Source organism: Octopus sinensis, linkage group LG7, assembly GCF_006345805.1.
Source record: "Octopus sinensis linkage group LG7, ASM634580v1, whole genome shotgun sequence".
In the NCBI taxonomy this organism is placed as follows: Eukaryota; Metazoa; Mollusca; class Cephalopoda; order Octopoda; family Octopodidae; genus Octopus; species Octopus sinensis.
The window spans coordinates 90247322-90319410 of record NC_043003.1 but is presented as its reverse complement, the minus strand read 5'-3'; the positions used below and the strand labels follow the sequence as shown (position 1 = coordinate 90319410).

The window sequence follows — 72089 nt, the reverse complement described above, 5'->3', positions numbered from 1 at the left end:
GACATGAAAACTTATACATATATATATGTATATATATATACATGCACATATATATATATATACATACATATATATATATATATTTATAAATGTATATATATATATATACACATATATATAAATCATCATCATCATCATCATCATCATTTAGCGTCCGCTTTCCAAGCTGGAAGGCTTCGTCAGGCCCAGTCAGATCTGGCAGTGTTTCTACGGCTGGATGCCCTTCCTAACGCCAACCACTCTGCGAGTGTAGTGGGTGTTTTTTATGTGCCACCTGCACAGGTGCCAGACAGAGCTGGCAAATGGCCACAAACGGATGGTGCTTTTACGTGTCACCGGCACGGGGCCAGGCGATGCTGGCAACAGACATGAACGGATGGTGCTTTTACGTGCCACCGACACGGGGCCAGACAGAGCTGGCAAACGGCCACGAACGGACGGTGCTTTTACGTGTCACTGGCACGGGGGCCAGCCGAGGCTGGCAACGAACACGAACGGATGGTGCTTTTATGTGCCACCGACACGGGGCCAGACAGAGCTGGCAAACGGCCACGAACGGACGGTGTTTTTACGTGTCACTGGCACGGGGGCCAGCCGAGGCTGGCAACGGACACAAACGGATGGTGCTTTTATGTGCCACCGACATGGGGGCCAGACAGAGCTGGCAAACGGCCACGAGCGAATGGTGCTTTTACGTATCACCGACACGGGTGCCAGACGAGGCTGGCAGCGGACACGAATGGATGGGTCACTTAACCCCTGCTTTCTGATATATGATTTGATTTTGATTGTTCTCACTGGTCTTGCCAGGTCTTCTGACGCACAGCATACTTCCATAGGTCTCGGTCTCTGGTCATTTCCTTGGTGAGACCTAGAGTTCGAAGGTTGTGCTTCACCATCTCGACCCAGGTTTTCCTGGGTCTACCTCTTCCACAGGTCCCCTCAACTGCCAGGGTGTGGCACTTTTTCACACACATATATATACTCAAAATAAGCAACAAGAATGACTCCAGTAATTTGGTACGATCGTTTCGTACTACATCATTTTATTAAATGTTGTAAGTATTACAACAGTTTTAAAATGCTGAGCACTCATCAGCCAATTATAGAGGTTTTCCATTAATACAAAAATTTTCATATCAAGTGGCAACATTATAGAGAAGGTAGATACATAGACAAAGATGTGGATTTAAATTTTAAGAACATTTGAGGTAGTGTTCTTAAAATTTAAATCCACATCTTTGTCTATGTATCTACCTTCTCTATAATGTTGCCACTTGATATGAAAATTTTTGTATTAATGGAAAACCTCTATAATTGGCTGATGAGTGCTCAGCATTTTAAAACTGTTGTAATACTTACAACATTTAATAAAATGATGTAGTACGAAACGATCGTACCAAATTACCGGAGTCATTCTTGTTGCTTATTTTGATTATAATCACCCCTCGGATTTTTATGGATGACACCATACAAAATTCTGGTGCATCTAAATTAAGTACCATATTCATTTGAATCTAAATTTTTGCTGAACTTATATATATATATACCTGCATATAAATATACATCATCATCATCATGATCATCGTTTAATGTCCGCTTTCCATGCTAGCATGGGTTGGACGATTTTGACTGAGGGCTGGCAAACCAGATGGTTGCACCAGTCTCCAATCTTGATCTGGCAGAGTTTCTACAGCTGAATGCCCTTCCTAATGCCAACCACTCCAAGAGTGTAGTGGGTACTTTTTACGTGCCACCGGCATGGGGCCAGTCAGGTGGTACTGGCAATGACCTCGCTCGAATCCTTTTACACATGCCACCAGCACAGGTGCCAGTAAGGCGACTTTGGTAATGATCATGCTCAAATGGTGCCCTTTTACGTGCCACTGGCACGGAAGCCTGTTAGCCGCTCTGTCAATGATCATGCTCGTATGGTGCTCTTTGCACTCTGCCAGCACGGACGCCAGTCATTGAATTTGATTTTGATTTTGATTTTGCTTGCCTCAACAGGTCTTCGCAAGCAGAGTTTTAGTGACCAAGGAAAATTTGACTTTCCTTGCTAATCTTAGCTATGTCGTTTTCAATTTCCTTTAATCATGATTCACAGTAACTGAGTTTCACATAATGATGTACAAAGGCATTTGCATATTTCCAGTAATCCCCTATATCAGTACAAATCTGTTTTATCCTCAAAAATTGGGATTTCAGATTTGACTAAATAATATGATGTGGATGATTGGAGCCATGGTGGAGGTAAATGTAGGATGACATGGCTTGCAAAATAACTCTAACTTTTCTGCCTCCTGAAAACCTAACTTTTCTTTTTTCTGTTTTTTTTCCTTTCTTTTTCTTTTGTCACTTGTAAAATTGAAAATTGCTGATTGATGATGTCACTCCATCAAAGTGGGAATGCAGGATGTCCTTGTTCAACGTTTTGAATTTGAATTTCTATAATTTTTAATTTCTATGTATCACTTTTCATTTTGAATTCAATAAAGCAGGCAAGCTGTTAAACCAATAAAATATCTATTGCAATCATATCATGTTCTTTGTATTGTCTAATAACAACAACAACAACAATAATAATAATAATAATTTCTGATCTGGGCAGCAGTTCCATTTCATGACTGGTACTTATTTTATCAACCCTGGAGTAATGAAAGGTAAGGTTAACCTCTCTGAGATTTGAAATCTGAATGTAAAGAACCAGAAGAAATACTGCTATGCATTTTTACCCAACATGCTAATGATTTTTCCAGCTCACTTTTGTCACCTGGCAGAATCATTAGCACCCCAGACAAAATGCTTAGCAACATTTCTTCCATCTTTACATTCTGAGTTCAAATTCTGCCAAGGTTGACTTTGGCTTTCATCCTTTGGGAGATCAATGAAATACATACCAGTTGAACACTAAGGTTGATGCAATTCACTTAACTCTCCCTACAAATTTATGGCCTTGTGCCTATAGCAGAAATTATTATTGTCTTTCAATCTTGGCACAAGGCCAGCAAATTGTAGGGGTAGGGTCTAATCGATTGTACTGACCCCAGTACTTACTAGAACATTATTTTATTGACCCTGGAAAACTGAAAGGCAAAGTTGACCTCAGTAGAATTTGAACTTGGAATGTGAAAAGCCAGAAGAAATGCTATTAAGCATTTTGCTATGCTAAAAATTCTGTTGCCTTTATTATTATTATCATTATCATTATCATTATTATTATTATTATTATTATCATTATCATTATAATTATCATTATTATTATTATTATTATTATTATAGACCTGATTGGTGAAACACTACAAGAATATGAAGCGGAGACAGGAGCAAAAATTAACATGGAAAAGTCAGTGGGTTTGCAACTCGGCACCTGGAGAGGCAAGTCCATGCTGTCAAACAGTGTGGTGGGGTGCTGGACAGACGGTCCTATAAAGTTGTTTGGAGTCTGGTTTGGTCCGGACTTCCAGGTGGAGGAAAACTAGGATGAGGTGATGAGCAGGGTAGCCAATCTCACCCAGAAATGGGCCGAGAGGAAGCTATTCCTGAAAGGTTGAGCAGAGGTGGTGAATGTGTACATCGCAGCCATCATCTACTACCGCTTGACTGTCATTCCTTGCCCTGTTTGCTGGTTGATCAAGCTGGTGCACTTACTCTTCTGCTTTCTGTGGATGGGGTGTGTTCCACTGGTCAGGTGCTCAATTCTGCTGTCAGCAGCCACTGAATGGAGGGCTGGGCATGCCATGGTTACTGATGCACAGATCTGCACTGAGGTTGCAGCATCTCCAGCGTTTCCTTCACAGTGAGCAGGTCTGGTCACTGTTGTAAGAGACACTTTTCCATGGCTCGTCTCTTTGACTGAGCTGCAATCCTGGATTAGGTGTAAACTGAAGAGGGGTGCTTGGCATCATGAGTGCCGTAAAGCACACACAGCCCTCTGCCAAGTGGGCAATGCAGTCAGTGGTAGTTCCACTCTAGCATTCTATAGAGGGCTAGTGGAGGGAAAGTGCTACAACATTCCCGGGTAAACTCTGGGCATTGATGAAGATCAAGTAACCGGTCTGTTTTAGAGAACTTTTGAGCCTGGGCCTATGGATAACTTCCAGAAATCCCTTGCCTGGCAGGGCTACTAAGAAGCACTCCCAGTTTGGGATAGAGTTTACAAACAGGAAAGTGCCATCAGCCGGGCCTACCCAAGGTGTGCCCAGAACAATGAAACTGTTCTGCACACCCTACCTCAGCAGTGCTGACTTGTGGGTTTATGTCAAACACCTGCTGTCATGTGTAGGATGAATCCAGCTATCAGCTGAATCCATTGTGAGAATTGCCCTGCTGCCCTCTTTTAGCTGGGAGGGGCAGGCAATTTTTATTTGTCTAGTGGCTGTAGTGAAAGAAGTAGTATTGTGGACCTGAAAGGGCTAAAGACAGACACTTTCCTCTTTGGTCAAGCCCTCATCAACTTTTTCAAGTTTCACTTGAAAAGGAAGTTGAAGGTGGAGAGGGAAGTGTTGCCTTGTAGCAAGTTTGTTGAAAGGTAGGTGAATGTTGGAAGAATGGCCAGTGTGAAAGGACCAATTCTGAGCATGCACCTCTAAAAAGGGAATCAAAGGAGAGGGGCTCTTGCCTTGTTGTTCAGGCACCTGTGGCTTTTGTGGGTTTTTCCACAAGGACCTTAAAGCGCCTCCCCTATAAGGAGTTTTAATTTGTTCAATTTTTATTGAACAAATTTTCTATATACACAGAAAATCCCATTGTACCGTCCTGTTTTTGTCTTATATGTTGTTGTATGTCAATTAATGTTTTGTATGTGAGCCCTTGTGGCTAATGAAAGAATAGATTATTATTATTATTATTATTATTATTATTATTATTATTATTATTATTATTATTATTATTATTACTATTATTAAGGTGGCAAGTTGGCAGAATTGTTAGTGCATTGGATAAAATACTTAGCGGTATTTCGCCTGTCACTACAAATTCCGCCAAGGTTGACTTTGCCTTTCATCCTTTCAGGGTCAATAAAATTAGTACTAGTTATACACTGGGTCAATGTAATCGACTAGCCCCCTACTCACAAAATTTCAGGCCTTGTGCCGATAGAAGAAAGGATTATTATTATTATTATTATTATTATTATTGAGTGAGAGAGCAGTGCATGCCATCAAAGTGACACTGGGGTAAAATATACGAAGCCCAGTATACCCATCATGACTACCCGTCTGATAAGGGTACACCAGGCACATGCATCACAACCATATGTGCATGATATGGTGATCTAATATCAAGATAAACAGCACATGACCTTGCAGGTGGGGCCAGTTAGAATTTTCTTCTGGTCGAGTAACCCATCCTGCTCAAAAGGTCCCTGAATAAGGGTTGTTTAAGGATGTTGAACGAAACACCCATGTTTCCAGAGGTGAATTATCCAAACCCCAAAAAATCCCTCTCAACACATGGCTATGATGCTCCCCCACTGCTTCTACTTGAGATCAGAGATGCACATATTGTCAGCCACTAAGGGACATGCTCAACTGGTTAAGGTCAAGCAACTGACGGCAAATCTGTGGTATTGAGCAGAATATTTGCTGTAGCCCATTTTTTTTCCAAGACCAAACAATATACATGATAATACTTCCAATCAGTTAAGATCAGAAGCTGTGAGAGCCACTGCCTGGTACTGCATCGGGGTATTTATTATTATTGTTATTATTATTATCATTCAGTGGGTTTTTTTTATATCGTGCTTTCACTTCACTACCGGGCACAGCTCTGTGTGCCTTGGGTATGTGCTGTTTTGTTGTGATGCTCTGATGGTTACTGTATTGAAAGTGTTTTGCGTAGGATGTATGCAGTGCCCAGTAGTGCGATTTTCTGTATGTTATATGTGTTTGTAAGTTCTGGTGTTTTTGTTATGTATTTGTCTGAATATTTTTTTATGATGCCTAATGCACCTACTATGATAGGAATTGTTTCTGTTTTCAGATTCCACATTCGAGTTACCTCTATTTCCAGGTCCTTGTATTTTGAAAGTTTCTCAATTTCTATTAGAGACACGTTGTCATCTGCTGGTATTGTCGTATTATTATTATTATTATTATTATTATTATTATTATTATTATTATTATTATCATCATTATTATTGCTATTATCATCATCATCATCATCATCATCATTATCATTATTATTAATATATGAGGATGCATGGCCTAGTGATTAGGGTGTTGTGCTCGTGATCATGAGATCATGGTTTCAATTCCTCGACTGAATGGTGCATTGTGTTCTTGAGCAAAACACTTCGTCTCATGTTGCTCTGCCATCACTTCAGTACCTGACATGTGGTACACCGTGCACCTGTCCAAGCAATGTCAATGTACAGCAGATACATTTGATCACTGTAAACAAACCATTCGTGCAAGTCGTTCGCCAAAAGCTGAACACTCATATGTTGCTTTTGAGGTACCTCAATTTCAGTCATTATGTTTCAGCCTCTAAGAATGAAAAGAAAATTTGGGTTTAAACTTGAATTTTAAACTAACAGGCTTCTATTGTAACAGGAAAAGATACTATTCTGTTTCAGAATGGAGGAGTGTGTGTGTGTGACAGAGCTCTTTATTTAGTTTCCTATTCTCAATACAATACAAGCAGGTGTTTGAAAAGACAAACATCTTTTGTTGAAACTCCCATTGCTATTAAAAAGATATTTTCAAATACTGAACCTATTTTGAAAGGTTGAGCATGTTTTTTTTTTGTTTTTTTTGTCATTCTGCTGATTAATTAAATTTATGGAATTCAGGTCAAACCTTCTAAATGATTTCAACCTTTTAAGATTAGACTATTCAGTTATATAACAAAAGTCACTAATATCATTTGTTCTGTGTGTGTGTGTGCACATGTCTTTGTGCATATTTGTACATATGTGTATACACACATGGAAGTATGCTTAAGAAGTTTGTTTCACTATATGTATATTTTGTGTGAGTGTGTGTGTGTGTATACATACGTGGCAGTGTGATGAAGTAGTTCACTTCACAACCATGTGGTTTTAGGTTCAGTCCCGCTGTGTAGTAAGTGCCTTTTATTGTTGTGTCAACGCAACCAAATCTTGCTGGGTGGGTTTGCTATAGAGAAATGATTGAAGCCTGTTGTTATGTATATGTTTGTGTGTGTGGGTGTGCGCGCGCGCATGCATGTGTGTGTGTGGTGTTGTGTGAGTGTATGTATGTGTGTGTGTGTGCATGTGTATTTGTGTGTTTGTGTGTTTGTAAGTATATGTATATGTGTATGTCTGTGCCTGTGAGTATGTATAGGTGTGTCATGTTAGTGTCTGTTTGTTTTGATATTGCATGGAAACTGTAAAAGAGTCACTGTCGTACCAAGTAGTGTCCATATATTTCTAATCTTCCGTGAAAACAAATCTGGCAAAAGAGAAATGACAGCTTCCTTGCAAACAGGTGATGGTTGGTGACAGGAAGGGTATCCAGCTGTAGAAAATCTGCCCCAATGAATTCTGTCTGATCCATGTGAGCATGGAAAGTGGATGTTAAAACAGTAATGATGATGAGAATCATCATCATCATAATCATCAATCTTAATTAATTCCTCAGTAACTCTTTCTGTTAACCGGGTCTAAAAATTTGATGCCTTTATAGTTTCTTCTCTACGTTTATCGATAGGTAGAGTTTACACATCTAAAATAAATATGTACATGCCTCACATGCAATATATAAATAAATTTCTATATTACAAATCTACAAACATCATACACACACACACACAGACACACATACAGACAGACTGACAGACAGACAGACAGACAAACAGAGAATACTGTACTGGCAGCAACAGTAAAACAAAAAAACAAATGCAACGGACCTGGAAATTTTCTTCATAGCTGTAGGCAAACTGCATAATAAGAAGGCACCTGAAAGGAACCTAATAGTTGGATAGTGGTATAAGAGAGTGACACTTTACAGGAAACCACTAATAAGTATATTCAAAAGAACTATGGAAGGTCAGATTGACATACCAAATTGGCTTGCTATAGCATGGACAAATCTTGGGGTCAAGAATGAAACCAGTGAGTTGCCTGAAAACTCCAGGCCTGTTACTTACCTAAACATTATGTATAAACTGTACAGAAGCTGCCTCAACCAATACCTCCAGGATCATTGTGAGTCCAAAAGCATAGTGACTGATGAACAGGTTGGTGGAAAGAAACGAGTGCAGGGATGTGCTGAACAACTTTTACTAAGCAAAGCTGTACTGTCTGAGGTAAAAGAAAAAAATAAACGTCATAGTAGCTGTACAACAGTATGATCTGATTATAAGAAGGCGTTTAACTCTATTCCCCACCCATGGTTGCTGAAGTGTCTCCATTTGGCAAAAGTACCAACTACCTTAACTGCTGCCATTGAGAGGCTCACAAGGACCTGAGCCACAATCCTCACACTTAGAATGATTGTGGAATGATCGTCTCCAATACCATAAATATTTCAAAGGGAATATTCCAGGGAGCTAGTCTCTCTGTACTTCTATTCATTTTGGCATTAAACCCATTATCATTCCTGCTACAAAAAAAAAAAAAAAAAAAAAAAGGAAACCCCAACAAATGGCTACATGCTAGGGCCTACAACTACAACAGGTACCCAAAAATGTCATCAAGATACTACCCCCCAATGCAACATGACATTGTCGCAAAAACAATATACAATATCATTTGGAAAAAAGACTGTCCTGGAATAAATATAGAGAATATCCCTGTTAATGGATACATACACAAATATCAACACAAGAAATACTGGAGGAACATTCCCATAAAAATACCTGTCAAGTGTAAGTAAGACAGACTGGATATTGTTGTTTGGGACAAACAAGGAAAAGTATGTACCATCATAGAGGTCAGCTGTATTGCTGATGTGACCACATCTCTTTGAAGATCAAAGAGAAAGAAGTTAACTATGGACAATTGTTTTGAAACCCCCTGCTTCTGTATCTGGATTACAAATTTTCCTTTATACCAAATGATCATGGGAACCTTCTTTTCAGGTGCTAAATAACATCTCTCCTTCCAGTGTTTCCTCCCATATCTCTTTCCCAGTTTCCAGAGTTGGTGCTGTAAATGTAGGCACATGGAAAGGTAGGTCTAGTGAGATTGTAGAGAAGCTTGAACAGAGACTGTTGATGTATGTTGCATACAAGAGGTAGAGAGGAGCTTCAGCCAGAGTCCTCACAGGCAAAGCACATAGGTATAAACTCTTCTGGAAAGGTAACAGTGATGGAATAGGGGGTGTGGGCATACTTCTTGCAGAGAAATGGGTGGATAAGGTCGTAGAGCTACTCAGGGTGTGCAATAGAGTACTTAAACTCAGGCTAGTCTTGCAGAATGGTATGGCTACAATTATCTCTGCTTATGCCCCACAAGCAGACCAAATGAACAGAAAGATCACTCTTAAGATAGTCTTCTGCAGGCTACCTCAAAGCTGTAAATGTAGGCACATGGAAAGGTAGGTCTAGGTGGAGATTGTAGAGAAGCTTGAACAGAGACTGTTGATGTATGTTGCATACAAGAGGTAGAAGGAACTTCAGCCAAGTCCTCACAGGCACAGCACATAGGTATAAACTCTTCTGGAAGGTTAACAGTGATGGAATAGGGGGTGTGGGCATACTTCTTGCAGAGAAATGGGTGGATAAGGTCGTAGAGCTACTCAGGGTGTGCAATAGAGTACTTAAACTCAGGCTAGTCTTGCAGAATGGTATGGCTACAATTATCTCTGCTTATGCCCCACAAGCAGACCAAATGAACAGAAAGATCACTCTTAAGATAGTCTTCTGCAGGCTACCTCAAAGCTGAGTGACAATGATCTCATCTTTGTGGCTAGAGATTTTAATGGGCATGTCTTCCATGGTGTACATAGAAGCCATGGAGTTGGTACCAGAAATGAAGAGGGAACTACGCTCCTGGAGTTCTGCGATGCAAACAACCTATTCGTCTGCAACACCAACTTCAGGAAGCCAGCCAGCCACCTGATAATCAATCAATCAGGTGATTCTGCCAGCCAGATTGATTTCATTCTCACCAGACAGCAGGATGCAGGGTTGCTCTTAAATACAAAGACCCTCCCTGGTGAAGAATGTACCCTCCAGCATAGACTAGTTATTAGTGACTTTAGACTTGAGGCTAGAAGGATGCTAAAAAGCAGACCAATCTGGAAAAGAAGGACTTGGAAGCTTAAGAACCCTTCACATAGTCAGAGATTTAGGGATATCATTCCCAAGAAATTTGATGATAGGGAGGAGAAGCTACGGTCCTGTAACATAGCAAGCAGCTGGGAATTCCAGCAAGACAGCTTGCTGAGTTCCACAGACCAAATCTGTGACTGGTGCAAAGTCCATTCCAGAGCGAGGGTAACATGGTAGTGGAACAATGTGGTAGACAGGGCCATTAGAGCAAAGAAACAGGCCTGGAAGAGTCGGGATAGCAGGAGAATGTATCCGATAGCCAAAAGGGAAGCTAGGAGACAGGATTATATAGCCAAGGGAGTAGCAGAAAAGAAGAAGTTTGCCAATGTTTAGCGATGTAAGGACCAAAAAACCGAAGTATTTCAGATTGCAAGACAGTGTGTGAGAGAAAACCGTGATGTCATCGAAGAGAAATGTGTCCGTATGGATGATGGTGCTCTTGCATTTAATGCTTCTTCAAAGAAAGAGGCTTGGAAATGCCATTATGAAAGACTGCTAAATGTGGAGAATGAATGGGAGGAGGAGAGTCTGCCAAATGTTGACCCAATTGAAGGACCAGTTACCTGAATCGACAGTACCCTGGTAGATAAAGCAATTAAGGATACGAAGACCAGGAAAGCACCTGGACCATCAGGAATCACCGCTGAGATGCTTAAAATTTTGGGTGTTGTGGGTTATGGTCTTGTCACCCGTATTATAAATCAGGTAGTTCACAAAGGAGTCATACCCAATGACTGGTGTAGCTACACCATAGTCAACTGCTACAAGGAAAAATAGTTTTGTGTGTGGCAGATGCACTGGAGCAATAAACACAGAAGATGTACAGAAAACAGATTCCATCACATGCCAGGGGAAGAAACTAGAAGTAGTTAATAGCTTCTGCTACCTAGGTGACCAAGTCTGTAGTGGGGGTGGTTGCTCTGAGAGTGTAGCGGCTAGAATAAGAATAGCCTGGGCAAAGTTCAGGGAGCTCCTACCTCTACTTGCAACAAAGGGCCTCTCACTCAGGATGAAAGGTAGACTGTATGAAGCATGTGTGCAAACTGCCATACTACTGTTTTGAAACATGGGACATGACTGCTGAGGACATGCATAGGCTTGAAAAAAATGAAGCTAGTATGTTCTGCTGGATGTGTAATGTTTGTGTGCATACTCAACAGAGTGTAAGTGCCTTGAGAGAAAAGTTGGGCATAAGAATCATCAAGTGTGGTGTGCAAGAGAGACGACTGCACTGGTATGGTCATGTGTTACGTCTGGGTGAGGGCAGGTATGTGAAGAAGTGCCACTCCCTAACTGTGGAAGAAACCTGTGGAAGAGGTAGACCCAGGAAGACATGGGATGAGGTGGTGAAGCATGACCTTCAAATACTGGGCTTCATAGAGGCAAGGACAGAAGACCGAGACCTTTGGAGATATGCTATGATTGAGAAGTGAGATCACAACCACAATGTCTGGCTCAGTTAAGAGTACTCCTGATATGTCGGGCGATATGATATGCTTGAGAAGACCTGACTGGCTCACATGCTGGTGGTATGTAAAACACACTCTCTGAATTTGATTAATGCTAGGCCCACCTGACTGGCTTCTGTGCTGGTGGAAGGTAAAAAAGCACCTAGTATATTCTCAGAGTAGTTGGTGTTAGGAAGGGCATCCAGCTGTAGAATTATTGCCAGATCAGATTGGAGCCCGGTGCAGCCACTGGCTCTCCAGACCTCAGTCAAACCATCCAACCCATGCCAGCATGGAAAACAGACATTAAACAATGATGATGATGATAATTAGAGCACTTGGTTTTGTAAGTAAATGCCTAACTGTCAGTCTGGATAAGCTTGAATTTTCAGAAAAAGAAATCAACCAACTGATTTGCACATTATAAATACAACCTTTAAGTAGAACAGTAAAACTATACAAGATGTTTCTCAGATTTAAAGTGTGACATTGTTTTCATTATCTACATTCCAAAGATGGAGCCTTGTATCTTTGCTAGAACCCCTGCTCCTTCTTCGGGAAATAATTTAAAAGATTAAAGACAAAAGATATATATATGTATATATATATATATATAATATATATATATATATATATATATATATATATATATATATAGACCTGACAGAGAAGAGAAACTGTGTACAGTTGTGGAAATCAGCTGCCCAGCAGATGCTAACGTAAAACTGAATATCAGCAAAAAAGGAAATACCTCTGCTGAACTATTGAAAAACCTACCATTACTCTACCCAAATTACAAGCTAATGTTTATACCTACAATTATTGGGATAGTAGGATATGTAACACACACTGGCTCAGGAATGAAATTTGCTTAGGGGGTGCAAACCCTGGTCCAAAAATATTTACAAACAAGATCTTATTGTTTTTCTTTTAAATTTACTTTTGTTCTTTGTTTTTTGAGAAGAAACCTAACTTTGAGCAGCTTTTTACAGATCACTTCCTATTTACTGTTTTATAAACCCGATAAAAGTAAGTAGGGGTGCAAATATTGATTTAGCACCCCACAAAAATTCTAGGGAGTGCACTCGCATCTCCTGTACCTCATGTTCCCAGGACTATGGTAACACACTGCCTAAGTAACAATCTTGAGATTAGGCTTCTCAAAACTAGAAAGGAGAAAGTTGATTTGAAGACTACAGATCCAAGCTATCACTGGAAGTGTAAAAATCTGTAAAACTTTCCAGAAGTTTATCATTTAAGTATATAGTTGCATGTCTAGACATGCAACTATATGCATGAGAATGCATACATAAAACAAAACATAAATCTGCACAAGCAGTGACTCCAAATATTACACATGTACACACATACATGCAAAAATACACTGTTAATGTTAAAATGTGAATGAATGATCTAGGTTAGAAACTGGATTTTCCTCTATGGCCTGCAACCTTGAAATAATGACATGCATACATACATACACACACACATACATACATACATACATACATACATACATACGCACATACATACATACATAACATACATACATACATACACACATACATACATACATACATACATACATACACACATAACATACATACATACATACATACATAACATACATACATACATACACACATACATACATACATACATACATACACACATAACATACATACATACATACATACATAACATACATACATAACATACATACATACATACACACATACATACATACATACACACATACATACATAACATACATACATACATACACACATACATACATACATACACACATACATACATAACATACATACATACATACATACATACATACATACATACACACATACATACATACATACACACATACATAACATACATACATACATACATACATACATACATACATACATACATACATACATACATACACACATACATACATACATAACATACATACATACATACATATATACATACATACATAACATACATACATACATACCCTGTTGTTGATGTTGAAATTCCAATGAAGGAACCTTGGATCTACTGAACAGTAATGAGAATAAGAATCTGTCACAGGAAAATACTTATGTTGCAAAAATAAACACAAAGATGAGACTAAGCAAGAGTAGGACCTTCTCTACAATGAAAAGACATAAAAATCTTTTTATATATTCACCTTAATAAGTCCTCAGATAACTGTCCTTTGATTGCATATAGACTAGGTTAATCATGATTAAATGTGGCTTAATTCACGTTGGTGAGGGGGAAAAGACAATGCATCAATTGGTTCACATACTCTTCAAATAGAATACTAAGTGCTTAATAGTTATCCATAAATGCCCAACTTGAAAGTCACTGTGTAAAGTCAGTGAGTGCTTCTTTTTCTTCTTCAGTACCTAGAGCACCCAAGTCTTTGTAATTCATAATACCAATAAACTCATTTTCAAATGTGATTAGATATTCCATTCACTGAATTTTCCAGCTGATAGACCGCTAAGATTACTGGACAGAAGCTGGCATTAGTTTCCAGTGATCCAGCTACGAACGAGTTAACCGCATACTAGAGTTCAATATATACCTTAAGAACTAACCAGTGTAAAAGCAGCAGGATTGTATAACAAAATGATGCTAAGAAGCAGACTACATATATATATGGTTGAGAAGCCCGTCGAATTTGACTAACTCTAAATTAGGAATTTAGTGGGAAGACACAAGGGAAGAAACTCTGCTAAAAGTCTGTTGAATATTGTGTATCAATGGTGTGAAAATATGAAATACAGCATTGTGTGTATGTGTGTGTGTGTGTTTACGTGCGTGCGTGCGGCACCTGTTAGGGTTCCAGTTGTGGATTAATTAGCCTACCTATGCTAATTAATGAAGACTGGATCCAGCAGATCCATTATGTCAGGTCATTGGTGCTACTGGTAACATGTAACCCAGTACAACCTGTCGCATAGTCGGGCTGTCGGCTACTTAACTGACAACCCTACTGAACCTACTTGGGAAGGAGTGTGGTTTTCTTTGGACCCCTACATGATGAAAAACAAGACTTGTCAAAGGTTGAATGAACTCTGATGAGTCAACGGCCATCCAACCAACAACTGTAAAACCATTGGGAGTGATGAACCCCTAGCTGTTGTCACAACATCCTTCTAGGAGAGGAACTCCAGCATTTTCACATGGTTACTGGTCATCTTGCTTCGGACTGCTACTAGGTACCAATCACGAAGACTCAGAGAGTAGTACTTGTGTTGTACAAGCGTTTATCACTAGAATCCAGTTACATACGGTTGTCTCTTTATGGTAATCTCATTTGTTATTCCATCAACTGAAATTCCTATGGCGATGGAAGAGTGACGATATGTCCAGCCCTAAACAGTGAGTCAGTTCAACTTCAACTGAAAAACGTATGAAACTTTCATCAGGAAACACCTTATCCCAATAAAGTGACCTGATCAATCCAGTGGAAGTTACAGCTTTTATCTGATGTCTATGCTTCAAACCAGGCAGATCTGCAGTGGCACTGAACAATAATCTGAACAGGAGGAAGCACAAGAAGGCGATCGTGTGTGTGTGTATGTATGTATGTATGCACTTGTATAGCTTTCTCCCTACTTAGAAAGACAGAGAAGCAGATAAATAGTTTAGATTAGACGGAAAGAAGTGGGAGTTTGTCTTGAATATAGTTAGTTTCTTTTATGACGGAGGAAAAGTGAAGTTAACTCCCTTGAAACAACACTCCCTTGCTGTGTAGTCGTTCGAATAGACAACCCTGCTACAAATATTACTTGTTAGTACAACAACTGCGTCGATCTGTTGGAGAGATTTTAGAACTAGCATTTTTGCTTGTTTCAAAATCAGCGACAGTATGTCGCTTGAAATTATACATATTGCCAGTAAAAGCGAGTTACTGCCATCTGTAGCAGACGAAGTGCCCAGTGCTGGAGTGAGGTCTAAAACCAAACTGGTCTGTTGATTTCGTCGCTAGAAGGTGGCAGGAGTTCGCTCCCCTGTTTACAATATCTCTGTTGCAGCTGCATTTATTGGCAATACATCTAAGGACCAAAGCTGTGTTCCTCCAAAATGTGCTTTCCGCCTTGGCCGACCAGGATCCAAACCCAGATTGATTAGGCTGTCGTTTTCGAACTCTACTGAGGTGAGGGCAAACCATCTAGCCGCTGATAGGGCTCGGCGCGAAAACAGAATTACCTTTAGGACACGCCCTGGCCTACCACCTGATGCACGCCCAAAGCTAAGATCTGTGGCTCCCCTAAATCGCAACTCTGTGCCACAGGAAAGCTTTAGCCTACGTGATGATGGGCAAATATGGAAATTTATCAAGTCTGGTGAGTCGTGGATAAGGGATATTAGCTGGACTGAGCAAACTGCACCCACAATAACTGGCAATACAAAAATCATGGGAAACTAAACAAGAACAATCAGCCATCCCCTGTATATCATTGTCATCTGAAATCCAGATACAAACTGTCATCCTTAAATGCCCGTAGTTTATGCAACAAGGTACATTTTTTTTACTCTTACGTCAAAAGTATCTACCCAGATTTCATCACAGTCACGGAAACATGGGCACGTTCCGCACTCTGTGATGGGGTTTTCAGCATTGTCGGCTACAACCTGTTCCGCAAAGACCGCATTAATCGCCGTGGTGGGGGTGTGATGGTCTAACCTATCGTTCAAACCTATCAGCAATTCCTTGTGATGATTTGAACCAATCTCAACAAGTATTTTTCTGCAATATACACATGACCATGTCACCATTTCTACTTGGAATTGTTTACCGCCCCCCAAATTATCATCAAGACACACAACTTTTTGATATCCTCAGACTTGCTGCCATGAAAACAGCCACTTATGTTTATATTGCAGGGGACTTCAATTTCCCTGAGATTGACTGGGAGGCCTTCCGTTGGCCGCAAAGTGCAGACGATTTCCTTGAGCTAGTGCTGAATTCAAATTGGTCCCAAGTCATTACCTCCCCAACAAGGGGTAACAACACTTTGGATCTGCTATTTACTTGAAACAATTATTAGTGTCACTATTGAAGAACCTTTAGGTGACTCTGATCATTCCATGATCATGGCCGACTTGTCTCTGATTGGTTGTAATAAAAACCACAACCATCTTCAAACTGCCCACTTTGACTGGAATAAAGCAGACTGGAACTCTTATTGTACTGAGCTGTGACGCCCAAACTGGCTCGAATTTTATGTTGATGGAGATGTGAACACTATACTTCTGAATTCAATATGGATGGCATGTACAGCATCGGTACCATGCAAGCACAGAAAAAACACCCAATAGTGCAATTTGGGAGACTGCAGCAGTCCGACTTGCCAGGAAAGAACGCCGTAATGCAAAACAGGAATACAAAATGCACAAATCAGAGATAAACAGGAAAAAGCGCAATAGATCATCCAACCATCTCAAGCAGGTGACAAAAAAGGCAGAGCTTGAATTCGAACGGCGCATAGCAACCAACCCTGACAGCAAAGTGTTCTAGAAGTATGTACACTCAAAGCAGAGACCTCACTCTCCAGTTGGTCCCCTTCACAATTCCCACACAGGCTAGGTTACTGACAATCCCAAAGAATGTGCAGAAATTATTGCTGGATGCTATGCAGGCATCTTTACTGTCGAAGATCAAAATGTTCCATCTTCATCACCTCTGACACTGGACTCTATAACACCCGTGGACATGTTTACAAAGTCAGAAAACAGCACAGCTCCCATGACTTTCGGAAACATTCTTTCACGTTAAGAGTTGCTGAAGTATGGAACAAACTACCAGCATCAGTTGTTAGTTGTCGGAGCACTGCATCCTTCAAAACTTCCATGCTTCCTGAGATTCGCCAACACTACACCTGGTTTTCTCCCCTCCATACACACGCAAGCATGAATCTGTCTCATACACTGTTCACTTTCCAGACATTTGTACATTACTGCATATACTTTATATGCACTTTGGACAAGTTGTAATGCTCTGTATACAATAATTTCATTATATATTATATTATATGTTTAAAAAATAAAAGGTTTCTCTATAAAATGTTTTAATAAGTAGTTGCACTTGAGGCTGCTACTTAAGGGGAGAAAATTGCTTCTAGCTTTAAGTTGAGGTGCGTAGTTTCAGTACTTATTTTGTATGTAACAATTATTTTTAGTCTCATTCCTCCCTTATGAGTTGACCTTAAAAAACATTTAAAGGGGAACAACTCTGATAGTACTGTTGGAAGTTATTCTACGTTTATTTTTTTAAATATATCGATAATTTTATTTCTTTCATTTGATTAATATAATGAATAAATGGCCCCGATAATATGATTTAGAAATAAATAAATATTTATTTACCCAGTCTTACATTATTTTATAGTTTTAGCTTTTGCTATTTACCACAGATTCTTTCTGGGTTTTTTTCTGGTAGCAACAGCTAAAGGGTCTACAGAATTTACAGAATTGTGTGTGTGGTGGTGGTGGTGGTGGTGGTGGTGGTGGTGAATTATAGCATCTGCTACCTAATGAGATGAGTCTAAGTAGACAAATATTAGAGGAGTATATCGTTTGAGAAAACAAGCTGTGGCAACCAGCTTTAACTCCTCAACTACGAAATCAAATGTCATGGTTATTCTAATAATAATCGTGAAGTATATTTGCCACTTAAATGTCGCTAACCCTTTAGGGTAGCTACCGGTCTATACCTCGCTCAGAGATTTATTATTTCAAATAATAATGTTAAATATTTACCAAAACAGAACTGATGTTTTCTGCAAGTGGCATTGCCTTGATAAATTTTATATGTTTTGCCAAAAGACAGTTTCAAACATTTTTTTTTTCAATGAAATATAGATTGGTATATAAAACTGATTTCTGCACCTAAGGGTAACGAAATTTTGAGTGTATACATCTGATTCCTGCAGTAAAAGGATTATTGCAATTTTCAATAAATTAGATTTCTGTTACTCTTCTGCAGCTGGAACGATGTATATATCGTTTTGTGTCACCCTCACTACATCCCCTTCACAAAAAAAAAAAAAAAAATCAGGAAAAGTACATCTCCACAACCACTATACAGCTATGTTTCACAGGTATCAGGTATATTTCCCTTCAATATGAATCATGAATTTTCGATCTTCAAAGGTAATCTTTGGGATTACAGTGATTAGGTATTGTTTATATCTACAGAAATGAAATATCATCACTTTCGTAATTTTTTCATTCATGAGGGCATACAGTGACAGTCATGAATTTTGCTTACCCAGACAGCTACCTCCATTATTGTTGCTGTTCTTCAAGAATTACAGCTGCGAAGGAATTCATAACTGTAACAGTATTCATAACTGAAAGAGAAGATAAGTGTCATTAGATTTGATGGACAACCATAACCATAAAGTTAGTTTCCCTCTATCTCACCCTCGCCATCATCTCTTCCTGTTTTCACTTCCCTTTCCTTTTCCCTCTCTCATCTAGTTTCTCTCACCGGTTACTTCCTGTCTATGTAGCTCACATTGTTCTGCATTCTTCATCAGTTGCAACCAGTCACTCAAACATAGAGGAAGAGGACGTAAAAGTCAACTACCTTTTACTTTTTACCCTCCAGTTATATTAACCATGAACAAAGAATCAGTTCAAAATGTCAGAAACTCCACTTCCTACTGCAATTTCGCTTTACTCTTTCTGTCACTTTTCCCAAATAATACAAGGCTTCCCAACACAGACTGTCTCCAGTCTACTGGTATTCTGTTCAATCTAGGTATATTCACATACATATTATCAAGCACAATACCGATCAGACGAAGGTGATTCACTACTGATTACTATGAATGCATGTAATCAAGTGGTTAAACGTTTGGCTCGCAATCATAAGGTCTGGGTTCAATTCTTGGGCTGGGTAATTCATTGTGTCATTGAGCAAGGTATTTATTACACATTAGTTCAGTTTATTCAGCTGTAAATGAGAACAATTCAGTGGGTTCTTGTGTAGTTCTATCTGCCTGCAGATTGTAGATATGCCACTGAAGACCAAGAGGATGTCTGTGTCTGCTCACAACCACATAAGCATCTAAAACAAATAGCAAAAGTATGGTATGTGTTACCAATCCATAGCCACTCACAAGTGACAACTGGCTGTACTGACCACTGGTTGTCAGTTTAAACCTTGCCTATGACTATGAGGGAAGCTAAAATCTTACAACAGCCATTACATTGTTTCTGAAAAAGACACCTAGCGCTGTGCATTCTATTTTAGATGCTCTAATTTACAAGTTTCATTTTTCACTCTTACTTAATAGTAGAAAGGGTTTGACAGGGTAGTAAGAAATGTATCTGGATACACAAATAATTGCCCCAACAAAAGAACTCAGATGACCTGTTGTGGTTGCTCCATATTCACACTAGCACATCACAGAAATCCAGTCAATACCTGTTAGACTGCTGGAAATTTCCAAGCAGGTTTTTGAAGTTTTTGCAGCCCTTTCTGCTATGTACGCAGTCCTTTCATGCACCCAAAATACTATTCATGTTTATTTGCTGCTGTTCACATCTAGGACCACCAGCCTACCATCTGGGTCCAAGAAGATTTCCCTTACTTTAAGACCTAAGGATTTTGGAATAGCAATGCTACACCACTGCCCACTCCCGACGTACCACAAAATGATAATATCTCATAGTCTGCAAAAATGGATGCTAGAGCATGCTTCCTAAGAAATTCTTGCCTCACTAATGGTGGCCACATCTAAATCAAGTGACCCAAGATTGTTGAGCAAGTGATCCAGCTTCCAAACTGAACCCAACACCCAAACATATGCATAATCTACTCTAAGTGTATCCATTTAGATTAGAAATAAGAAAAAGTTATTTACCTTCATTTTTGTGAATGAGTGATGAAACAGACTTCTTTTTGGCTGAGAGGAGAGTGGGGAAAGGCTTTTCTAAGAAGCAACTGGATAAAATTCCATTATTTTGATTCAATAAATTTATTTGAGCTCCAAATCATGTTCCATTATCATGGCTACATTGGGAACCAAAACTTGGTCGACAGAATGTTGTCCTCAGTTGGTTATTTTTACTTTGTTGTATTCTGATATTTTTTAAAACTGGAAAAAAATATGAAATCTTTGTTTTCACAAAAACGCAAAATAAACATCACTGAGTTACACCCCTAATAAGTGTAATTGAACAGAAATGTTGGTACCACCATGTATGTTAGCAAAAAAGTTATCACAAAATAATTGACTGAATGGGATTTAACCAGCCAAAATGATTGATAAAAACTTATGGAACTCCAAGCTTCCACCTATTGCAGTGTCCAACTGGCTGAAGGCTGTGAGCACTTGAAGGCATTCCATTTTCCAAATACCTTTTCTTGATCTTTGTTTAACCCAGGACTGCAGCTCTGTTAAGGAGATCAGCTGGGAAACATGTTTGGCAAGCAGCAACCACACTTGTTTGCTGTCAAGGAAATACTGAAGATATCATTGCCTTAGTGCTTGTTTGTGCATCATCAGCCATGGCATACTGAGTCCAGCATGCAGTGGGTATTGACAGCATGTAGACTGCTCGATCATTTGAATGCATTCCTTCCACGAGAAGCGAAAGAGTATATGTTCCTGTGCAATCAGACAGGGACCAGAACAAGACGAATGCAATGTTCATGTTAACCCCCACCTGTCCAACCTTTCAGGGATAGCTTCCTCTCAACACATTTCTAGGTAAGAGTTGTCACCTTGCTTGTTATGTCATACCTGTTTTTGTCTGTCTGGCGGTCCAAGCAAAACCAGACCCTGAGCAGTTTAACCAGTCCATCCAGCACCCAATGATGCAGTTGGATGGCATGGACTTGTTTCTCCAGAGCCAAGCTACAAGCCCACTGATATTTCCTGATATTTCCTAATACTGCCTTGTAGTATTATCTCAATCTTTTTATTTTTTGACACCATTGTGAAGACACTGTTGGCATATACCAACATGGATCTCACACATCCTAAGGAGTATGGGATACCCCTCAACGTCTCCAGCTAGTGTAGAAGAGGCTTGAGAGTCAGTACATACAACAGAGATGAGAAGGGGAAACCTCATGAAGGACCAAGCTCATGATGTCGAATGATTCTGAGAGGTGACCATTCACACTGACCACTGAACAGATGTCTCTGTGCATTGCAGCAATCCAACTCCTGAATACAGGCCCAAAGCTATCTGCCTTGAGGACTGTTGCCAAGTATAGATGGTTAACCATCTGTCAAAAGCATTAGATTGATTTAAATTGATCAAGGCCCCACCCATGCCAGGTTCTTTAGCTACTTTCTCTATGAGGTGTAGGTTGTAATGGATGGAGGTTGTCATAGATGGATCTTTTCAGGATGGTGCATCCCTGCACCTTCCCTAACAAGTGCCAACCTATTAGCTACAGTTTGGCCAAACTTTTGAACTCTTTATTTAGCAGAATTATGGGCCTTAAGTTATCAATATAGTCCCCTTTGTGCAGGTCTTTTCTCAGCAATGCCACAGCTGCTCCTCAGCTCATAAAACATGGAATTCTGCCATTCTGTTGCCAGTTGCAGTAAACGATTGCCAAGGGGTCACTGAACAAGTCTTGCATGTAAGCATAAAGCTCACAGGACAGACCATCCAAACCGGGTAATTTATCCCTCATACAGCTAGCCATCACTTCCTGTATTTCAGAAGCTGTCATAGGCCTTTTGCAAACTTTGCCTCCATCACCAAGAGACACAGCAGTCCATCAAGGTAGGAAATAAAGTCCATTCTGCAATCTGGTTCTCTACTAATCCCAAATAGTTGAGCAAAGTGCTGTTGAAAAGCTACATACATCTGTTTGGGAAATAATAATGATGATGATGATGATGATGGTGATGGTGATGGTGATGATGATGATGATGATGATGATGATGATGATCGCAGAGTCAATGTACGAACATCTAGAAAAACATGGAGTCCTGCCAGAAGGGTTGCAAGCGTAAGTGCAGAGGGACCAAGGATCAACTCCTGATAGATAAAACTATACTCAGAGACTGGAAGAGGAGGAAAAGTAACTTAGCCATGTCATGGATCAACTATTGTAAGGCGTCTGATATGATCCCACATTCTTGGATTATGAAGTGTATGAACCTATTTGGTATTGCATCAAATGTTGAGTGATTGCTTGGAAAAAGTATGGCGAATTGGAGGACGAACCTGACAGCATACAGAAGAAGTTTAGGGACAGTCGAAATTAGGAGGGGCATCTTCCAAGGGGACTGCCTGTCCCCACTGATCTTTGTACTGTGCTTGATACCACTGACACTGATTCTGAAGAAAGCAAAAGCTGGGTATGTATTCAAAAGCCGCCAACAAAAAGCCAGCCACTTGTTATTCATGGATGACCTCAAACTTTATGGTAAAGATGAAGCCCAAGTCAGTTCCCTCATTGATACAGTGTATACCTTCGGTGCTGATATCAGGATGGAGTTTGGACTGAGAAAGTGTGGTGTGTTAGTCTTGAAGAGAGGCAAAATCAAATGTATGGATAGACTAACAATACCGTCGGGAGAGGTTATGAAGCAGACAGAAGAGACGGGCTATAAGTACTTGGGGATTTTGGAAATGGATAAATTGATGGAGCAAGAAATGACAGAAAAATTTAAGGTGGAGTACTTGCGCAGACTGAGACTGATCCTTAATTTGAAATTAAACGGACAGAATAAGATATGGAGCAGGGGTAATCGCATGGACAGTAGACAAACTACACAGCTTAGACAGAAAGACAAGGAAGTTGCTAACTAGATATGGGTCACTCCACCCCAAAAGTGACACAGATAGACTGTATATACCAAGAAAAAGAGGGTGAAGAGGACTTATTGGGTGCGAACACAGCATTAGAGCAGAAGAAAACAATATAGCATGGTACGTAAAAAAATGCCACAGAACTGCTATTACTAGACGTGAGAAGGTTAGGCTTGTGTAGGATGAAAGATTGCAAAGATAAGCACTATACAAGAAATTGAAAATGATTGAAACTGAAAATTGGTGGGTAAAGAAAAGAATGCATGGTCAGTTTCATAGGGATGTTGAAGATAAGATAGACAAAGAAAAAAGATGGCTGTGGATGACAAAAAGTGATTTAAAACCGGAAACAGAGGCGCTAATTTATGTTGCCCAAGAGCAAGCACTAAGAACAAACTACATAAAATACAGAATAGACAGCACATCAGAAAGTAATAAGTGCAGAATCTTTGGACAAAATGATGAAACTGTATGGCATATTACCAGCCAATGTATGCCACTAGCCCAGAAGGAATATAAGAGATGTCACAACAATATAGCCAGGATTGTCCATTGGACACTTTGCAACAAGTATGAACTTGACAGAGCAAAAAATTGGTACGACCACAAACCTGAAGGCATTGTCGAAAATAGAAATGCAAAGATCCTATGGGATTTTATGATTCAGTGTAACCATGAAATTGAGAATAGGAAGCCGGACATAGTCTTAATTGAGAAAGAAAACAAACTATGCAGGATCATAGATATAACATGTGCAGCTGACAACAAGGTATGCAATAAGGAAGAAAGAAAAGTTGAGAGATATGACAGGTTAGCTTGGGAAGTTAAGCAGTTGTGGTCGATGAAAAAGGTAGCAGTAGTACCAATAATTGTCAGAGCCCTGGGAACAGTGAGCAAAAATCTCGAGAAGTACGTGGAACAAATAGGGGCAGCAATAAGGGTGGAGCACTTGCAGAAAACAGCACTGCTTGGAACCACTCGAATACTCTGGAAGGTGCTTGAAAAATAAGAGGTGTTACCTTAGTTCACTGGTAGTGAACAGTTGACACTGTAAATACATCTCCAGCGTTAGAAGCTGTGCAAAGGCAATAAATAATAATAATAATAATAATAATAATAATAATAATAATAATAATAATAATAACTCATCTCATTTACATGGATGATTTAAAGCTCTTTGCAAAAAATGACCAACAACTCAAGGGCTTACTAGCGATTGTTAAACAATTCAGTGATGACATCAGAATGCAATTTGGCCTCGATAAATGTGCAAAAGCTACCTTTATCAAAGGAAAAATGACAGAAACATCTAATGTTAACCTTGACCAGCAGAATGTCATAAAAGAATTAGACCCAGGGGAGAGCTACAAGTACCTAGGGGTAATTGAAGGGGAGAGAATAAGGCATTCAGTGATGAAGGAAAGGATCAGGAGAGAATGTTATCGCAGAGTAAGAGCAATACTCAAGACAGAGCTGAATGCGAGAAACAGGATCGAAGCGATCAATGCTTTAGCCATACCAGTCATGACTTACAGTTTCAATATATACAATGTATAGAAGGTGGTAGAAGCCTTATACAGCTGGAAAACTATTATAAAATAGCCACCATAAGACAGCAAAAATACCTACTTCAGAAGCAAGGAAAACTAATACAAATAGCCAAAACACAAGCAAAACAAAAAACTGTTTTCAATATTTAAGGAAGCTGACAAATACAAACAAGAAGTTATACTACCCAACAAATATGAAGAAGAAGAAGAAGAAGAAGAAGAAGAAGAAGAAGAAGAAGAAGAAGAAGAAGAAGAAGAAGAAGAAGAAGAAGAAGAAGAAGAAGAAGCTATAAAACAAATGAAATCCAAACTAAAACTAGAACAGCAACGGACCTTGATAAAACGATAGCAAGAAAAGCCCCTTCATGGCAAATACTGGGCTAAACTAAACACAAAAGAAATAGACAGAGAAAAATCCCAGCAATGGTTGAGAAGCTCAAGACTCAAAGCAGAGACAGAGGGATTTTTAATTGCAGCACAAGACCAAAGCCTCCCCACCAGAAATTACCAAAAACATATGAAAAGAAACATAAGAAGTAACCACAGAATATGTGGAGATGGACAAGAAACAATAAATCATATTATCTCTAGTTGCCCAATCCTGGCTAAGAAGGAATATATTCACAGACACGACAGAGTTGGGACCTACATACACTGGAAGCTATACCAACACTATGGAATAACAACAAAAAAGAAGATGGTATAAGCACATGCCAGAAAAGGTCACAGAAAATGAGAAAGTAACCATACTATGGGATATGCTAATACACACAGATAGAGAAATTAAGGCCAGATATAGCTGTCAGAGATCATGAAGAAAAAAAAAGCTTTCTAATTGATGTATGAATACCAGCAGATGACAACGTTTCTCTAAAAGAAATGGAGAGACTTTCAAAATACTAAGACCTAGAAATAGAGGTAACTCGAATGTGGAATCTAAAAACAGAAACAATTCCTAGTGGGTGCATTAGGTATGATAAAAAAATATTCAAACAAATACATAACAAAAACAACAGGACTTACAAACACATATAACAAACAGAAAATTGCACTACTAGACACTGCACACATCCTATGCAAAACACTTCCAATATAGTAACCATCAGAGCATCACAGCAATCCACAGCACATACCCAAGGCACACAGAGCTGCGCTCAGTAGTGAAGTGAAAGCATGTTATAAAAATAAAACTACTGAATAATAATTATGATGATGATAATGATGATGATGATGATGATGGTGGTGGTGGTGGTGGTGGTGATGATGATGATGATAATAATAATAATAATAATAATAATAATGGTTTCAAATTTTGGCATAAGGGCAGCAATTTGGGGAGGGGGAGTCGATTACATCACCCAAATACCCGGGATACTCACCCAAACCCGCCCAAACAGGAGTACCACCACCCAAACAAACCCTGTGGATAAATAACATCCAAAGCAAAATAAAAAAAATTAGAAAAGACCTGTCGATTCTTAATGAAATCAGCAAACAATCAACGCTACTGAGCAACAAAAAGAGAACAAAAATACTCCGCAAATATAACATCACAGAGAAAGATTTGCCTGAAATAAAAGAAAAGCTGAAGCAAGATATCCTTGCCAAAGCACAAAGGATCCGCCGGTACAAGAAACGCCAACGCTTCTTTGAAGAAAACAAAAAGTTCAACTCCAACCCCAAAAAGTTCTACCAAGAACTGGGAAAAAATAAAATAGAAGTCACTGCAGCACCAACGGCAGAAGAATTGGAAGAATTCTGGGGAGAAATATGGTCGGCGAACGAACCACCAAAAAAAGGAGTATCAGAATAACAAACTCGGCATCTGAACAACTTTGGACCCCCATAACAACTGAAGAGATCACCCAGGCACTGCAAAGACTAAGCAACTGGAAGGCACCTGGGCATGATAAGATCCCCAACTTCTGGTTGAAATATCTAACAGGAATGCACAAAAAGCTGGCTGAAAACTTTAACAACGTACTAGCAGAGCCAGAGACAATGCCTGAATGGCTCACGAAGGGGAAAACCATCTTAATTCCCAAATCAAATGAAACAGAAAAACCAGAAAACTACAGACCAATAACCTGCCTCCCTACTATGTTCAAGGCATTTACTGCAGTGATATCACAAAGGCTGAACAAGCACCTGGACGAAAACAAACTGTTCCCAGAAGAGCAGAAAGGATGCCGCAAAGGCTCATATGGCTGTAAAGATCAACTAATGATTAATAAAGCCATAACTGAAGACAGCCACAGAAAGAAGAAAGGCCTCAGTATGGCCTGGATTGACTACAAAAAGGCGTTTGATAGCATCCCCCACACATGGATCCTCGAAACACTAGCCATTAACAAAGTAGCACCAACAATCATAAAATTCATAGAGCACTCTATGAATAAATGGCAAACAGTCCTACACCTCCAAACAAAAGAGGGACTCATGAAAACCAAAGACATCCCCATTAGAAGAGGAATATTCCAGGGAGACATGCTCTCTCCACTCCTTTTCTGCTTGGCACTGTCACCTCTATCTGATATGCTAAATAGAACTGGATGCGGATATAAATGTTACGGCAAAACGATCAGCCACCTTTTATATATGGATGACCTAAAACTATACGCTGCAAATGACAAACAGCTGGAAACACTATTAAAGACAGTTCATGGATTTACCAAAGAAATAGATATGAAATTTGGATTAGAAAAATGCGCCAAAGTAACCCTGAAAAGAGGAAAACTAGTTAAGAGTAACAACATCACACTAGATAAAACCAATGAAATAAAAGAATTAGACCAAAGCCAAACTTACAAATACTTAGGAATCCATGAACTAGATAAGACATAACACACACAAATGAAAGAGAAAATAAAAAAAGAATATTATAGACGAGTTAGATCAATACTAAACACAGAGCTCAATGCTAAAAACAAGATAATAGGTATCAACACTTTAGCTGTCCCAGTTATAAGTTACAGCTACAATATCCTTAACTGGACACGAAATGAACTGACCAAAATAGATAGGAAAACAAGAAAAATAATGACAGGATCTAGGATGCATCACCCAAAATCTGACATAGAAAGACTATATATACAACGTATAGAAGGTGGTAGAGGCCTTATACAGCTGGAAAACTACTATAAAATAACCACCATAGGACTGCAAAAATATCTACTTCAGAAGGAAGGAAAACTGATCCAGATAGCGGCAAAACACGAGCAAAACAAAAAACTGTTCTCAGTATTTAAGGAAGCTGACAAATACAAACAAGAAATCATACCACCTAATAAACAAGAAGAAGAAGAAGAAGATGAAGAAACAACAAAAGCTATAAAACAAATGAAATCCAAACTAAAAATAGAACAGCAACGAACCATGAAAAAACGATGGCAAGAAAAGCCCCTTCATGGTAAATACTGGACTAAACTAAACACAAAAGAAATAGACAAAGAAAAATCCCAGCAATGGTTGAGAAGCTCAGGACTCAAAGCAGAAACAGAGGGATTTTTAATTGCAGCACAAGACCAAAGCCTCCCCACCAGAAATTACCAAAAACATGTAATGAAAAGAAATATTACAAGTAACTGCAGAATATGTGGAGATGGACAAGAAACAATAAATCATATTATCTCTAGCTGCCCAGTCTTGGCTAAGAAGGAATATATTCACAGACATGACAGAGTTGGAACCTACATACATTGGAAGCTATGCCAACATTATGGAATAACAACAGAAAAAAGATGGTATAGGCACACACCAGAAAAGGTCACAGAAAACGAGAAAGCAACCATACTCTGGGATATGCCGATACACACAGATAGAGAAATTAAGGCCAACAGACCAGATATAGTTGTCAGAGATCATGAAGAAAAAAAATGCTTTCTAATTGATGTATCAATACCGGCTGATGACAACGTGTCTCTAAAAGAAATGGAGAAACTCTCAAAATACAAAGACCTGGAAATAGAGGTAACTAGAATGTGGAATCTGAAAACAGAAACAATTCCTATCATAGTAGGTGCATTAGGCATCATAAAAAAATATTCAGACAAATACATAACAAAAACACCAGGACTTACAAACACATATAACATACAGAAAATTGCACTACTAGGCACTGCACACATCCTACGCAGAACACTTTCCATACAATAACCATCAGAGCATCACAACAAATCACAGCACATACCCAAGGCACACAGAGCTGTGCTCGGTAGTGAAGTGAAAGCACGCTATAAAAATAAAACTACTGAATAATAATAATAATAACTAGCTGGACCCATGAAAAATTCATGGAAAATATAAAAATTGTAAACATCTGTAAATTGTGTGCTGGTGCCATAAGAAATCTTTCTATATTGTGAGTCAAAGGCTGCGAGCTGGCAGAATTATTAGCATGCTGGGTGAAATGCTTAGCGGTTTTTCATCTGTCTTTGTGTTCTGAGTTCAAATTCTGCTGAGGCCGACTTTGCCTTTCATCCTTTCAGGGTTGATAAATTAAGTACCAGTTGCGTACTAGGTTTGATCTAAGTGACAGGCCCTTTCCCACTAAAAATTTCAGGATTTGTGCCTATAGTAGAAAAGTATATTGTAATAGTTACAGAATATAGAAAGAAGGGTAAAACTGATAACTATATAATCCAAACATATGTTATGCAAATGTAAATAGAATTACTATTTAGCCTTAAAATACATCGTACATATTCAGAGAACCCTCTTGATTTAGTGATTTTGGAATGATTTTCTCATGTTCTTTTATTCTTTTACTTCTCCCAGTCATCTGATGGTGGCCATGCTGGAGCACCACCCTTTAGTCAAAGAAATTGACCCCTGGACTTATTCCCTGTAAGCCTGGTGCTTATTCAATTAATCTCTACAGCTGAACAGCTAAGTTACAGGGATGCAAACACACCAACATCGGTTGTCAAGCAATGGTAGTGGGAGTACAAACACAAACATGTTCATATATATATACATGTGTGTGTGTGTGTTTGTCTTTTAGTTTTTGTTTATTTATACACATCAACAAATGAGCCAATTGAATAACTTTGTGTGGTTATTCAATTTGCTAGAAATAACAGCCAAATCTCTCTCATACTATGTTCTTGTTAGTATTAATGAAAGGGATAAAATAGAATTAATATTTTTGATTTTGTTTAGCTCTATGAATTTAATTTATTTTTAATGCTTTCATCCATTATTTGATAAAGAAAAAAATTGGGAAAATCCTGACCAAAACAGAGGAATTGTAACTTAACAAAAATATAGAAAGAGAAAGAAAAGGTTGTATTCAAAAGCCAAAAGATGTTTTTTAGCTGAGGTGTAATTTTATAATTAAAACAAATCTAAAATTTAAATTTAAGAACATAAGACTTAACATGTTATCTGGTGTATGGCTGAATTCAAATGGGTAGAAAACCTAAAACAAATGTGTGTGTGTGTGTATGTGTGTGTGGTTGGGCCTTTAACAGCCAGGGGTCAACTTCAGTTCAATTATAGAAAGGAATTTAAAGGAATTCAGTCACTCCCTCTCACACTCTCTCTTTTTTCTCACTTCCTCTCTCCCTTGCTTGACACATGTGTCAAATTTAAGTATCTTAATTTTCCCATTAAGATTGTTGCTGCTTTGGTGAACCAGTAGGCATGGGTGTTGAGAAGTAATACAACACATAGGAGGTGGTTTCAAATCTCTTCCAGAAATTACAAGAGATCTAATTAAAAATTTTTATTTAAGCAACAAAATTTCTATCTCTTAAGCATAACACATGCGTCAGGTACATAATATTATTGACAATAATAATAATAGTAATCCTTTCTACTAAAGGTAGAAGGCCTGAAATGTGGTGGGAGGGGACTAGTCAATCATGTCTACCCCAGTATTTTACCGGTACTTAATTTATCAACCCTAAAAGGATGAAAGACAAAGTCAACCTCAGCAGAATTTGAACTCAGAATGTAAAGATGGATGAAACATCACTAAGCATTTTGCCCAGCATGCTAACAATTCTACCAGCTCACCACCTTAATAATAATAATAATAATAATAATTATTATTATTATTATTATTATTATTATTATTATTATTATTATTATTATTATTATTATTATTATTATTATTATTATTATTATTTCTCTATTTATCACAGGTTTTGTTGAAACTCCTGGAATCATACACGCATCATGGCTTTCTACTTGCAGCCTACGCTACCATGCTATTCATTATTTTAAGCTATCTAATACTTTCTTGATTATTCTGGCCGTGCCAAGGAGGAAAATCTTTTGTATCAGTTCTGCTGGGCCCTCTATTCCAATTACATCTATATTCCCCTTGATGCCTTCTGATACTGTTCCCAAGGATCCAACAATAATTGGCGCTATCTTCACCTTCTTCGTTTTGCATGGCCAGACTATTTTGTACTTAAAAGGGTTGTATTTATCTATCTTTTCACTTTCCTTCTTGACTATTTGTGGGTCAAAAGGGTGTGCAATATCAACAATATAGCATATGTGGTGCATTTTGTCCACCACCACAAGGTCCTGTCTGTTCTGCTCTAGCACTTGATCTGTTTGGATTGGGAAATCCCAGAAAATTTTACTAGTCTCCAACTCTGCCGTGCTCTGCAGTTTGTGGTCATACCATGTCTTGCCTCTTTCTAGCCCCCACATTTTGCATGGTTTTCAATGTAGCACTTTCGCTACCTGATCGTGTCACCACAACTTGTGGTTTTGGGCAAGTCCAGGGCATTTATTTATGGTATGGGCAATGTTTTCATCCATTCTATTGCAGATGTGGCACAGTGAAGACACTTGCTCATTCCTAAGGTTGACTGTCCAGTCCATGACGAAAGCTTGGTCTTGAGCTGCCAGTATAGTGCTCTCGGTCTCTTTTCTTTTAAGGTTCCTTTCATCAGCCAATTCCACCTATTTTTTCCAGCAACTTCTGTTGTGGCTGCATGGAATTGATTGTGCAGTCACTTCTAGCGTAATTCTTCTTCATGCCCTTTTTGCTCTTCTTCTTTTGTTTTTCTTTTTTTCTCTGCTTTCAATACTTCCTGTTTCCTAACTGTCACTAGCAAGATTTCCTTGCTTTGGGCTAAGCTCTCGAGTTCGGTATGCACTTATTCTTCCACACTTGTCAGTCCTATTCCTCCATTTGCTCTCTTCATGTATAGGAGATCAGTGTTCGCATATGGACAATGGGCCCCATGCATCATTAGAAGCTTTTTTGACTTCCTGTCCATCTTCTTTAGCTCCTCCTTTGTCCACTTCAGGATTCCAGCATCATACCAAACTACTGCAACTGCGCACGAGTTTATTGCTGAAATTATGTTTCTGGCATTTAGCTTTGAAACCAATATTTTTATCACTCACTGCAGGTACCCTCTTTTTGTTTTTTCTTTCATGTCATTGTGCCTCAATTCTATCTGCCTCAAGTATTCCCAAGTATTTATAGCTGGATTGAGATTGAATTGCCTTCATCATCTCACCACTTGGCAACCTTACTCCTTCTGTTCTGAAAAGCTTTGCTCATCCCATCACCATCGTAGCACATTTTGAGAGTCCAAACTTCATCTTAATCATTATTGTTATTATTATCATTATCATTATTATTATTATTATTATTATTATTATTATTATTATTATTATTATTATTACACTTTTGGAGTGGTTGGCGTTAGGAAGGGCATCCAGCTGTAGAAACACTACCAGATCTGACTGGCCTGGTGCAGCCTTCGAGCTTGCCAGACCCCAGTTGAACCGTCCAACCCATGCTAGCATGGAAAGCGGACGTTAAACGATGATGATGATTATTATTATTATTATTATTATCTCCACCTTAGCAAATGCGAAGGTATTGTTTTCAGTCACGTTTGTTTGTTTGTTTGTCCAGGGACAAGATATCTCAAGTTGGATGAATTTAAATGAAACTTTCAGAGATGTTTGGCCTTGTGATTCAATTTTGGGATCGATCCAGTACCGGACAAAAATTCTGAGTTATTTTTCCAGTTTTTTTACTTAATTTTTAAGAGTGGTTGGATTCATTTTTAGTATTCTCATTTGTGAGAGCAATCGAGTTTATTTCAGATATTCTCATTTTAAAAATCCTCTCTAGATATATCATTGAGAGGACATTGGTGTTGCCTTGGTGGAAGTTTATGCTCTCTGAGTGCTCTTGTTATTATTATTATTAGACCAAAACTGGATGCCTAGCACCTAGAATATCATCAGGTGCTCACAGCCGTCTACCAGTCAGGCAATGGGATCAAGGGATCCCATTTAGCAATTTATAGAGGATTAGTGGTGTGGAAGTGCAATGATATTCTTGAGGAGACTCTGGGTGTCAGTGAAAACAAACTGGCTAGTCTGTTCCAGGGGATTTTGTAGTCGGGAACCATCATGGATAATTTCCAGATGTCCTTGACCTGGCTGTGCTACTGGGGGGAGGGGGGTGCTACCAGTTCAAGATAAACTTTACAGGTATGGATATGTTTTCAGACAAGCTTGTCCAGGGAGTGTGCAGAGTGCTGGAACTGTTCCGCATGCACTTGTTCAGTGTCTAGACATTGCTGACTTGTGGGATTATGTCAAGCAGCTGGTGTCACATGTGGAACGTATTGTCTCTTGGCTGAGTCCATAGTGATGATTGTCCTATTGCCCTCCTTTAATCAGGCAAGCAAGGCAGTTTTCTTTTGCTTGATGGCTGTAGCAAAAGAGGTTGTCTGGTGGACAAAGCTGAAAAGCATAAGGACAGATACATTCCTCTTTGGTAGAGGTCTCATTGACTTCTTCAAGTTTCCCTGGAAAAGGAAATTGAGGGTGGAGAGGGAAGTGCTATCCTCGAGTGAGTTTATTGAAAGATGGGTGAAAGTTGCGAAAATGGAAAGAGTGGATGGTACCTCTCTAAGTGTAGACTTGTGAATCAGAGAAAGGGAATTGAAGAGAACACTTGCCCTTGGCATTCAGGGAGATTTTGCACAGTGAGGTCCCTTGATTATCCCAAGAGGTCTCCTGCATCAGGACTACATCTCTATTACCCCATTAACTTTTTTTTTACCTTCATATACTATTTTAAATTTCCCTTCCTTTTCATTGTATACTGTGTATACTTACTCTTTTGTTTTTTGTTATTTCTTTATTTGTTTTATCTTTTCATTGTACGTAAACACTCACACTTTGTGTCTGTCTTTGCATTGTCCCCCTTCACCTTCACCCTAATGGCAAATAAATGAAATCATCGTTATTATTGTTATTGCTTGCAGGATATAATTCTTTTATTGTTCTTTTTCTTCAACTCAAATTGTTTTCATGCATCATGACACATTTTACACCATGCAGATTGTGCAATTAACAGACACATTTGCCCAATCCCAAGCAAAATCATATTCACCAGTGTTCCCATTGCACCTTCACAGCAAAATCCATACCTGGACGTAGTTTCTTTTGTTCTTTTATTTTTAAAAGCTGCTTTCTCTCTCCCTCCTTTTTTTTTTTTTTTTTTGTTAATCTTCTCCTTGAAACACTCTTATGTTTAAATCAATGGAAGCAACTATCATCATCATCACTATTATCATTGTTCAACATTTGGTAGTTTTAGGTAAATTTCTACATCACCTAGTACACCTCTGTGTTGTTGGGTGTGTGTGCAGCATTGTGTGTTTTTTTGTTGTTGTTGAGAGTGTGCAAACTCTTCCTGATATTGTATTGTGTCGGTTTCTTTTCTTTTCTGTTTTTTTTTTTTAGGTGTGGGGCAGTTTTTATTGTATTAGTGGTTGCATTATGTGTTGTGTGGGTAATATATTGAATATCTAGCTTGCTGGTGGTAGTTTATTTCATTGGATAATTGTTTGTATAGAGTGTGTCTTGTGTTTGTGAATTGTTTTGTTTAAGTTATGTTATAGATGTGGGCTGTTCCTAGAAGGTCTACTTTTTTGGGATAGTGTGTGGTGTTGAGGATCCAGGTATAGCTTTTACATTTTTGTTCATGTCTTTTTATCATGCCCAATGGTCTAATTATTACTGGTATTATTTTCACCATCATGCCCCACATCTTGAATATTTCAATTTTGAGTCTTTGTACTTTGACTATTTCTCCACTTCTTTTTAGATGATATTTTGGTCAGAAGGGATAGCAATGTCTATCAGTAAGCAGGTGTTTCCTTTTTCTTCAATCCTTGATTACTATGTCTAGGCAATTAATTATCTTATGCAATAAATAATATGTAGGGAAGTTTTATCATGGCAATGAACAGCCAGTCAGTGAAACATACTCTAAATCACTGAATTGCACTTATGAAAGAATGGATTGTGTAGCCATGGACCAGCCCCAGAGTAAACAAATCTAACTGGGTGTTATTTATAAAGGTCAAGAAATGCATACCCCATTGAAAATTAAAACATTTATATATTAAAGTATTATTGTAAACAATATTTCAAGTAGGTAATGACTGTACGATCGTTTATTAAGTTTTATAAACACAAAGAAAATATTTCAGCACAAAAACATAAACTGTGCCTGTGCAGATATGGTTAAGAGATTTGCTTCCCTACAACACGGTTTTGGATTCAGTTCCACTGTGTGGCACCCTGGACAAGTGTTTTCTACTATAGCTCCTGGCCAATCAGGGCAAACTAAAACCTTTTGAATGGATTTGGTTGACAGAATCTGAAAGAAATTCATCCGTCTATCTATTTAACCAAAAGACAATACAAAAACTGATTCCCCTTCCCCTACAAACAGTCAACAACCAACTTCAACGAAAACAACAAAACAACCACTTACACAAACGCACATAGAAGCTTACAACATGCCCCTACTCCCTTCCAATTCCTCAGAAATTTTGTCAGAAGACGAAAGCAGTGAGGAATAGCAAATAGCCAGAAAAGGAAGGAGGAAGAGGAGCGAGAAAAATACCAAACCAAATGCAAATGCAAACAAAACAGGGAGATAGACAACTCCTGAACACTTTTCGAACACCAACACTAGCACACACAATACCAACACCTCAAAAACAAACACACACCCAATGCTCACGGCCATCAACATGAAAAATACAGAGTTGATGAAATACATCAACACAAAAACAAACCTGACACAAAAAGACATAAAAACAAGCAACCACCCATACGCAACACCACCAGAACACATTAAAATATTGCACATCACACCAACTGTGCATCACACACTAAAATCCATTTACCCCGATGCGATTGGAAGATGCCAGAAGCACTCTTCCAAAAACCTTTATAGCAATCTCCTCAAGGAAAAACCAAAGGTGGAGACACAAAAAATTTTCACACACACATATTATTAGGATTATGATCAAGGTTGGTTGTGTGAATGCGTTTGGCTTGGGGTCCCCTTGGAAACAAGGGTACCTCTTAAAGTCACATGAATTAGAAATCATAGCCATAAGTGAGACCAGACTCCATAATCTATGAACCCTAAAGTCTATGTTTGGCAGACAGATTAACATTTATTTTTCTCCCTGTCTGCCAAGAACGGGCAGTAGTGGCATGGCAGTACTTTTTTGGAAGAGTCTGGATTTCGAAGTAAAGACAATATTCATAGACCCGGAGGGTAGACTGGTTGTCCTGGATGTCAACGGCAGCAATGGGTGCACTTTTCGACTTGTATCAGTCTACGCGCCGCTTTAATAGGTCGGCCGGATTTCTTTCAACATCTAGAAGTACTCCTAGAAATGTCTCATCTTTTACTTTAGTGGGGGATTGGAATGCTACCTTTGGACATGCATCTAGACTACGTAGGCAGAGATAGGAATAGACGGAGATGCAAATGCTTTCAACTGTCCAACAGGTACTGACTTGACCACCCAAATGCACCAATGTGGACATGGAGCAACTGCATCGGGTTGTCGAGATTGTATCTAGATAGGATGCTGTGTAGGACAGTAGATAGAGATAGCATAGGGTGTCCACAATTCCAGATAGTCAGCTACATGGATCACAAACTTGTGATGTGTATGCTAGACTTAGCTTGCTAGTAAAGATGGCTTTGATGGAGCCATCATCAACAACAAATGGTGGTTTGCCCTCAAGAGAGCAATAAAAGCAGAAGCAATTAGGTATAGAAAGCACTAGCCATAGATAGAAACAGAGTAGAGGGTGACCTATTTAAGAAGCTAAAAGAGGTGATTAGAAGTGGCATCTCATCTGAGGTTTTGGTGGCAAGGTTGACCATCGACCAACACTTCAACACCAAACATGAAAGGTGTGTTGTCAGGGCTAGGATACGTGCTCTAAGGAACAAAGGTGTTGGAGCTGTGCAAGAGGCCCAGGTGACACAGGCGCAACAGAGCAACAAGGCCATCATTTGGTCTCTGGTAGATGAACAGGGGTGCGAATTCCTCAAGCCAAGTAAAATGTGTGAGGCCTTTCAACAGCATTTTGCCTGACTGTTCGGGATGAGTGGTGAGCGAGAACGCAGGGTGGATTTCAGTGCCTACCTGCACAATCTGCCACAACTCTTGACAAGAGAGACAGAGTGTTGCAAAGGTGCCATCACAGCAGCGGTAGTGTGGGACATGATAGCAGAATGCTTGAGGGACAAATCACCGGGTTTGGATGGTCTACCCTATGAGCTTTACAGTTGTATGTCAGACTTGTTTGGAGATGTCTTGGCAGCGGTGTACTGCAACTGGCAGAAAAACGGGAGCATCCCCGATTTTATGAGCCAAGGAGCCATAATGCTGCTGAAGAAAGATCCAAACAAGGGGGACATAATAGATAACTTTAGGCCCACCACTCTGCTCAATGCAGATTTGAAAATTTTGGCCAAGAGGTTGGCGCCTGTCATCAAGAAATTGGTCGACAAGGTACAAACATGCACTGTGCCAGGCCGAAACATCCATGACAACCTCCATTTGATGCACTACATCATAGACAGGGTAGGTAAGGAACCTGGCATGGGTGGGGCCCTGATCAATTTGGATCAATCCAAAGCTTTCTATAGGGTAGACCACCGATACTTGGAGACTGTTCTCATAGCGGCTGATTTCGGTCCTGTCTTTCGCAGAAGCATCCTTGTACAGAAGCATCCATTTGGTAATTCGTGTGAATAGACATCTATCAAGACCTTTCAACATTGCACATTTGGTCTGTCAGGGATGCCCCCTCTTGTTGCTTCTGTACATATTGACTCTCGAGCCTCTACTGCGGAAGCTGGCAATGCTGAGGGACACCCTGCTAGAATTGGGATGTGGGAAGAATGTGTCTGCATACGCAGACAACATCACTGTCATAGTGTCTAGCCATGACCACGAGCTGGTCAGCAAGACTCTAAAAGACTACGAAGTGGTAACGGGAGCAAAAATCAACCAGGAAATGTCAGTGGGCTTGTGACTTGGCACCTGGAGAAGCAAGCCTATGCCATCCAGCAGCACCTCTGTCATGGGACGCTGGACCGATGGTCCAGTCAAGTTGCTTGGGGTCTGGTTTGGTCCAGATCTCCAAACAGAGAAGAACTGGGATGAGGTAATGAGTAGGGTGGCCACTCTCTTCCGCAATGGGCCGAGAGGAAGCTGTCCCTAAAAGGTTGACCGGAGGTGACAAGCATGTATATCTCATCAACTTCTTCAAGTATCACTTGAAAAGCAAGGTGAAAGTAGGGAGGGAAGTTTTGTTTAGTGAATGCTTCAATAAAAGAGGGATGAATGTAGCAAGGATGGCACATGTAAATAATGGAGCCACCTTGAGCATAAGAACCAGAAAAACAAAGGAAAAAGAGAGTTACTAACTGTAAATGTGTTTTTTGCACAGCATTATTGCCTAAGTTTACCATGGTCTTTTCATAGGTTTTTCTTCCCACGGATAAACCTCCCCACTTTGGAAACTACGTTTTGTTTGTTTTTGTACTATTTCTACTTTTGTATATCCCAAATGATTTCGATCCCTTTTGATCGTTGACCCTATTTTTCTTTTTGTTTTGTTTTTGCCCACCTCAAAAAGAAAAACTCTTCATTGTATTTGTCCCCACTGTGTTCGAACCTGTGTGGCTAATAAAGAAGTTATCTATCTATCTATCTATCTATCTATCTATCTATCTATCTATCTATCTATCTAGCTATCTATCTGTCTGTCTGTCTGTCTGTCTGTCTGTTTGTCTGTCTGTCTGTCCGTCCATTCATCTGTGCATCTGCGTGTGCATGCATCCATCCATCTGACTGTCTCTGCATGTGTGTTTATGTGTGCATGCATGCATGCGAGTGTGTGCATATTTGTTTCTCCTCGTCTCAACATCGCATGATAGTTCTAAAATGATTTTCAGTCATATAAACAATGTTATTCATTTCCAGTCTTCTGTGAAAACTTGTCTGAACAAGGAGAAATATTACCTTGCTTGGAAACAGGTGAGAGTTGGTGACATGACAGACTTCTGGCTGCAGAAAATCTGCCTCAATAAACTTCATCCAACACATGCAAGTATAGAAAAATGGATGTTAAAATGCTGACAATGATGCCACTGCCACTGACACCAACACCACCGCTGCCATCAACACCAATGCTGCCACCATCACCACCACCACTACTATCACCACTGCCACCAACAATGATGGAAACTACAATAAACCAATATCTTAGCAAAAATTACTTCAACAATAATAATTCAATTTTACTAATTGAATGTAATAGCAAGCACTGACAAGTAAAAAGCTAAACACCCAGCTAGCCATGACTTTAACCTGGATTCAATTCTTCCTTTTTATTCCTTTTAGCCCTAACCTGATTCTCTCCAAGTCAATAAAATTAACAAATTAACACATAAATATAGATGAAAGATATAAGTTTATTTCAAAACACCAGAGACAACTAATTTATTAGAAGCTTTCAATGAAAGTGAGTATGACAAGTATAATTACACTGGTCAACAAAATGAAACTTTTTTTAATCATCAGAGTTGCTGATTGACTTTTCTGGGTTAATTTTTGATGCTGATTACGAATCTGAAGTCCGATTTCCTCTATCAGGTCACATTTTCATGTTAATAATACCTGCTGTTTTCACTTATAGGATACGTAAAGCATGTCTATATAAAGTATATTGAATACAAGATACGATAATTTCATGGCTTTTTATTGTACAAAATTAAAATTATTGTGTACAAATAAGTTAGAATACACTAAAATGCATAACAACTTAAAATCTTTGGGATTTGGACTTTCTATTGTGTTTTGTCTCAGGTTCATCCTTGTATAACATCCAACAGTAGTCAGCTAGCATTTCTGCATTCCCAAATCCTTGATATTGTTGTTCCATCGATGCAATATCTTGAGGAAAGCATTCCCCTTGCTCATCAGACACTTCTCCAAGGTTCACTGCAGAAAAGTCCAGATGTGAATCAAGGAAATGGACTTTTAGTGACATCCAACAGCCCATTGCAGCGTAGGAGTCTAGAAGACATTTCACTCCATTTCTAAATTCGAGAGATCTCTTGTTGCCTGGGAAATTTTCACAGAGCCATTTGAAGGATTCCCAGGCTTTAAGCTCAATCTCATCCAGTGCTGTGAAGAAGTGGTTGTCCTTCAGGAGTTCTTTTATCTGCGGACCTATGAATACGTCCTCCTTCAGTTTTGCCTCGGTGATTTTTGGAAATTTAGCCTTCACGTATTCAAAACCTTTTGAGCTTTTCTTGGCAAGTGTCTTCACGAATTGTTTCACGAGGCCAAGCTTTATGTGAAGAGGGAGAAGAAGAACATTTTCTGGGTTTAAAAGTGGCTTACTCTGGACGCTAGAAACTCTTGGCTCATATGATTTTGGCAAAGGCCACTCTGAGTGCTTGTTAGTTGCACGACTGTCCTATAGGCATAAAAAGCAACAATAACAAAGTGGTCCATCAACAGAGAAGCATGAAGTCAGACCCCTATTTCTCTTCCTGAAATGAGTAATACAAACATCTTTCTTAAGCAGACACTTTACTTGTAGGCTAATAGTTCAGCTTTATCCTTCAACAATGACAATTCTCTAACTAAATCATTTAACTCTCCTTGAGAAAATTTCTGTGGTACATCTTCATTTGCAATCGTGAAATCTGCACCCACTTTGGGGTCTTCGACAGCAGTAATATTTTCTTCAGGAAATACATCTTCGTCAGACATCTGAAGGCCATTTTCTGGTGGTATTGGAATAAGATCATCATCGTTGTGTGGTACTAGTCTTCTTGCTGATTCCAAGTTGGGATACACAATCTTATGCTTGGTCTTTACAGTAAACACACATACATTAATGTTGCAGAAATAACAGTCCAAGAAATGATCCTTTGGCTCTCTCCATATCATAGGTATTGCAAATGGCATTGCTCTCTTCCTCTTATTTAGCCAATCCCTTAGTCCATTTGGACAAACTGAGCAGATGATGTGCTGGGCCCAACTCTTATCTTGTTCCCCGAGAGAGCAGCCAAAGTATAACTGGCAGATCTTCTTGATTTCACTTGTGATGGCACGTTGCTGAGCTTTGGTGGTAAATGAACCACAGACATGACAAAGTATATCAGGACTGTTCTTGCAAAGCCTTGACAAAGTCAGAATTTACCTGTACAAGACGTTTACGTGTAGCGATACAGCTAATGGGAGTTATATACCTTTCTTATCTCATCAGTAAAACTGTGCCTGATAGAAGGAAACCGATTACATTTTTGAAATCTGCGGACAAAACTACATATAAAACACCATATAATATCCCTGATGAAGATTGGCTGGTGACCAGTGTTATTAGTAAAATAACTTCATTATGGATATTTGCTGTTTATCTATAATAATAAACATATAATTCTATCTGTCCATCTGTCCAGGACCCCTGTATCTCAGTCTAAATTTGCTCTACATAGACATAATATACCTTTTTTGGAATCAGGATGATGCCAGGATTGAAAATCTGCCCTTCATTTGGTTCTTGAACACCCAGCATTGGGATCAGGTTTGGATGAGGGTTTGTTGTCTTGCAAACAACTTGCACATGCAAGTGCTACCAGTTAAAAGCTCCGTATATCGGAAGCTAGCAAGTGTATGGGGTCATCAGGAGAGAATGTGCGCCGTTTCGGGGCCTACCTCTCAACGGCATCAATGCACCCCCCTCACTGATATGAGGCCCCGCTTGCTAGATCAGCTGGTTATGAAGAACTCAATATACTTCTAGCCATCGCTCATCGTCTCTTTTTAACCAAATCCAGTGGCTAGCCTTCTCCACTGTAGATCGGATATCAGTCATGGTGGTATTGACTTTATGATGAGTTAGGCCTAACGATAACAACAGTCGTCTCACGCTGTGTCCTACAAACCCTCTACATCCGACTTCGATAGGAAAATGTTCTGCTTTCCAGCCTGCGCCTTCACATTCCTCGAGGAGGTTTTCATAACGGTTTAATTTTCGAGCTCGAGCAGCGTCCATATTATCTTCGTGAGGAACCGTTAGCTCGACTATATTTACAACTTTCTTTCTTTCACACCACATCAAAATATCTGGTTTTTTCGAAACTGGGATGGGAAAGAAAACCTGGCACCCAGGTAAATCTGCAGTTACCTCCCAATAGCCGTTCCACTTTTCATTTTTCTCATCTAGTGCAGCACATCTCCATCGCTTTCTTAAGTCGGATTTTTCCTTCCTCAACTGCTGCATTTTTCTGATCCTCCTGCTTGGTCCACACTTTCCTTTCTCTAGTCGGATATTCTCTTTTATTCCAAATAAATCTTTTCCTATATCATATATTGAGCTTGATAATTTTCCCAGTTTCTCCACTGTAGAGCCTGTCATTTTATAAAGAGCCCGACAAACCTTGTTTTCAAACTCTTTATATTTCACTTTCTCATTAGCAGCAGGCCACAAAACCCTCGGTTTCCTCTGAGTATTATCTGATGCACCAGTTTCATGACTTGTAGTTTCATCACATGAAGAGTTCTCTGCTGTAGCATTTATCGATCCACTGTGGTTTGAGTCCGGGGATGATTTGCCACGTGTTTTACGATCTGACGATCCACACTGCTCTGTCCTCTTCTCACAAATCTTTCCCTGATGTATCTTCAAGCCTCTCTCAGTTGCAAAGGTTCTACAGCACAGCTTGCATCCAAAGTTGTTTGCATTTCGTTCGCTGTTCGAATGAATAATCATGTTTGTTTCCAAGGTCATTCCCGTGCTGACTGGGTTTGATTGATTCTCGACTCCCCCCTCTCGGTCAATCATGGGGCTGTCATTTCCTGTTATTTCTGTTACAATAAAATACAGAGGCGAGGATCGTAAGTCCGCAGCCTCCGCCAGTCTTTCCTGGTGTCGATAGTCTTTCCTATTGTCCACTGGTCTTTCCGAGCAGTCCTCTTGTCTTTCCAAGATGCCTAACCGTTTTTCCGGTTTGTCAGTGGTTACCTACCACAAGGTCTTAGATGTCTTGCAAACAACTTGCACATGCAAGTGCTACCAGTTAAAAGCTCCGTATATCGGAAGCTAGCAAGTGTATGGGGTCATCAGGAGAGAATGCACGCTGTTTCGGGGCCTACCTCTCGACAGCATCAATGCGCACTGGCCCCCCTCACTGATATGAGGCCCCGCTTGCTAGATCAGCTGGTTATGAAGAACTCAATATACTTCTAGCCATCGCTCATCGTCTCTTTTTAACCAAATCCAGTGGCTAGCCTTCTTGGATATCAGTCATGGTGGTATTGACTTTACGATGAGTTAGGCCTAACGATAACAGTTGAAAATTTAAAAGAACTCCAAAAATTTGTGAACTTACAAGTTTTTTTTATTTAAATTGAATTTCAAGTAATACCATATTAGTAGGGTAATACCATATCAGTAAGGTATCAATAAATGCTTTATTATTATTGCTCTTTTTAGTTTTGGGTCACAGGTACAATTAGTTCTCCACAGGAGCTAGCATAAATGTCTGCACAGAGTGTGGCTTTTAAGCTAATCAGTCATATAATGTTTGGAGTGAACAAAGATTGGGAGATGATGAATCATGAAAAACCAAGATGTTTTGTCTAAACCTTAACAAAAAATGTAATTTGTTCAAAAAGTGTACCAATATTTCTGTAGCCAAATCAATGAAAAATTAAATTGAATCACAAACTAAGCAAAATTTTCTCAACAAATAGAAATGCATTTATGCATTGCTCATATATCCAATTTAGCTTTTGTGGGGTAAAGTTGGACCAGCATTCTGTGAATGACGTTTAGGCCAACCAATTTTGCCACCAAGTAAATTACTGTTATACTGAATATCTAGTTTAGAGTGAAAAACCTGAAAACTGGAGAGAATTTCTTGCTCAATTTTATGAAAGTAATTACGAAGTGCAAAACCATTTCGAATTGACCTTACCAGAGTTATAAATCTTGGTCGGAACTTAGCTTCAGACATGAATTTCTGAAAGAATTTAATACGGGAAAAGACTTCTTGTTGTGGCAGAGAATGAAGATGGTGAATACTGCTATTTAAAACACTTCCACCAAGACAAAGCTGAAAGTTATTTTCCCAATAAAGTGTCTTAAGAAATGGAATAAAACAAAAGCCAACTTCACGTATGGCAATTAACTGTTTCTCTTTCAATGATGCTAACTTTAAAGCAAATTTTTCTAAATACTTTGTAGCAACTTTTTTCTTACAAGACAGGGCAGGAGACAGCGATGACAAAGGTCTAGTAAACATATGTATAACAGATGAGAAATTGTGGCTCATGGGAAATTTTGAACAATTTTCTGGCTTCTTTTTCATACAAAAATGCCGTCGTCGTTTGGAAATTTCAAAGATTATCTTAGACAAAACACTGTCTGCTTCTATTTCATTTCTCATTACTTTTGGGCATATTATTTGCTGTATCTCTCTGTTTATAGACATTATATCAGCTATGGTCAAACCTGTAGCTCGAAGTGAAGCAAAAGGGGTTTCATAACCGATATATTCTTCATCAATGTCTAGTACAATATTCTCTTGTTTTCTAATCAGCCTGCCCTGTTTTAGTAACTTCAAAGCTAGGTCTTCTTGAATTTTCTCAAAGTATATTTGTTTTTTTGTATTACACATTTTATCAGAGATAATCACAGTTTCTCTTGATTCCAGATAACAAGTTTTTATTTTGCTCTTCGAATGACTCAAACAAAAGCAATTGGCTGCAGGTTTATTACCATGTTTTTCATTTGTCACCCCAAAAAATGCAACTGCACTCTTGAATTTCTGGTTATTGTTCTTCACATCCCAGTTTGGCCACACCCATACAAAACGGTTGAAGTAGGTTGTATCCAGTGATAACTGTTAATGAGAAAATTTAAGAAAACAATGTCATAAAATGCCAACAAAAAAAATTTGTTCATATTTTCATGAAACAGTTTTAAAGAATTATAATTATCTAGTAAATCTTTCTTCTTTGGTCAACAAGTGAGATATATATATATATAGATATATAGAGACAGGTGAAGACTGCACCCCATAACATAGATTAATAGTTAACAACTTCAGGATCATGGCTCAATGGATGCCCAGAAGATGACCAGCATGGAGGAGAAGGGTCTGGAAGCTCAAGGAGCCTGTGAATGGACAGAGATTTAGAGATGTATTACTTGAAGCTTTTGATGAAATAGAGGGAGATATAGCATCACATGATGTGGAAGACAACTGGAAGTTTCTATGGGACAACCTGTTGAGGGCCACTGACCAGATCTGTGGATGGTGCAAAGTCCCTTCTCGACCCAAGGTAACGTGGTGGTGGAACAATGTAGTTGACAGGGCCATTATGGTAAAGAAACAGGCTTGGAAGGACTGGAAGAACGATGGTAGCAGGGAATTGTATCAGACTGCCAGAAGGGAAGCTAGGAGACAGGTCTATTTAGCCAGAGGGGACGCAGATAAGAAAAAAATTGCCAATGTTCTGCGTCATGAGGACCAAAGACTTGAGGTATTTCATGTTGTAAGATAGTGTGTGAGAGAGACTCATGATGTCATTGGAGAGAAATGTGTCTGCATGAATGATGGCCACCAGTACAAGTGCTCTTGGCTTGACGGGTCCTCTCAAGCACAGTATATCACCAAAGGTCTCGGTCACTTGTCATTGCCTCTGTGAGGCTCGAAGTTTGAAGATCATGCTTCACCACCTCATCCCATATTTTCCTGGGTCTGCCTCTACTACAAGTTCAAGTTCCCTCCACATTTAGAGATTGGCACTTTGTTATACAGCTGTCCTCATCCATATGCATCACATGACCATACCAACACAGTCGTCTCTCTTGCACACCAAATCTGATGCCTTTCATGCCTAAATTTTCTCTCAAGATGCTTACACTCTGTCAAATATGCACATTGATATTGCACATCCAGTGAAGCATGCTGGCTTAATTTCTTTCAAGCCTAGGCATGTCCTCAGCTGTCTCAGCCCATGTTTCACTGCCATGCAGCATAGCTGTTCACACAAAGGCATCAAACAATCTGCCATTCACTTTGAGAGAGTGGCCTTTGTTGTCAGCAGGGGTAGGAGCTCTCTGAACTTTGCCCAGCCTAATCTTATTCTCACAGCTATGCTCTCAGAACATCTACATCCACTACTCACTTAGTCACCTAGATAATGGAAGCTATCTACTACCTCTAACTGGCAGTTGATGGAGTCTATTTTCTGTACATTTTCAGCATTTATTGTACCTGTGCATCTTCCACATACAAAAGCTAGTTTCCCTGTTAACATTCCTCTAATATTGTTGCACCTTTTGTGAGTGCAGCTTATGGAGTTTCTACCTACACCTTTTCTACAACTTGAGCAGGGCCATCTACCTGAAGGGATTTGTGATTTGTCTGTCATCCTATATATTAAGACTTTGGTTTTTGCTAGGTTAACTCTAAAATACTTTGATTCTAGACCTTACTTCAATATCTGGAACTTCTCCAGTTCAGGTAATGATTCAGCTATAAGAGCAAGGTCATCAACTTAGAAGAGCTCCCAGGGGTAGCCTGTCTTGAATTCCTCTGTTATTGCCTGGAGGACTACAATAAAAAAAAGGGGGCTGAGCACCAATCCTTGGTGAATCCCTACTTGTACCCTGAATTATTCGTTGTATTCCTTGCCAACCCTCGCCTTACTGGTAGCATCACTATACATAGCTCATACAGCTTTCACCAACCACACCCTAGTTTCCACATTGACCACCAGATAAGGGATCAGGGAACCCTGTCAAAAGCTTTCTCCAAGTCAACAAAGGCCAAATACAGAGGTTTATATTGGCTATGTATTTCTCCTGCAGTTGCCTCACCAGAAATATAGCATCAGTAGTGCTTCTCCCTGGCACAAAACCTAACTGAATCTCATCTTAGCTAATTCTATCCCTAATTAGTTGGGCTATGACTCACTCCATAACTTTCATCACCTGATCCAGCAATTTGATACCTCAGTAACTATTTTTATCTAAGGCATCACCTTTACCTTTGTAGCAGTTGACTCTGGTGCTGCTACACCAGTCATTGGGTATGACTCCTTCATAAACCACCTGGTTTACAATACGAGTGACTAAACTATAACCCATACCACCAGATATTCTAAGCATCTCAGTGATGATTCCTGACGAGCTGGGGGTGCTTTTCCTGTCTTCATATCCTTAATTGCTTTATCTACCATAGAACTGTTCATTTGGGTTGCCAGTCCCTCAATTGGGTCAACCTTTGGCAGACTCTCCTCCTCCCACTCATTCTCTATATTCAGCAGTCTTTCATAATGGCAATTCCAAGCCTCTTTCTTGGCAGAACCATTACATGCAAGTGCACCATCATCCGTACAGACACATTTCTCTCCTATGACATTACAATTTTCTCTCACACACTGTCTTGCAATCTGAAACAATCTTTGGTCCTCACGTCACTGAACATAGGCAAACATCTTTTCTGCTTCTTCCTTGGCTAGATATACTTGTCTCTTAGCATCCCTTCTGGCTATCTGATACAGTATCTTGATACCCCCATTCATCCAGGCCTGTTTCTTTGCTCTAATTGCCCTGTCTACCACATCATTCCACCACCATGTTACCCTAGATATGGATGGGATTTTGCACCAGCCACAGATTTTGTCAGTGGCACTCAGCAAGCTGTCACTCAGGAATTCCCAGTTGTCCTCTATGTAACAAGTCTGTAACTCCTCTTCCCTTTCATTGAATTTCTCAGTTAGGATATCCCTAAATTTCTGACTATACGAAGGGTCCTTAAGCTTCCAAATCCTTCTTTTCCAGATTGGTTTAACTCTTGACATCCTTCTGGTGTGGAGTAAGTCACTAATGACTAGTTTATGCTGGGAGGTACATTCTTCACCAGATAGAGTCTTTGTATTTAGGAGCATCATACTGTTTGGTGAGAATGTAATCGATCTGGCTAGCACAGACACCTGATTGGTAGGTTATCAGTGGCTGGCTGGCTTCCTGAAGTTTGTGCTGCAGATCAAAAGGTTATTTGCATTACAGAACTCCAGTAGCCTTATTCCCTCTTCGTTTTGGGAGCCAAATCCATGGCACCCATGCACACCATGCAAGATACCAAGCTGCCATCTGACATGCCCATTGAAATCCGCAGCAACGAAGAGATAATTGTCACTCATCTTTGAGTTAACCTGCAGAAGAATGTTATAAAAGTGGTCCTTCTGTTCATTTGGTAGGCTCGCTTGAGGGGCATAGGCGGAGATAATTGTCACAATACTGTTCTGTAAGACTAACCTAATTTTAAGCACACTATCACCTATTCTGACTACCTCTTTTCTCTGCAAGAAGTATGCCCACGTCACCTACCCTGTCACTGTTACCTTCCCAGAAGATGTTACACCTATGCCTTGCCTGTGAGGAACTTGGCTGAAGTTCCTCTCCACCTTATCTCTTGCTGCTATTGGTTAGTCCATTATGTATAGACAGAAAGAGGTAGGTGGGTTGGAGAGACAGAAGTATGCAAGTCTTCTGTTACAGAAGCGAGGAAGAGCCCTGTTGGTGTTATATACATACATACATATATATACATTTATATATATACTAGCATTATGACCCGTCGTTGCCGGGTCATAGTGCTAGTGCATGTATATATGTGTATATATATGTGTACATATTATATGTACATCTATATATATATATCTACACATAAAATACAAAATACAAAGTTATATCTTGATATCGCTAGTGATAACAATACTCAAAATATATAACAGACTGGAATTGTAGGCCCGTCTCTTGCAGTTTCGATCAATTGTATCTTGTCCTCCATCTTGTATAGAAGTGTGGCTACAATTCAGCCTACCTCTATTTCTGGGGGGACATTTTCAATTTTTATCCAGGACGTCCTACGTCCCAGATATAAAGGTGAAAATAAAATATTTCCACTTTGCAAGGTTTGAGTCGAGTACTCCCTTGCATGCTCCATTGACTCGAACCTTGCTTCTATTGTGGCGAATTTACCACCTCTGGTTAGATATCTTTCATAGTTGCACCAAGACACTTTTCGATGGTGCTTTCCTCCATGTGTTCAAATCGTCTTTTTTCTCTACATTAAATACTTTATGGACAATAGTCCTTTCTTTAATTTAATTTTTTATTTCATTTGGTGGTGTTATCCTAGATTCACCGTCTTTGTCAGTGATCAATCCGAAATAGGTTTGTATTTCTTCCATTTTAATTTTAATGAGTTCGCACCCGCCGGTGGCTGCAGCGAAATTCATTTTTGGACTTTCTTCTATCGAAGGCATTCTAACAAAAATGCTTCCATGTAAACGGTGAAAATATTGTCAATTTCCCCAAACAGGGACACAATTCAATTTTTAAACAATAACCAAAGCTCCTTCTCCCAAAGGGAGAGGGTTACAGTTTACAATTATTTAACAAATGCAACACAGCAACGTTTCCCTTACGAGGAACCAACAAACATGATAACAATAGTTAAACAGTAATAATAATAACAACAAACCCTACGGTGAATCAAAAAGCAGTATACAGTTGAAGCTATAGTCCTTTATGTATAAGAAATAAACCAAAAGCAGTACTCAATAGAAGCGGCTGTTCGAGAAAACATACATTACATACAGCCAAACTTCATATAGATACTTAATGCTTGCTAATTAGCAGATAATCTAATGTAAAAGCCATGGTAGACGGTATGTGCACACCTCCATCTGGACTATTCCATTTCTGCACGCTAATTGTATTTGTAATTTATTCCCATTCATGTGAAACCACTTATTCAAGTTCAAGTCACTGATGCAATTTTATACCAATTGCTATTTTTACTTTTGTTATGTTGCGATTATATTATACTTTAGTTTGATTTTAATTATTATTTACTACATATAATTCAATTGTTATTATTATCTCTAATTTTTATTGTTAAAGTGAAAGTATCTGACATAAAATAGAGAAATGTTTTTGTTTCACTTTTAACACATAATACTGAAATAGTGGAGAAGATATGATATTGCTATGGGCTCGCCCTAGGCAAGAAGTTGAACATTTTTTTTGCCCATGAAACTACATGGACCCTAAGTAAGGCATGTGTAAAATTTGAATGAAATTGGTTGTGTAGTTCTCAAGTTTTAGGGAAACACACAGACAGACAGACAGACACCCATTCTCAGTTTTATATATATATATATATATATATATATATATATATATACACACATGTGCATGCTATAATAAATGCAAGTATCTGTTTAACCACAAAAGACTCTGAAATGATGTGTCTTTGAGAAAATCAAATTTGATTTCTGAAATTTGTGTCCCAAAGAGAATGTCGTCCATAAATAATAATATATATTTTGCTAAGAGAAATAACTCAACTTTTACATCTACAAGTCTCCTATTTTCTATCTGCTACAATCAGTGTATCTCTCTATTATTTACCACATTCTTTATTATTTTCTCTCTCTCTCACTCTCTTTCTCATTCTCACTCACTCTCTCTCTCTCTCTCCTCTCTCTCTGTCTATCTCTCATGCATTGTTTTCATTTTGTATAAAACCTTGTCTTTTAATATTTACTTTCATTTTCATCATAGCTATCATGTACACATCCTGTTTTCTGATTGAGTGAAAATTAACAAACCTTAACCCTCAGTTATACTTTCCTGAAATTTTTCGGGAATAAATGAATCACTAACTTGGATTTGACATGAAAATGTACAGCAATATACGAAATTTGAATATTTTCACTTAATTTTAAAATTTCAAACTCTCTAACAGCAACGGAAAAGATCACTCTATTTGTCAATGTTTTTCATTTTTCGCTTTTCTCATGGTAAACTTTTCCCTTCTCTATATATATATTTACCACATTCTCTCTCACTCTCTGTAAAAGTACACCGCTTATGCTGAGTGTGTGTGTGTGTCAGTGTATGGGTATGCATGTGTGTAAAGAATTTCATTAGGGTGACAGTAATTTAAAAACGGTATGTAAAAGATAATTTATTTTAATAGCATATTTTTCTAGTATTAAAGGATTTTTCTTACACATACACACATGCACACTTGCACACATACACACACATGAATACACATGCACACGCACGCACATACACATACACACACACACATTCATGCACACAGACTTGCTTAGTGAGGAGTGGGAGGTTAAAAATTTAAATTACAAAATATTTTTTGTTGCTTAAATATCAACAATGGATCACTGCATCATCATTCCATAAAATGTGCTTATTTGGAGAAAAATATTTAAAAAACATCATTACATGTGACAAAGTAACAAGGAAGGTACCAGGTGGTCGTGGGAAGTACTAGAAGCAACAGCTATATCTCCCTTAAATCACACACCTTTTTATCTCAAAGTTGTTTTGAAATTAAAACAGAAACAAATTACAGATTCAGATTGTCCATATTTTAAAACTATGACGCAAAAAATTATAATGGTTAATGACAATTTTGTTTTTTCGGTATATTTGGCATTAGTATTTTTCTTTTGCCCTTATTTTTGTAAATTATTTATAAATTTAACCTTTAAAGGTATTTTTTTGATATGCTGGCCATTGATAAAATTTTTTTCCTGAAAAAAATTTTATCCCACATTAGTTATAAATTTAATAGTGTTCACTTCCGAATTCTCTCACTCTGAAAGTTTCTAGTTCGAATCACACGTGTCTCGAGATGTGCCGAAGATTTTCTATTTTGGATATATTTGGGGTACTTAAGTCTGCCCAGGACTTAGTGCTTGCTTTTTCCATGGGTATGAGTAAGTATTTCACTTATATCTCACGTATTTGTCGCTGAAGAAGGGAAAATTCTTATGAATTAACCCCGAAATTGGGACCAATACGGTAATAACAGATTTTTTAGAAATTTCTATCGGCTTGTTTCAAGACGCAAAAAATTATAATGGTTAATGACAATTTTGTCTTTTCGGCATATTTGACATTAGAATTTTTCTTTTGCCCTTATTTTTGTATATGTGTATATATATATATATATATATATATGAGTGTGTGTGTGTGTGTATATATATATACACACACACACATACATATCCAAGGTAAATTGTTGCCATATTATATTTTTTATTTTGTGCATGCACATTGTTTGTTTTTGATTTTGTCAACAACACAGTATCGTAGGGTCAGATGGGTACCATCTGTGAGAAAAACAGCACCATGATGCAATTCACTCTGCCAGAAATTTGGAAACGACATGATGTACTGCTTGGCATTCATGCCAGAAGCTCCAGTATGAACATTGCAGAGTGTTTGGGTGACAATCTGAGGACAGTGCTATATGAGGACATGTACCGAGAGTGATAAAATCAAACATCCAGTCAACATCATGGTGTTTGGAGTGATCACTAGTGATGGTGATGTTATGCCTCAGTTCATTTTCCCACATGACCTCAAATTTAACATGGAGGCCTACTTCAAGTGCCTGAAGAAGGTAGTGCTGACCTGGGTCCAGAGGGTGGCTACTGGAAGACCCTGTCTAACAACAAGACTTTACACCATGCTATACAAGCAGGAGAACCAAGTCATGGCTGTCAAACAATTTCTGCAACCACATCACCCTTAACATCTGGCCACCTAACTCCACAGACTGCAACCCATTTGATTATTATGTGTGGAATGCAGTTGAGCGAGAGATCAACAAAGTTCCTTGTAACACCAAAGAGGAACTAAAGGCAAGAATTATAGCAGCATTCACCAACTTAAATAAGGAGACCCTCCTGAAAAGTTGGAGTAGATTCAGAAGTCGTCCGGAGGCCAAGGTTGAAGCCAATGGTGATTTTATTGAATAAATTTACTCTTTAGTATTTCAAGACATTTTTATGTAATTTTGGTAAATATATCTGTTAAAATGAGATGTTAGTATTATTTTCATTTTTGCATAATTTAAATGACAGTTTATTCACTGCACCTTGTATATATGTATATATGCGTATATATGTGTATATATGTGTATATATGTATATATATATATATATATATATATATATATATATACTAGCTCAGTATCCTGTCATTGCCAAGTATTGAAGTTTGTATACTTCACTGGATGTGCAATGTCAGTGTGTGCATGTACAACAGAGTCTAAGCATCTTGAGAGAAAAACTAAGCATAAGAGGTATCAGATGTGGTGTGCAAGAGAGACAACTGCACTGGTATGGGCATGTGATGCATATGGATAAGGACAGCTGTGTAAGAAAGTACCAGTCTCTAAATGTGGAGGGAATCTGTGGGAGAGGTAGACACAGAATGATATGGGACAAGGTAGTTAAGCATGATCTTCAAATGTTGGGCCTCACAGAGGCACAGACTAGTGACCAAGAACTTTGGTGATATGCCATACTTGAGAAGACTTGTCAAGCCAAATAGAACTGTAATCACAGCCAATGCCAGTGTCACATAGTAGGTACCCATAAAAAGCACCCTTCGAATGTGGGGCCTCATGGAAGCAATGATAAGTGACCGAGACCTTTGGTGATACACCTTGTTTGAGAAGATTCATCAAGCCAAGTGAAAGCATAGTTGTGGCCAATGCTGGTTTCACATGATTGGCACCTGTGCCAGTGGCACATAAAAGGTACCTATTACACTCTTGGAGTGGTTGGCATTAGGAAGGGCATCCAGCCATAGAAACCATGCCAAATCAGATTGGAACTTAGTGCAGCTTTCCAGCTTACTAGTTTCAGTCAAACCATCTAACCCATGCCAGCATGGAAAACAGACACTAAATGACAATGATGATGAACACAAATTGGTTTAAAGTTCTACTGCAGCTGTCTCAAATGCTTTCTTTAATGATGAATAGCTTGATTACAATGACTGCATCATAAAAACACTGTTTTCCTCAGATGATCAAAATTTAGTTCAGAGAATAGATTAGGAAATGTAGAACAATCTCTTTGTAAGCCATCTTCAAAACCATCCAACCCATGCCTGTATGAAAACAGATGTTACTTCCTAATGATGATGATGAAGAGGAAGATGATGAAGATGATGATGATGACAATGATGACATTTAATACAGTCCATACACACATGCACATGCAGACGCATATACACGCATGCACACACACACACACACACACACACACACACACACACACACACACACACACACACACACACACACATTTGTTGCAGTGCACCTGAGCATTATTTACAATAAGGTCATTATTATTACAGGGTTTCCCCACCCATATTCGATATTATCAGCTTCACTCTTGTCAACATCAGTCTAAATTTTGTTCTTGTTGGATTTGATTAAGTTGTTTTCAATCTTGATTTCATAATTGTTAACTTCAATTTTGGTTATCATTAACTTAAATATTATCACTGCTGGACAGAGTGAATTTTTTTATGAACAGACATTAACATCAGTGATAACTTATCACAGAATTGTAAAAGAATTTAAATATGAAATGTTTTGTGAAGGATTAAAAGTTTTGTATAATATAAATTGTTGTGTTTTACATCATCATCATCTTCTTCTTCTCCATGCTGGTCGTCTTCTGGGTATCCACTTAGCCCTGATCCTGAAGTTGTAACTACTAATCTATATTGTGGAGTGCATTCTCCACTTAGGAACATCTTGGCATTTATTAGTAGCCATCTTTCCTGTTTCCTGGTGAGGATGTAATCAATTTGCCTAGTGTGTCCACCAGATCGGTATGTGAATAGGTGACTGGAAGGTTTCCTGAAGTTAGTATTACAAACTAATATATGCATTTAGTACGTTAGAGGTAACCCTTATATACTATACTATATATACAACATGACAGAGGCAGAAATATATCCTTCAAAACTTCCATGCTTCCTGAAATTCATCAACACTATTCCTGATGTACCTATACAACTGTCCCTCTTTATGGCTCTTTTAATGTCTATTTTTCCTGTCTGTGTTTTATCCTGTATACTATGGATGTGCATCTAGCTTTCATAGCTGTTTTTCTTTACTTGACTTACTGCTATTTTCTGTCCCCTATTTTGACCTTTTCCAATGAGCTATAGTGGATCTAAGTACCGTATACCATAAGCTCATTATTATTATAACAGTTGGTCTTTTTTAAAGGCAGTGAGCTGGCAGAATTGTTAGCATATCTGACAAAATGCTTAGTGGCATCTCATCTATCATTCTGAGCTCAAATTCCAACAAGGTCAACTTTGCCTTTCATCCTTTCAGAGTCAATAGAATAAATAGCAGTTGAGCACAAGGGCCAATGTAATTGATTAGCCCCTTCACCCAATATTTCAGGCTTTGTGTCTATAATAGAAAGGATTATTATAACAGTTCATTTTGAAGGAGTCCTTACTTCACTTTGTCTCTTGTCCTTCCTGTAAACTGTCTCATTATTCCACTGTCATCTTTCTTCTGTCCTCCCCCTTTTAACCGTATCATCATTACTATCCTACTATTCTCCCCCACTCTCTCCTACCATCTCCAACCCATTTATCACTAGTCACTAAACACTCCCTACATCCACCCTTCAATCCAAGTCAATTTTTAAACTTGTCACCTATCTTCCATCCTGCCACCCATCTCTTGCTTCCCTAAACACTTTTGCAAACTCTCATCCATTCACACTAGTTCCTCTGTCCCAGCACACTTCTACTCACCTCCTCACAACTGGCACTCAGCTTGATAGTGACTACCTGTGCATCGACATTTCCCTGAGGCTTGGTCTCCAGATCTGTGAGCCTCATGAATACTGCTGTGGATCCACTGTGGATTCTTTTGGCCTCCACCCACTGCCATGTTGTCCATGCCATGCTGCCCTTAACAAGCTCATAAAGCATGGCCTAGATGTCACAGGCTTCCCTTCCCAGCTCAAGCCAGCAAGGCTAGACCAAGGGGACTGTAAAAGGCCAGGCGGCATGACAGTGTTCCTGTTCCAAGGTAGTAGGCTCCTTATCTGGGATGCCACATCCTGTGACATCTTCTTCAGCAGTAACTTGGTATTGTCAGTTACCAGCCCAGCCTCTGCTGCTCATCAGAAAAGTAAACTGTCAAGGCATCAGTCGTTCTCTGACAGGTTTATGGTCAAGCCTGTGGCAGCTGAAACCTCCAGCATTCTTCGCCCCAGACCATATCCCTGCCCACCCGTATCAGGGGTGGAGATTGTTGTCCACATGTGCAAGCCCTGTGAGTCAGAGTGACTGTTCCAGTGCATCTCCTTCACAATGCCTTTTCCATTTTGTCTGCTGGTGCCATGAGAAATGTTTTTATATTGTGAGATGCAAGATTCTCCATTAATCCTTCTAGTTAATAGACTATTCTACGACATAGTGCTGCACTATCAGGAATCACGTGTGCAATTGATACTTACAATCAATTTCTCTACAATGAGATAATACTTTTAGTCTTTTTTTTATTAGAAGCTGATCAAATAGTTGATTAAAATGACAAGTTTTATAAATTTGTTTTACAATTCCAAGGGAAGATGGCTTTACCTTGAGGAGATCCTTGGGCTTGTAGCTCCTACTGTTCATTCTCACTCTCTCTCAAAAAAAGTGAGTAAAAATGTTTCTCTCCTACAAGAACCCAATCGTCTCTCCCTCCTTCCCTCCTCCCATATTCTAGACCCTCAGATTCTTCAGACAGAACCCATCAGATCTTGTCAAACCATCCAACCCATGCTAGCATGGAAAACGATCTTTAAGTAATGATGATGGTGGTGGTGGTGGTGGTGGTAGCAGCAGCGGTGGCGGTAGTGGCGGCGGCAGTAGTGGCGGTGGTGGTGGTGGTGAGGAGGAGGAGGAGGAGGAGGAAGAGGAGGAGGAAGAGGAGGGGGAAAGAGAGGAGGAGAAAGAGGAGGAGGAGAAAGAGAGGCGGAGAAAGAGGAGGAGGAGAAAGAGGAGGAGGAGAAAGAGGAGGAGGAGAAAGAGAGGAGGAGAAAGAGGAGGAGAAAGAGAGGAGGAGGAGGGTGAGGAGGAGGATAAAACAACATACACAAACACTCATACACACATACACATGAATATACACAGACATTCAAAAATACTGGCAACACCTTGAATCTATCCATAATGGAAATAAGACACATAAAAAGTAATACAAACCAATTTAGAAGTTTTTCTGTTGAGGTTCTTAGTAACCCACTGATTAGGAAATATAGAAGTGGTTTCAAAGTCTCCTTTGTTACTGAAATAAACCTGGAAAATATCAATACAATATAAATGATACAGAAAACATGAACTTAAAGATTGTGTTGCAAGTTAAGGTTTATATAGAATTTCGTCAACACTTGACTAAACTCTAAACAATATTTCACACCTAATAAGGCGGTGAGCTGCCAGAATTGTTAACATGCTGGGCGAAATGCTTAGCAGTTTTTCATCTGTCTTTGTGTTCTGAGTTCAAATTTTGCCGAGGTCAACTTTGCTTTTCAGGGTTGATAAAATATGTATCAGTTAAACACTGAGGTCGGTGTAATTGACTTACTTCCTTGCTTGGACTTGATGGCCATGTGCCAAAATTTGAAATCAATATTTCACAGCTAATACAAGGATGGAGGTGTGGCTGAATGGTTAAGAAATCTGATTCCCAATCACATGGTTTTGAGTGTCTCTACATGACACTTTGGGCAAATGCTTGCTACTATGGCCCCAGGGTGACTGAAGTCTCGTGAGTGGATTTTATGGATGGAAACTGAAAGAAGCCCATTGTCGTCATCATCATTGTTTAATGTTCACTTTTCCATGCTCATATGAATAAGCTGGAATTCAGTGAACTAAAAAACTGATCAACTGAAATTATTCAAATAATTACTAGACAAAAAAACTCCTTCTAGAAGCATTTAAAACCTAAAAATAACAAAGGAAGGAAATAACTGCAATAAGATGAGTTTATCAAATAATTTGAACAAAGTAGTCAATATAGAAGATAAAAGTACATCTGGTGTTTAAAACCAACTTATAAAAGTAACATCCAAGTTTTTTCAGTTGTAGTTCACCTCAGGGAAGCATATTCTATTAATTTGTCACAACTAGAAGTGATCATACTTAGCCTTTAATATGGAGCATATTCATACATTTCGTACTGTCACTGCTTTCATAGATGAGTTAAATTTACTAGATACACTAAACTGCTGTAAACATCAGGTACATTTTTTAAACAACCTCAACAAGTACAGCAAAAATTGGATCAAATGGATGCCACTGTTTCTGGTTTATTAAATCAACAGCAGTAATCAAACACTACATTTTACAGCTTCCAGCTTCTGTGAAATTGCATTTAAAGCCAGAGTTGTAACATTTATAGGTAAATCAGGCAAAATAATTTTAATATTAAACACATTTTCTGGAAATTAGTCTTGTTATGTGTATTCTAAAAGACATTCTCTTATTTGAATCTCTGAGAGTGAATTTGAAGGAAACTCCTTGATCACTAGCTTGAACTTGATATACAACTCAGAGTCCTCACTACCCTAACCACTGGCTAGAAGCTGGAACATGCAGAAAATTCAACCACACATCCATTCTAGCTGACCCCAACAGCTAGAATAGCTTCTCAAATTTCCTTCTTTCTCACCTGACATCATTTTCCTTTTGGCTTCCAATCATATTCCTTAGCCATTTCCTTCCTTTCACCTGACATCTTTGGTACATGATCCACTATACCACAAGCCCTCCTGATTTAAAGATCACTTCACAAAACCCTCATTCTATTTCAAAGTTGTGCACCCATCTCCGTAGATGTCACTCTCATTGTGACCTTTGTAAATTCATGGTGCTAGTCTCACCCTCATCTTGTCCTTCATCACACTGCATTCCATCAATTCTACTCCCATCTTACCAACTGATCGCATCCATTCCTTCTACTATATCAACACTATCCGCAACCTTGTTATTCATAATTGCTTCTCATTGACATTCTCTGTATCACCATCTCCACTATACTAATACCTTTACACTTAATCTTCTTTCCATTTACTACCCTTAAGCTGGTTATTTCACTCCAACTTTCAACCATCTCTTAGGTCATTAAGGTTATTGTGCAGCCTATGTCAAACAGAACAGACATTTACAATTGTTTTATTAATCTAGTAAATTTGATTGATTTACAAAAGAAGTAAAACCTATGAATATATTCTATAGTATGAAAAATTAACACTGCTAACACAAGTAATTTATGCAAGAGTAATTGATATACACAAAAATAGTAATGAGTATAGTGGGTTTGATTATAATTACAAACAATATTAATGAGAGCAAACATCTCAGGAAAATGTTTGCATACTAGACACATATATTGTAAAGTCTCACATACCTAAGACATTGAGCTGAAAAATTATACTACAATTTTGCCATTAATTCTAATTGCTTGATTGATCTCAGATGATCAAAACTTTTCATTAACTTAATTTATTTATGTGAGACTTCACCATATATCATCATCATCATCATCATCATCATTGTTTAACGTCCGTTTTCCATGCTGGCATGGGTTGGACGGTTTGACTGATGTCTGCAGAACCAGTGGCTGCACCAGGATCCAATCTGATCTGGCAATGTTTTTACAGCTGGATGCCCTTCCTAACGCCAACCACTCCAAGAGTGTAGTGGATGCTTTTTTACATGCCTGGCATCAATCACGTTCGGATAGTGCTTTTTACGTACCACCAGCATGGGGGCCAGTCAGAGGATACTGGCATCGGCCAATATATATATATATATATATATATAGAGAGAGAGAGAGAGAGAGATAGAGAGAGTGTATAGGCGCAGGAGTGGCTGTGTGGTAAGTAGCTTGCTAACCAACCATATGGTTCCGGGCTCAGTCCCACTGCGTGGCATCTTGGGCAAGTGTCTTCTACAATAGCCCCGGGCTGACCAATGCCTTGTGAGTGGATTTGGTAGACGGAAACTGAAAGAAGCCTGTTGTATATATGTATATATATATGTATGTGTGTGTATATGTTTGTGTGTCTGTGTTTGTCCCCCTAGCATTGCTTGACAACTGATGCTGGTGTGTTTACGTCCCCGTCACTTAGCGGTTCGGCAAAAGAGACCGATAGAATAAGTACTGGGCTTACAAAGAATAAGTTCCAGGGTCGATTTGCTCGACTAAAGGCGGTGCTCCAGCATGGCCGCAGTCAAATGACTGAAACAAGTAAAAGAGTAAAAGCGAGTACATTGCCATAATCTATCAGGTTAAAAATATAGAAATTTGTTGTGGGAGCCAAGATCTTAAATATCTATCCAGTTTTGCATAAATGATAAGTGTGTCAATAAAACTAGAAATTTGTTTTTCTTTAAAAACATAACTTTTACCAAATCCAGTCATGTACAGATAACTTGAATGCTTTCTTTAAAGCCATGGAAGCAAATAGGAAGGGAGAAACAGAAGAAATATTTTACTAGCTTGCTCTTTTCTGTTATGTTTTTTTAAACTAAACACAAAGTATACTGATATATATAGATACACACACACACACACACAAACACACACACACATATATATATATATTACATGTTCATAGGATCCCAGTAATCTCTCATTTATATACCAGTCTATTTCCCAATAAATGACATTAGTTTATGGCAGCATTAAGTCTATGGAAGACTAAAAGATTATCTTATGAACAACATTGGCTTATAGCTGTTCTGTTATAAGATGCAGTGAACTCATAGCTGAGTGCCTGAATAACCCCTAATTGCTTCATTGGAGCCTTGAATATGAAGTGCAATTTATTTGCGAAATAATTACATTTGCACCTATATAGGGAATGACATCAACAATGAGAAAGTCAATACAGCAATGCCTAAGTGAAGACTAAAGGTTAAAAAATATTTCATTAAAACATCTAGATGGTTTGGATAGAACTTTAAAAATTATTTCCACAATTGTTATGTACAGTTCTATTGAGAAAGCATAGTTATCAATTCAGACAAGATTAATAAAGACATACCAACGTGTTTCCATCGTTTCTTATAATCCCTGCATTCTGAGCATCAGCCCAGTATGATAATGCTGAAAAAGTAAGAAAGTAAACAACAATGTATTTTTTTGATTTGGCAACTATATAAGACTATTTTGTTTGAAATATGTTGTAATTTAAACAAAATGTCCAACATTGAGTCTGCTTAATCTTTCAATTTCTTTTCTCAACACTTAATTCTCCTTACTTCTGCACGGTTTCAACAAGAGAACATAAACCAGAGTTTCAATGGCATATCAGTGGCTGAGATAACAACACTCCACCTGAATGGGATGCTGGTCTGTCTCAGGGTTGACTTTCCAGGTGTTGTTGGAATTCATTTACAGTTGAATGGACTGGAGCAATGTGAAATGAGATATTTTGCTCAAGAACACAATGCACCACCTGGTCCAGGAATCAAAACTACTATCTTATGATCATAAGTGCAACACCTGAAACACTGGGCCAAACACCTTCAGACTTAAAAGGTAACTCTTAATTAAAATCATGGAAATCTTTCCAAGCTCTTTGTCTCAGTATAAAATATTAATCTCAAAAATATAGAACCAACTGACACTCCATTGGTTAGGGCAATGAGGGTTCCAGTTGATCCGGTCATTGGAACAACCTGCTCATGAAATTAACATGCATGTGGCTGAGCACTCCACAGACATATGTACTCTTAACATAGTTCTCAGGGAGATTCAGCATGACACAGACTGTGACAAGGCTGACCCTTTGAATTATTGGTACAACTCATTTTTACCAGCTAAATGGAGTGGAGCAACGTGAAATAAAGTGTCTTGCCCTTACAATCATGAGCTGAATACCCTAACCACTAAGCCACACACCTTCACAAATATAGAATAGACAAAATACATTTCAAAAAGTTGGGTCTTTTTATTTGGCTCAGGAAATACTTCACCTGCTGACCCTCTACAAGAGACAAATTTGTTTCATGCTCAGTACTGCTCATAACCCACTGATGCTGATTTTCTGTGCCATATAACATTAAGTACAATCTTCAAAAGTAGCCAGCTGGGGAACGTTAATTCTTAATTCCAATTTTCCAATCTTTCATAATTTTGTTTTTAGTATTCTGTTTCATTTCCAAACCTTACACCAAACACTTCATTCAACTAATGCTTTATTTCAGGAATTGCAATATTTTGAAAATTCCAAATTCCAACTTCTTAGGGTAATCTGCTTGTTATTCTGTGTATGAAAAGAATAACAAAATTTATTTACATCTGTTTACTTTTCATCATGTAGGTCTTATTAACTATTGGTTAACTGCATTAGATTAATTTTATATTTTCTAATATTTACTGTCTGTTAAGGCAGCAAGCTGGCAGAATCATAAGTGCACCAGGCAAAGTGCTTAGCGGCATTCTGTCCTTCTTCACATTCTGAGTTCAAATTCCATTGAGGTTGACTTTGCCTTTCATTCATCTGGGGTCGATAAAATAAGTACCAGTTGAGTACTGGGGTCAATATAATCAATTTACCCCCTCTCCAGAAATTGCTGGCCTTCTGCCAAAATTTGAAATCAATATATGCTGTTTGTGCATAAAATACCGATTGCACACACACAAATACACCCCACTCACACACTACTTTACATTTTATTCAGTCCCTCACAGCCCCATCACCAATTTCACCATCAGAATTGAAAAGCTTTTCGTGATAATATCACCTATCTATCTATCTTATAGGTACTAATGGTAAATAACCTTAAATTTCTGTCGGAAAAATTAAGTGTCTCTCCCTATCAATTGATCTATCTATCATGCAAATACTAATGGTAAATAACCTTAAATTTCAGCCAGAGATATTATGAAAGGATTCTCTATCAATCGATCTATATAGTTAATATATGTATTGATGGTAAATAACTTTCAATTTCTTTCAAAGATATTTTGTAGGGTCTTTTTATCGATCTATTTATATTTTTAGCAGTAATGGTAAATACGTCTTTAATTCTCATCAAGGATATTATGAAAGAGATGCACAATGTGTGTGGCAGAAATAGCAGTGGTTGTCTAACACTGGCAATAGCTATAATGTTTTTTTATGCACCAAATAGCCATATGAGAGTTTTCTATCTTGGAAAATATTGCAGTATTTGTATGTTCTAATACAACAGCCACTTTTAAGTGGTGAATATTTTACCTTTTATATATTTGTGTGTGTGTGTGTTAGATAAAGATAGTATTGGCCAGTCTATGGGATTACACTGGGTTTCATGTCCATAAAGTGCTTAACTTTATGGCATTTCTTCAGAACTTGGTGGCCAAAGAACGAAGGGACTCCACACATAATCTAATGGAAGATTCTAGAAAAGCCAGGCTCCTACATCAATGGGAGCTAGCATTGCAAGCTGTGCATAGTTGAATGGGAGAGAATATTAAAGAACTCCCTTGATCCAGGGAACATTTTAAATTCCAGGACAGAAGTCTTCAGACCCTGCTTATGCTTCAGGAGATTCCTACATAAGTTCTGGAACCTACAAGCTGACAATGTCGATTAGAGATAGTGGTCTAAGGGAGACAATCCCTTGCACTTAACCCATCTCTTTTGTCCATGTTTTCAACAACTAGCCAACTAGCTACGAGGTCTTTTCTCTCCCCACTTTGGAAAGAAGTTATAGGCCACCAACCATTAGGAACTGAAGAAACTTCTCTACAGCTAATCGCTTTATGGATATGAAACCCTGGGCAACCTCATAGACTTCTCTTTTGGATTTATGATTTCCTGTCGATATATATATATATATATATATAAAAGTAATTTTAGAGACAGAACTACCTTCAACTCAATCAATACTGAAAGGTTTTATACTCGACCACTCCATAAAATGTTAAAAATTAAATCTTATACTAACTATATATATTCTGAATCCTGTATTTTCCATTTATAAGACTACATGTGTTTCGTGAAAGTACGTCGGTATTGATTAGATACGAGGTATTTAGTTTCAGTACTTACTCGGGTCGACATACTTCCAATCTTCAGGTCTGGATTCCTCAACATTTTTCACTACCCCTATCTCTTATATACTTAGATGATACTCTATATCTTCAATATAATCTTACTTAACATGTACAAATGAATAGAAATACAAATAATAAATAAAAATGATAACTGAATATTAAAAATTTAAGGAGTAAAAATTTAAGGAATAAAAAATAAAATAAAAAGTTAAGGAATAAAAACTCAAGGAATAAACATTTAAGGAAAGAAACATTTAAGGAAAAAAGCATTTAAGGGAAAAAATTTTAAAGAGAAAAAAATACAAAAATTACGAATAAAGGTTCTGAATAACGAATAAAGATTTGCGAATAAACAAATACGAAATAAAAATGAAATGATAATGAGACAACAATGAAATTATAATGAAATAAAAATAGAGACGAAAATAAAACGAATATTAACTTATCTTTTCTTTCCTTGGCAAAAATTAGACAAAGCTACATCTTGCAAATACGGTAAAATCTGTGTTTGATAATACCTATGTATAGGAGGTACTACAAATAAATGTCAGAAAGTACACACACATATATATAAATGTATGTGATGTAGATATTGTAGTAATGAAGTCAAATCAAATAGTGGTATTTTAAAATCATCTAGTATGTATGTTTCAGATTTGCATAATAGGAAATGCATCCATTACCCAAACCTTCCTCAGTTAAGACATTCCAAAATATTTTGACTTCATTATCACAATTTATAGAACTCAATACCCACAAACTAGTTGATCTAGACTCCACTTACACAAATACTCTGACAACAATTTGGGGATGGGGTGTATTCTTTGTATATGAGAATGTATACATGTTTGTATTTATCTTTACGTGTGTGTGTGTGTGTGTGTGTGTGTGTGTGATGTATAAATGTCCAGACACCTTCACTCATAAATGTACCTGTGTGTTTGTATGTCAATCCTCACAGAGGAGATGATAAAGGACTGAGGCAACTGGTGAAATGCTTGAGAAGATCCATCCAACAAAGTTAAAATCCATGTCCATGACCCCTCCTTCTCCCACAACTCACCCATGCTCACCACCACTGTTTCTCCCTCCTCTCCATTCTTCTCTACTTTCTCACATACTTACCTGCACACAATATACCCCTGTTAAATCCCTTCCTTTCTCCCACACTTTTAGCTCTCACTTTCCTTTTGAAACCTTGTGAACTAACACACCTACTCATCCTCTCCAATCTTTAACTTGAGTGTATGGCCTCTGCCCCCTCCTCTCTGTCACATCTTCACTACCTATCTCTCTCTCTCTCTCTCTCTCTCTCTCTATCTATCTATCTATCTATCTATCTATCTATCTATCTATCTATCTATCTATCTCCTTCTGAGGTAGCCATGTCTCTCTTCTAATGCGAGATGACCTTTTCTGTCCCTCAATATTACTCCCCACCAATTGAAAGGTCTTATCCTGCAAGTTACTTGGTAACTTCACTGCTGCTGGTGTCGTAAAAAGCAGCCAGTACACTCTGTAGTTGTTAGCATTATGGAGGGCATCCAACCAAAGAAAAGACACCAAAACAGACAACAGAGCTTGGTGTAGTCTTCTGACATGCCAGCTCCTGGCAAACTGTCCTATCCATACCAGCATGGAAAACACAAAATTAAATTATGATGATGATGGTAGTGATGAAGCCAAGTGAAATCATAATTGTGGCCAATGCCAGTGACACATAACAGGTATCCATGCAGGTGGCAAGTAAAAAGCACTCTTTGAATCTGGGGCCTCATGGAGGAAATGATAAATGACCAAGATCTTTGGTGGTATGCCATGCCTGAGAAGACTCATCAAGCCATGTGAAAACATAGTTGTGGCCGATGCTAGTGTCACGTAACTATGAGATAATGCATGGTTAATTCAAAACTGTGAATACATAAGCATTACATTTGACAGAATAATCTGAATGCTAAAGAGTTAAGGGATTAGAAGTATTTTTCCCCTCTGAAAGAAACAGTAAGAGTAACCACTCCTTTCTTCAAAGTCAGTTCAAGTATTTCTTAGAGGAATTTAACCTACTTTTTAGATAGATCTTCTATAGTACCATAAGTAACCTAAAAGAAACTTTGATTCAAACCTCTGAATGACCTATATATGCTCTGTTTAATATCTTCTAGAACCAGTTTTAAATATATGCTCCAGTGAACATGAACAATAATATACTCAAATATATTTCTTGGTAGCTATTTAATTCAAGTATTGATGTAGGTAGTCATTGTTTATGTTATTGCTTTACTAGTGGTTAACATTATTCTGTCCCAGTCCCTAAAGACCCTAAACAATAACAAAAAATTCTCACACTAAATATAATGAATCTTATCAGAGAGCATCAAATCATTTTTAATACTCCTTTGTCTATCATACCTCAGAAATATCCTCACCATACTTTCCTCTACCCAGACCATAAAAACCTTTCTCAAAACTAGCTGATTAGCTGAAATTTAAGAATTACTGTCAGCTCTTTTCTTGTAAATATATACATAGTAGTTGTCACCCAGCCTTTGCCCCCATCTATACTGTATACAAATGTACTCATAAGACATCTATTGTAATGCCTATGAGTCAGGTCGTAGTTAAAGTCTGCTGGTCACCACTCTGCATAACAACCTGATTTGTCATTGCTCTGATGTTTCCTGTTCACTGGAGCAGGAATTTTTGGCTGCATTGCTTTGAATTTGTTCTGTTAACACCTGGTCAGTTAAGTGGGCTTTTCTGTAGGCTTCTGTTGTTTCTGCTCTGGTGTCTTGAATTTCCTCAAGTGGGTTTACCTGGTTGTTTCAAACTGAAATCTTACTTCTCATTGCTCTTGTGACTCCACAATATTTTGTTGTCTCTGAGATGGAGCCTGTCCTCACTTTCTTCTTGTGTTTCTCAAGCCCTCTGACTTCTGAAGCATTGGGCTTCAGATGACTGAAAAGTATTACGTTGTCTTCTATGCATCATACTGAATGTTCTAAAGTGAAATATTTAAAAATTCAAAATAAAATAGAATAATGACACACACACATACATGCGCACACACACACGCACACACATGTGCATGCGCACACACACACTATCAGGACAGTAAATACACCTCCCCAGGAAGACCTACAGTCATTCTGGCAGGGAATCTGGAATGTAAACAAAGAACACAACCATAATGCAACATGGTTAAATGACCCACAAAGTGAGTACTGAGTAAACACCTCTCCCAAAACATATAACATCACCAGTGAAACACTCCTGACAATTATTACAAAACTGCTGAATGGAAAATCTTTTGGGAGAAACCTGATAGTAAGCTACTGGTATAAAAAACTCATGTTCTACAGGGAAATGGATGGTGAGTTAGATACACCAGATTGGTTGACGGTTGCACAGATTACTCTTATTCGCAAGAACAAAGAGACTCATGAAGCCAAAAGCTATAGGCATATTGCATGTCATAATGTCAAGAACAAACTGTACACAGGCTGTCTGAATATGTTTCTCCATGACCATTGCCAAACAAATGATGTAATAAGTGATGAACAGGCAGGAGGAAAGAAAGGAGTCTGGGGCTATGCTGGACAGCTTCTCCTCAGCAAAGCTGTCCCTAAGGAAGCCAAGCAATATCGCCATAATCTCTTAATGATATGGTTACACTACAAGAAACCTTTTAACTCTGTGCCTCACTCATGAGTGATAAAATCATGATACCATGTCAAAGTACCAGCTACTATAGTGAATGCCATTGAAAGGCTGACTGCAACATTATCCACACATTATTCCTTGCAAAAAGTCTACAGAGATGGATGTTAGAGCCATCACATTGAATCTGGTCCTGAATGAAAACTTTTGCTACCACTTGTACAAGAGGTGCAAGAGACAAATTCTGACAACCAAGGCCAAAGAGAACCACTTGATGCTGGCAGTGAAGCTGCTGAGGATGGTGGTCAAACACTGGCTGGAGAGGATTGCTGCTGGAAGGCCGTGTGTGACAGCAAGATTCAGCTCCTTGCTGTAAATCCAGAAAGGATTAGAAGTGGTTGTCAGAGAATTTACATGACTTCACCGGCCCCAATTTTTGGCCTTGTAATTGCTCTGGTTGTAGTCCCATGGATTACTATGTGAGAAGCATGTTTGAGAAAAACACCAACTGTACTGCATGCAGCACCAAAGCCAAGCTGGTAACCAAGTTCAAGGAAATTGTCAAAAGATCTTCCCAGGGACACAGTGAAGAATGAATTTGTTGGGTCCTAAGGCTCTTTTGAGACTGTGTTGGAAACTAAGGATGCTACTCTGAGTAAACTGATATCTCCCAGTCATAATCTAGCAGGTATTTTTTGATCTTGAAAATACTTTTAAGTTTGGATGGGATACTGTGTTTTCCTTTTATGTAAACTGCCAAATTTAGCCTAAGGACCCTATGTATATTTTGATTCCTTATTTTTTTATCTTTATATATTTATTATATATTTTTATGATTTTATTGCTTATATGAGAAGAATTTTTTCATTCTATCTCAGTTCATTATAGAGAAAGACGGAATGCTACACTAACTAAAAAAATTTGTTGTTATAAGAAATAGGAAAATGGCACGTAAAAAAATCAGGTACTTATTTGAAAAGTCACCTGAGGGGATGCATCTACACCAATAATGCATGATAAATGATTGTACTGCATCTCACCAGTAAAGTACGGGTGCATGATGAATCAAAACGATCATGGTGATTTTGAATAAACAGTCTCATGAATTCCTCTACAGACACAAAGAAATTCCTGAAGTAAATCCAGGAGAATATATTTTCATACTGTTGTTGACATCAGGTAGCCAAATACTATGAACAGGCTTTAAGCAACATACTACAAGGTGTCTACCCAAATATAAAATTATTACTATATATATATATATATATATATATATATATATATATATATATTATATTATATTATATTATATTATATATTATAATATATTATATTATATATATAATATAGATAATATGTATGTGTATATTATGCACATAAATATATGTGAATGTACATGTATATACACATAAATAAATGCATGCACATCACACAGATACAAACACCACGTTCATTCATACATTGGTTTTGTGGTAAGAAAAAATATAAAATCTTTTTCTACCTTGGTGTTGATCTTCTATAATAGAGACTCTCAAAGTTGGACGTGTATCCTTCTTTATAACTGGAGCATGAACCAATGGTGTGGGAACCACTGGAACAGGAACCACTGGAGCAGGAACCACTGGAGTAGGAACCACTGGAGCAGGAACCACTGGTACACGTACATGGATGTTATGTACTTTCTTCATTATTCTCTGTTTAAGATATCTGCGATGTTTAAAGCGGATGTATTTTAAATATGCACTACAAAGAATTAAGGATATATTCAGGAGTAGGAAACACGCCAGCAGAGATTTTTTTGATGACCAACCCCTCATGTTTCAATATATACTCTTTACACAACTGTCAACGTGTTTTGCTCAAGTGAATTGGGAGCAACAATCAGTAGCTCTGATATAAGACAAAGATATAAAATAAGCTGTGTTATGAATAAGTACACTCCCAATTTAAAATTATGACGAATGGCTTGTAAACAGAAACAAATCTTATATCTTTTTTCAGTTCAGATCAGTATTGATCAAATACACTTATGATCAAGTGTTCAAGTTATGGCTGCTATCCCATCTCTTTTCTTTTACTTTATCTTATTCTTTTATTTTTTTTTATGCAGACAATATATCATGTATCATTTTTTTTTTTTTTTGAGGGCAGTAGGGAGTAATTAGAGGTGATTAGATTTAGTAAGAAGACTGTTTCCAGTCTAGTCTCCAATAAATTATTTTCAGAAGAACTACTTTGTTTTAATATTATATGCAGATTTAGGATTGGGGAATAAACTATCAGTATGAGCAAATGTTTGCTTGTGTGTGCTTGTATGACTGTGTGTATGTATGTGTGTGTGTGTGTGTGTGTGTGTGTGTGTGTGTGTGTGTGTGTGTGCATACACACACATGTTTGTAAATATGTGTGTTGGTTTTGCACCTGTAATGCTCTTAGTAGTATAGGTGACTCGTCAGACTCAAATAGCAAAAGTGGATAATCTTTCAGTGACTGGAGGGAGACATACATCATGGTCAGTTAGTTTTGTAAAAAAAAACTATTTGTCCGTCCAGGGAAGCTGCAAGTGGGACAGGATTTGTAGTAGGAAACTTGAAGCAACAAACTTGGAATTCCCAATTCATTGAATAGGCCCACTGCAGCTCCTTCAATGTAAAGGGGACAACCCCATCCCACCTGCTGCACTCCTGCATGGATAAATATCTTTTGTTTACATAACTAGCTGATCATGACATATTTCTTCCTTCAGTTGCCTATACTGCTAAGCACTTTATAGGCACGAAACCAATGGTTACCCATTGACCAACCATAACATTTAACCTCCTAAAAAATATATTACTGATCTAATACTTTAAAGTGTGCTTCTTTTCTGGATAAACAAACTACTGACAATATCATCATTTTACATCCATTTTCTATGTTGACATGAGTTGGATGATTTGACCAGAGCTGGCCAGCTGAAGAGCTGTCCAGGCTCCATGTCTATTTTGGCATGGTTTTTGTGGCTGGATCTCCTTCTTAACGCCAATCACTCAACAGAGTGTACTAGGTGCTTTCACACAGTACTGGCACGGGTACTTTTTATATAGCACCAGCACCCATGAGCTCGCAAGATTGGAGTCACTCAGCTGAAGAAGGATGCAGAAGACGTACCTGTATGCAAGGACATGTTCCCTCCACAATGAGAGATCGACACTTCTTGATGCAACTGTCTTCATTCATATGCATTACATGACCATACCAGCACAGTCTTCTCTCTTGCACACTACATCTGATGCCTTGTATTCCCAATTTTTCTCTCAAAACACACTCTGTTGTATATGCACACTGACATTATACAAGGTGGTATCAAAAAGTTCCCGAACCGGCTCTGTAGCATGCTAACAGATGACAGCACATGTTTGCGTGTGCAGTAAGAGCTAGCAGTGACCTTCATGAGGCAGTGTGCTGAGTGACATCCCTGTGTTTACTTCGCAAGGTGTGAAAATTAGGTTGTTGTGATCACATGTATGCTATCATCTGTGATTTTGTCATAGACTGGAAAGAATTGCTAATGTGGAATTTTTTCTTAAACTTGGGAAGTCTACTACAGAGACATTGAGTATGCATCAGTAAGTTTAGAGTGATGAGGCAATGGGTCGTACGCAATGTTGTGAGTGGCACAGGCACTTCAAAAGTGGAAGAACATCCTTGGAAGAGTGAGTGAGCTGGAAGACCTGCCTCAAGTGTCACCTCTAAGAAATGTGGTATTGTGCATCAAGAATTCATCCCCTCCCAGAGCCAGACCATCAATCGAGAGTTCTACTGCAACGTTTTGAAGTGCTTAAGGGAGGACATCTGGCAAAAGCAACCGGATCTGCAGAGCACAAAGAATTGGACTCTTCACAACAATAATGCACTCTATCACCAAGTTCTCACTCGTGAGTTTCTTGCCAACAGCATGATACTGCTTCCACATCCACCTATTTACTAGATTTAGTACCTGAAGACTTGCATCTCTTCCCCAAGATGAAAATGCAGCTTTTAACACCATTTTCAAGA

The 72089-nt window shown here is 38.5% G+C and overlaps 1 protein-coding gene and 2 long non-coding RNA genes across 3 annotated transcripts; 1 reads left to right on the top strand and 2 right to left on the bottom strand.

Annotated features, from left to right (window-relative positions):
* Positions 1-19905: 19905 nt before the first annotated feature.
* Positions 19906-24078, top strand: LOC118764309. Its single transcript, XR_005000122.1, has 3 exons — positions 19906-19930; positions 21257-21259; positions 23881-24078. It is a non-coding gene; the product is annotated as an uncharacterized LOC118764309 (long non-coding RNA).
* A 1862-nt stretch (positions 24079-25940) lies between these two features.
* Positions 25941-42125, bottom strand: LOC118764311. Its single transcript, XR_005000124.1, has 3 exons — positions 39928-42125; positions 37924-37926; positions 25941-25950 (listed from the first exon to the last, which is right to left on the bottom strand). It is a non-coding gene; the product is annotated as an uncharacterized LOC118764311 (long non-coding RNA).
* Positions 42126-43774: 1649 nt separating this feature from the next.
* On the bottom strand, positions 43775-70063 carry LOC118764308. The gene is made up of 5 exons (XM_036504900.1): positions 69701-70063; positions 69553-69670; positions 61393-61454; positions 57542-57634; positions 43775-45302 (listed from the first exon to the last, which is right to left on the bottom strand). Exons 1-5 carry the CDS (start codon positions 69866-69868, stop codon positions 44184-44186), a joined length of 1560 nt encoding a protein of 519 aa, XP_036360793.1. The 5' UTR covers positions 69869-70063; the 3' UTR covers positions 43775-44183.
* Between the last annotated feature and the right edge of the window lie 2026 nt (positions 70064-72089).

Coding starts and splice junctions, on each gene's coding strand:
- LOC118764308 (XM_036504900.1), bottom strand. CDS start 69,868: ATGAGGGGTTGGTCATCAAAAAAATCTCTGCTGGCGTGTTTCCTACTC. Junction 57,635..61,392: donor GAAACGATGGAAACACGTTG/GTATGTCTTTAT, acceptor GATATTTTCCAG/GTTTATTTCAGTAACAAAGG. Junction 45,303..57,541: donor ACAGAAAAACTTCTAAATTG/GTTTGTATTACT, acceptor TCTCATTAACAG/TTATCACTGGATACAACCTA.